The sequence below is a fragment of the Temnothorax curvispinosus genome, unplaced genomic scaffold, assembly GCF_003070985.1.
Source record: "Temnothorax curvispinosus isolate PA1 unplaced genomic scaffold, ASM307098v1 QBEX01013138.1, whole genome shotgun sequence".
Taxonomy (NCBI): domain Eukaryota; kingdom Metazoa; phylum Arthropoda; class Insecta; order Hymenoptera; family Formicidae; genus Temnothorax; species Temnothorax curvispinosus.
The window spans coordinates 1871448-1942192 of record NW_020222918.1 but is presented as its reverse complement, the minus strand read 5'-3'; the positions used below and the strand labels follow the sequence as shown (position 1 = coordinate 1942192).

Sequence of the window (70745 nt, the reverse complement as noted above, 5' to 3'; positions counted from 1 at the left end):
GAACATACGGGCGGGGTCGGTGTTATGGACGTTCTGATAATGTTTAGCAAGAGTGTCCGAATTGAGAAAGATCTCGGGACACATCTCGCAGTCGTATGTGTCGTTTGGCGATCTTCTACGTTTACGAGAGTCGTTCGAACTCTCGTCACACATTTCCTCGTCGAACTCCAAGTCATCCGGTTCCTCCTTCACAATAATATCGGGAGTCTCGTAACCCTCTCTCTTTGCACCAATATCCATTCTATATTCGAAAATGGCTAATTGGTCCTTCGGAACGTTGTGCACATACTCGTAATGATCGCGTATATCGTTTTCATCCGTGAAAACCGCTAGACACTGTTTGCACGTGAGGAAAACCTTGCCGTGACATTTCTTCGTGTGATCGAAAGCCTTCCACTTGGATGCATATTGCTTGCCACATACCTGACACGTGTTTGGATTAGAAAGAACGCTGCTGTGCTCGGATTCCACGTGTTTCTTCAAATCTTTGGGGTCCTTCATCGGAATCAGGCAGACACCACAGGATACTCCGATCTCGTTTCGATGCAACGATAATACGTGCATTTTCAGTTTCAGCTTATTTTCCACGGTGTCACCGCAAAAATCACAAACGTTCGGATTGTTGTGATACTTGTGATCCTTTCGATGAGATTCCAGATCTTCTTTAGTCCGAAAGAGTTTTTTACAACTTGGAAGGTCGCACGTCAGATCCGGGTGATCCATATGATTGACGCGGTTGTGTGTCATGATACCTAGCTTGGAAGTGATCGTTTCGTTACACAAATGGCAAGTGTACGTGCTGTGATGATTCTCAATGTGTTTCTGTAGACTCGCACGATCCTTGAATATCCTCTCGCAGGCCCGACAACGAGTTAACAATGCACCAGGATCTTTACGATAGTTTTGACAGCCTTTCATGTGACGACGGAGCAAATAGCGCTTGTGGAATCCCTTGTTACATTTCTCGCAATAATGCAAGACACCGTCGTCTACACTCAGGGACTTGGAAGCAACGCAGTTCTGATTATCCTTACCCATTGCGGGCATGTACCTATGAATTTTGGCAATATGTGCTGCCAGATGATCCCTTGATGCGCTTGTCTTTGCGCAGTAAGGACAAGTTACATCCGCGTGTCCTTTATGCACTCTATTGACATGCTTCCACAAGTGCGACGTTCTGCCGTAGCATTTGTTACACAAATCGCACGGAAAAAGACCATGTGTTATCCGTCGATGATTACACAAACTGTCCAATGTCGTGAAGGTGAGTTCTGGGCACTGCTCGCAACTTAATTCTATTTCCGAAGCGCCATTGTTGTGATCAGGCTTAACCGATTCATTGGTCGTTTCATTGAAACTGCTATTATCGCATGCGGCGTCCATAGCTGCTTCCAACCCATGGATCTTTCTATGCCGAGACATCTTTGATTTATTGGAGTATGGTCTACCGCAAATATCACAACAGAAATCACCACTGGTTAGTGGCCAATGTTTCGCCTTGACATGTGCGCTTAATTGCATAACGTCAGAAAATACTTTCAGACAAACGCCGCAAATTAGAGGCACTGTGTCCGCGTGTACGCCCATCACATGTTTCCAATAATCGACGCGAGTAGGCCACAATTTCCCACATATCTCGCAAGTGTTAGGCGAGGGTCCTTGTACCACATGATGCTGGAGATGCTCGTTGCGCAACGACTTCGTCGCGAATATCTTTCCGCAATTTTCCCATTCGCACTAGGTATAATGATACAGAATTAGAATGACATGTAAAACAATATGATAAGAATCAGTTTCCTTTCATTTCTCAAACTTACTTTAATAGAAGATTCGTTGTTATGCGTATTGTTGATATGCAACCAGCGTTCCCATTTGCTCGAATGTGAGCTACCGCATACCTCGCAAACAAAAAATAAATGATATTGCGCCCTGTTGCCATTACCATTGACACTAAGAGTATTTCCACTACCCGCAGCTTCTCCTAATGAAACTATCTGGTCAGACTGCGATAAAGAAAAGAAAATTTAAAAATTTGTGCTATTTATAACATTGTTTGTCAAAATTGCTATATAATTCTTATTGAAAAATTAGCACGCGTTTCAGCATTACCTTATGAGCATTTCTCTGATGTCGTATAAGATGATCCTCAGTCGGAAAAGATTTATAACAAATGTAACAATCGACCTTCTCGCCATCGTCTCCGTCAAAATCTAATGCTTGTTCATTTCCTTCGTTACCATTCAAGTTTTCATTATAATAATTACTATTTAATTGTACAAAATTCGCAGGATCGAAGGCAGGATCAACATTATGTATCGAGACATGAGTGATTAGCTTTTTTCTCGAGTCATGCTGTCTACCGCATATCGTACAACTGTACCTGTAACCATAGTTGTAAAACGCATATTATATTTATTGTACTTTATATAATGCATACTTGCGTATTTTATGTGACATTAAAAAGTATAAAAAGAAAATATACAATTATAGAATGTGAGCGACTATACCTTCTTTGTTCCGATATTAAAAGCTTAGACCTTCCGTGATACATATAGACATGATTTTGAAGTTGCGTATTATTAAAGCACATCTTTAAACACACTCCACAAGTAAATGCAGCGTACTCTTTATGCATCGCTCGTATGTGTAGCCATAATGACGCTCGGTCATTGAAGTCTCTCTTACAGGTCTCACATACAAATACCGTTTCGATTTCTATATTCTCGTGATTGTTCTTATAATCCTTGTCATCATTTTCTAAATTTATCTGTTTAACATAATAACGTAACATATCGTAGTAATGTTAATGTATGTCTCTATGTATGATATCATAAAAGTAAACAATAAAAAACTATATTATTCATTACCTCAGGTGATGACGAGAGCTCTGGTGGTTCTTTCGTTTCACTTTGCTCATAAACACTGACGTCCACTCGATCGTTCCAATTTTGAGGCATTACCGTTGTTTTTAAACACTTATCACTGTCAATGATGGGAGTAGGATCAACGCCATGTGACAATGTAATGTGCCTAATTAATGAAGATTTCAAAACAAAATCTCTCTTGCACAGTATGCAAATAAATGGTTTCTCGGCATCGTGCCTAATCTCGTGCTCCTTCAAACTGTCCACCGATGTAAAACTTTGTGGACAAGCTTCACAATACCACCTCTTCTGAGGACTCGTCTCGCCCTCCTCTAAATAACAATACGTTCAAAATTAGGTGGTTTTAATCCTACATGTGACATTTTCGTTCTATTGTTACTTTAATAATTAAGTTTTACCTGACTTAACTATTTTTTTCGGCTTGCTGCTGGATGTCGACCCATCATCGTCAAAATTTCGTTTTAGACTGTCTCCTTTAGTCAGCGCTTGTTTCAATATAGTTAATTGCGGATTTTTCGCCAATTTAGCCTCGGCGTTCCTGAAGTCTTTGTTCTCGTCGTCCGAATATATACTCGAAATATCGGACGTGTCGGCGAAAATCTTATTGTTCTGCGCTTCGGTTTGCCCCAACAGATCTGTACGTTGTTCCTGTGTGCATATCTGCCGATGCGCATTGAAATCTGCTAAATCCGTATACACCATTGGACATGTTTGGCACTGATAACGAGTTTCTGTGCGCGAAAGAGAGACTGACAATTCCGGAGGTGGCGGTAGACCAGCGTGTCGTGATTTTATATGCTCATCAAGATTATATCGCGTCGAGTATATGCGAGAACAGTATGCACACGTTACCGCAGGATGTCCCCTGCAAGAGATAAAAAGGCAAGTGAGTGTTTGACAAGATTGATTAAAGACATCTTTAAGTCGCCACAAATTAGCAGACAATTTATGTGTAAAATAGTAGTATGTCATTGAAGCTCTCTCTCTTACCGATGTGTCGTAGAAACGTGCCCCCAGCGATGTTTCGCAGTAGAATACGATTTATGACAAAGATCACATTGATATGGTCGTTGGTACGAAGTATGGTCATCGGTGATTACTCTTTCGCCGATCACATCACCCTCACCCACGTGAATTCTCGCGTGCAGAGACAAGTGACCCTTGGAACTGAACGCTTTGTTGCATAGGGAACAGACAAAGACTTCATGTTTTTGCGGCTGCGTATGTGAAAAGACCGCGGTATCTTGAGTATTCGCGGCACTCGGGTTGTTCGTACCGCACTCCTCTTCATTTTCCTCGGTTACCATTGGTGTCATTTCCAAAAAGTCGCTAGGATTCGTCTCCATGTCCATCTCGTATGCCATCTCGTATTCCGATCGTCGATCTTCCGAATCGTCGATTACTGTAGCTTCATATCAAAATAACACGTGTCAGCGACAACGTACTCGTTTATCGGGCAAAATAAAAAGAATAAAGTTCAAAATGCGCGAGCGTACCTTCATCCGTACCTTCACTCGTGTCGAGAATCTCTTCGATCTCGGGATCCGCTTCACCATCCGAATTTAATCTCGGTGGTGTACCTAATGCCGCATTAGGATTGACCACTGGTGCCTCCGGAATAAGTACTGGCATATTTTCCTTCCCTTTAAGAAGCTCCGCGTGTACCTCGCCGACGTGTGCGCTGTCATTTGCGCCATCGTCATTCGCCTATGATATATAACGTGCAATGAATCAGTATTTTTTATAAACGTATAAATCTGCAACGTATAATATTGATAATGTTATTATGGAATTTTAATAACTACAATCCCAACAAGTTTTTTCTTCTGTTACAATGTATTTAAAAAAATATTAAACATAGGTTTTCTATTAAGACATTATACAAAAAGTAACTGTTAAATTATACAATGTACTAAAAAATATACCCTTTTTAAATAAAATATGATATGTTTAATATAATATTAAATATTCAAACCAGAGAAAATTGTAGAATACGAAGCCAATTAATTTCAATAATTGATTGGTAACACACATTGCTCAAGAGTACGTTTCAATTTGGCTCAACTAATTCTTTAAATAAAATATAGAAATTTACAAACAGCAAATGGTTCAACATTTTGGATTCAGATACTTACGCCTTCCTTCGGCCTATTTCTTTCCAACCAAGCAGCTGCGTTAACACATGCAGTCCGAAAGTCATAAAAATTTTCCAAGTTGTACATACATCGATAACACAGGACTTTTGGCAAACAATCGTCTTCAATTATCTGAAACAGTAGTTTCGACGTTTTCATTAAAAATGTATTAAGTTTTACTACATTAGTGTAATGTCTTGATAAATATAATTCTTAATTTTTTCTCTTGCTAAAGAATATCTGTAAATAAATTAAATTGATAACAGGAAAAGGATTTTGGCAACAATTTATAATTATATAAAATATATTTCAAGTTTTCAAGTTATCTAGATATCCATCAGGAATATTTTTTAGATGTAAATTTATCTTGTAAATTTTTCTCCAGATATATACATTGAAAACTGTAGGAGGTATTAGTAGGTAAATCATTGCATAGTAAAAACAGCCTCAAAGAATGAGCTACGATTATATAAGTTTTATTGAAATTTTAAGCATATCCCTTTGATTATTATTTATATTATTATTAATTATTAATTTTTATAAGATATCCTAACTCCCCCTTATTGCAGATAGTAAACACCTATTTCAAAAATTCTTTAATCAAAAGCAGCTTTAATTAGCTTAATAAAAATAAAATAAAATTTTATGTATTTTTAGTACGTTTTAATACAACCATCGTAAGCTGCTTTTACATTTATATATACATTATCATCTTGGATATATTCCGAAAGCATATTTTTTTGAATTTTACGAGATATAAGTTGATAATACTTTTATATCATATTTGTGAAAAAAAAATACAAGTGCATCTTAGGAAAGATGATGCGTTTCGTACAAGGCATTTTTTTCTATCTTTTAACTTAAAATTTAAATGCCACGTGCTCACGTGTACAATTGAAGTCTATAACGCGTGGGATCCGGTAAACCCCAACGTGCACGGAAGACGGGCAGAATTAACAAGACGATAAACCAGTGCTGCGATTGGGGGATGATGCACGTGACGGTAAAAATATTGACGTGGAGGAGGAAATTCGAAATATCTCGGAACGCGGTTTGTCGTTCCGCATCGATGAAGCGACTCGACTCGTCGATGGCGGCGATGGCGGCGGCGACGACGACGACGACGACGACGACGATCAAGTCTCGTGGAGGAGCGTGAAACGCGTGTCGTAGCGGCAAACAAAATGTCGCCAGTGCGTCGCGCGACGAAGCGTCCCTCCTCGCGTCAGGCCGACCTCGCCGTCGCCGGTCGCAACGTCCTCGATAAGCGATGGCCACCGGGTGGAATTCGTCACCGAGGACGCCTGGACGCCGCTCTGCATCGCTCGGTGAACGAGCGAGCGAGCGAGCGAGCGAACGAGCGCGATGGCCGATGGTGACGACGCGACGGCGGGAAGAAAACCTTCACCCAGTAACGCCCCGTCGACATCGAACGAGTCGTCCGTGAATCGGCTCTTCTCTCTGTCTCTCTCCCTCTCTCGCTCTTTCCTTGCCTCTGTCCGTCTCTTATCGGGAGAATAAGATCGAGGACGAATCGTGCAGGGCCGCGAAGTACCGAGGGAGGTGACGCAGAAAAGTAAACGAAATTGAGAAAGGAAGGAAAAATGAGAGACGCTGCGGATGATAAAATGAGACGGAGGAAAGAAAGAGACAGGAGACAGAGAGAAACAGATCGAAATCGAGTCCCACGAGGAACAGGATAACATCTCGGCACGGCAAAGAATGTCCGAACAAAGACTCAAAAGAGAAGGAGACTTTAGTAGTTAGTAGACTTACCTTGAACGGCAAGCACGTCTGGATCTTGTCGACGAGCTGGCGATTTTTGCCTTCCTGGCCGAATATGTGCATCCTAACGGCGTCGTAGGAGGCGCACAGGCGACACAAGTCGTGATAAGATTTCCTTGGCTCGTTCGCCATCGCTGTCGCCGTCGACGTCGACGTTGTCATCGTCGTCGTCGTAGTCATCGATATCGTCGCCATCGTTATGTCGCCAGTCTCTCTCTCTTTCTCTCTCTCTCTCTCTCGAGAAAGCTCCGCGTCCCTCGCGCGCTCTCTCTCTCTCTCGCTCACTCTCACTGCTTTTCTTTCTCTCTCTCTCTCCCTCTCGCACTCTGTCCCTCTCTCGCTTGCCCCCGTAGCCGTAGCAGCGTCGCCGTCGGCGTCAGTCGGCGTCGATGGCGAGACTACGGGGAGCCGGGGGAGCGACGCGCGACAACGTTGTCGGTTGAACGCTATCTCCGTACACCCAGCCGGACGGACGAGAAACGAGGAACTGCGATGTCTGCGACGGACGTAGCGGACGTAGCCTCCGGTAGCCTGGCGCGCGTGAAGCTGCCCGGGACGGGACGAACGACGAACTGGCCGTCGCGGTCGCGTCGCGTTGCGTCGCCGCTCTCCCACCGACACCGACCAGGCGCCCACAGTCCCACACCTCGGTCCTGCTCGTCTACGGTCTACCTGCCTGACCAACCACCGCTGGCCAAGGCTACTCCACGAGCACGAGTCGCTGCCGTTGCCTCTTCCGTTCCTCGGGCCGCATCCTTCGAGACGCCTCCACCGCCGCCACCGCTGCTGCCGTCGCTGCCGCTGCTACTGCTGCCGCCGCCGTGATGCTCGGCTCGCTGCGATACCGCTCTACCCGGGAATCGGGATAGGCTAGGCAGCGCGCTGCCCTGCACCGCACCGTTCCGCGCCGCGCTACACCGTCCCGTACTCTGCGACTCCGCCGTATCGCGTCGTGCCGTCCGCACCGCACCGGTCGGTCGGTCGGTCGGCCGGATCGGCTCGGGTCGGGTCGTCGTTGCGGTAGCTAGCGCGCACGCAGCCCCAGCCTCCACACTCCGCAGCCACCCGTCAGTCCCGTGTCCGGTCACTTCACACTGACACTCGTCGCTGCGGCATCGCTGACATCACTGACACTAACACGCGCTGCTGCTTCCTGGCGACCTTCGCGACAGTGAACACTCCGGGCGCCGCCATCTTGTACACAGACACTTGTTTCGCCGCCGGTGACGGGTGACGGGTGACGGGTGACGGGCGACCATGGGCGACGGAACGGCAACGCGGAGCTCCGAATGCCCCGACCGACGCCGCGCGCGTAGCGCGTACAGCAGCCCCTCGGCCTCAGCCCGGCCGAGCGCGAGCGCGTTGCCGCGTTTTTAGAAATCGCATTGTCCCACTTGTCCCAGTTCTCACAGTAGGTATATCCCACTCGCCCTCGCCGAGAAAAAATCGAGAACGACGCCGCGAGCACGTGACACTTTTAGGACATGACCGACTCGCGGCACTCGCGCGTCTATACGCGGCATTCGGCTGATTCGGCAACCACCGTTGCCGTTGCCGCGTCCACGTGGGCGCCAGAGCGTCGCCGATTGGCGATTGCCGCGAGCGCGAGCCGATCGTCGATCGCCCATTGGCCATCGGCCATTGACACTTTCGCTCGCGAGAGCACGGGGACGGACGGGGGAATTTGAATCGCTCCTCGATCGATTTAAGCGCGAATTAATAGTGTGTTCGGTTTATCGCGCCTCGCGACTTGCGCGCGATGATCGTTTATACTGTTTATAGGTCGCGTTTCCATCGAATCGCGAATTGGGAGATTATTATGGACTTTATATCATTTACGTACATACATACGTATATTTTTACAAAGGAACTAAGAAAGATGTTTTGCTCGATCAACCAGACTCTTGCGTCTCGAGCAAGGTCTCGAGGGTGATTTTAAAAATAGATTTCTAACGAGAATTTGGAATCGATTTTTATCGCAATATCTTGGCAAAAGAACTTAAATATTGTTGACAAGAGCCAAAATAAACTCTATTCAAGTCCAAGTTGCATAATCTTGAAACGCGGCAACAATAACAGATAACAGCAGATTTAATCGATTTCGCTTCATTTGCATTTACAGGAAGCCCAGGAAGCGTGCGCTAGTGATGGCACAACTGAACATTGATCGCTTATCGTATTTACAGAAAGCCTATTATAACGGTTCGCAGAGAAACTTGAACTTTAGGCCGGTATTCATAGTCGATTCTTATTTCAAGACCGTCTTAAGATGCTAATACGGCTCTGTGATTGGTTCATGACGTCTTAAGATTGTACTTAAGACGGTCTTAAATATAAGAACCGATTACGAATACCGGCCTTGTTAGACTTCTTTGATGGAGAATTTACATTTATATTTTTAGAAAGCTCATTTTACAAAGAAATACACGAATTTCCTTGCTTTTTTCAGTAGGTCGGGAAATAAAACTTAAATAGATTTCACGTAACCGTTAAGAGATAGATCTAGAATGCCATTTATTTTTCTATATATCTTGGAGTATCTTGGATAAACCTGCATTTTTCTCCTCTTCGATTGATGGACAAAAATGAAAAATGTCAACCCTAGACCTATCTCGACTATCGACGCGTATCTGTGATGTGAACAAACAAATAAGTAGACCGATATGACAAATAAAAGAGAGAAACTCGAGATGTGTGTATCGTGTCTATATATTTATTCGCTTAATTTTTTAAAATAAAATACGTGTGAAATAGGCATTTCTATTATCTTATAATGTTCCATTTCATATTTGCTACATTTAAAAAAGAGAAAACTTCTATACCACAGAGATTATTATCATTGAACGTACTTGTTGCCCTTAGGTGAAATTTATCGCAAAGAAATGTAAAGAGAAAAAAGATGAAAGAATATTGACAAACGGAAATGTTACGTAGCAATTTTATTATAACCTATAGTTTCAAAATGTTATTGATAATAATTATGACTTGCAATAATTATACTCATTATTATTATTATTATTAAGACTACTTTTTTCAGGTTGTCGTATTACAATCCGTAGCTGGCTAACATCTGAATGCCAAGTACTGATAACACGATACTCCTACAACGTCCTACATCCATGCATGACGCTCGGCCCGTGCTTTAACGTGACTGTAGTCAGCGTGCACAAAATGTTCACAGAACAACGGTTCTCTCCACTGATTTTCATCGTCCAGGAAGAATATAGGTTCCCCAAAGTACGTTCCGACTTCCCATCCTTCGACGTTCTTCATCAATTCTGCTTCCACATCTCGATTACGTCTCATTTGTTTCAAGACGCTGCGCGAAGAAAAACAAAAAAAAAAGAGAGCGATTGTAGGCATTGTAAACGTTTAATTGTAAATGTTTTAAGATTGTCAGGCTCAGGCACTCAAAGTTGACACATATTTAAGTTAAAGATACATTCGTGAGACATTCGGCATTCAGCATTCTTACGCTCTATCTCGTTCCGCCAATAATGCTGGAAATATCGCCAAGCGTGCGCTTCTCATCTCGATCTGCTGTCGCCTGATGTACTTAAAATTGAGATAATAGGCATAGAATCCGACGATCGTGGTGCCCACCAGAAGCCCGAGCGTGCTCTTAGCTGTAAATTTTCATGACAACGTTATTACATAATTTGACGACGTGCCTCCTTAACCTTTCCAACCAGCTAATGAAATCTTTACCGCCAAGAATGGTACGCAATTTCACTCTTTCCGTTTGGATGGGGCCATAGCCGCCTTTTGGTGGAAGATCCTGTATTCTTCTACCCTCCGTCGTCGTCGCGTTCATCTTGTCAGTTGTCACTTGTCAGTTCTTTTCAATCTCCTCTCGCCCTCGGGGCTCGACGACGAGCGACAACGTTTGGAGTTTTGGAGCTAGAAGCTAGAACCGCACTCGCATCACTCCACGCGTGATGCGACCTGGATAACTGGTAACCTGGTAAGGGCTAAGCCGGCTAAGGGCTTGAAAAACATTCGTCCCTTACATTATCAATATTATCATAAATGTCCGCAATCTTTCTTTTAATTGTTGGCCTTGCACGCTTGTACGGCCATTTTAAGTACATGATTGGCCGCGTTCAGCAGACACAACTGTTGAGTGTCGTCTTATCAACACTCTGCGTTGATTGGTTGGTTCTAAAAGTAAGAGCCAATCACGTTCGACTGCTACTGAGCGGTTTGGTCTGCTGAACGCGACCATGATGAACGATCAATACGATCATAAAGACGTATCCACTAGGACCCCTATTCTGTAACTTGTAACGACAGTGTCGGTATCGTTACGTTGTCGTTGCGCAGGTATACTATATGGAAAAAAAGCTGCGCAACGACGACATAACGATACCGACACTGTCGTTAGAGTTACAGAATAGGGGTCCTGGTGACTGGTGTCACTGATGGTGGACTGGTGAAACAATTTTATTCTTTTTATTAATCAAAATATAAAAATAATCGCATGAGACGCGACATGCTTGTGTGCGTGTATGTGTGTGTGTGTGTGAATGGCATTTTAGAATTTTAATTCAGAGGTTCCGCAAAATTGTCCAAAAGTACTCGTTCGCGAAAAGGACTAATAATAAGTAACTTAAGGACATTTTTTTACTTTAAAATATGCCATTTAAATGATTTTTAGATCGCTTTATTCTATTTGGATAAAATCCACGATAGACGAATCAGAACTGTTTATCGTGGTAGTGCGAGGGGGATAGTTATATGCTAGGTCTACAATGCGAGTCGTAAAGTCGTGAGTCGTAAGAATTGACCAATCACAGTCGATTATTCTCTTCAAATTCGATTGTGATTGGTCAATTTTTACGACTCCACGACTTTATGACTCGCATTGTAGACCTAGCATTAATTGCAGTAAGCAAGTCCAATTTTCATGAATTCACATGACATACAAATGAACGACGCTAGTGACGCTGACGCTACGCCGGAACTGACTGACGTCACATCCGGTCGCTTCGGCGCGACTGCGACATCGGACTGAACTCTCGGCTCTCGGGTTCCGGATCGAACGCGTACAGCTCCATCTGTGAGTCACGATACATAGTGGGATGCTTGCGGTTGATTGTATACTGAGAAAATTCGTAAGAGATGGTGCTGAACGGGAAATATTGAGATCCTGCTGAATAGGTATGTGAATTATAAGTGCAATAGGGCATTTTCGATTCCCGCGTACGGGGCACGGGCGCACGGGTACGGCCGGGGCGGGCCAGCCACAGGCCACAGGCCACTGGATTCTTCATCCGTCATCCGTCATCGTGGATCACGGGCGGTTTGGGGCGGCTGGGCAGAGCTCGCGGACGGCCGACGGACGCGTATATCGTACGCCGTACGTAGCCGTACGCGAACGTCGCGAACCAGTGTCTTGCTCCGGGGCCCCGGGGCCCGGGCTGTTAGAAAATCTGGCTGTTGTCTCGTGCGTAACGTCCTCGTCGTCGTCGTCCCAGAGATTTGTAATTCGTCCCGTTTCTAGCACAGCTCCGCGTCCCGCGATCTTATCTGCCTGCCTCCTCTCATCTTCCCCACTTATGAGAAGCAATACCTCCCCGAACTCGCGTTGGCGTTCTTCTTAGGTAAAAGACGTAGCAAGATGTTTTTTTCTACGATTCTTCCGATAAGAAGCGCGATAGGTGAAGCATCGTGTCAAATACGTTGAAATTACGTTACAAGTCTCACGCATGTATGGCACTCTCTTGTTACTTTCGAGAATTAGTCTGCTGCACCATTGCGTTAATAAAAATTAATGCCGTTAATAAAACTTTTAAAGTTCTTCTGTGATTTGCGCGAAACTGGAAAGAGAGGGATTTAGCATTGTATTCGAGCAAAGAAAAATTATTTTGGAAAATGTATTAGAGAAATAAGTAGTGTAGATAGGAAAGGAGGCTTTATGAAGATTGCAGCGGCAGTATGTTCTTTATGAAATTAGCTTATTTTATTTTTTTTTTACTGCTCCGTAATATTATTTGCACAATAGATTACAATTATTATATTACATAACTATAATTGTAAATGTTAACTTTGATCCCAGAATCTTACATTAAAGTAGAAAAAAATAAGATACAAAACTTTATTCTAGACTGTATTTATTCGTTTTATAATACCTTATACCTATAAACAGTAGAATGCAAATTAAAGAATGAATAATATTTGTTACCTATTAAATCTTTGAAACTAAATATTTTTCATTAAAATCCAATTTTTCTGTTGATTGTCATATGGTGTTCTATCTTCTGAAAAGTAGAAAAATTTGAACAGTTTATACATATATAACTTTCTATTTATAATATTTGTCATAGAAATAATATTTATTTTCAGTATATAATATATTGAACCAGGTATCGATACTTCTGTCAAATACTTGATAATGGAGTCAGGAGTGATTCAAGAGAAGTCACCCCCTGCGCGTGGCTTGAAGCAAGTAAAGGTGGATAATTGGGGATCGTTTTTTCTTCAACGACTTCAGACTCTTTACTCGGAGGAACAATTTCTCGATCTCAAAATTAAATTTCCTACAAGTGATATTACTGTACAGGTATAAATAATGTGATGCTTATTAGTATGAAGCTTGTTATTAGTATGAAGCAATAATATTGAAAAATATTTCTAAACATATTTTTAAAATTATCAATAATATTATTAAAAGAAATTTCTTCTCAGGCTCATCGACTTGTGGTGACAACATGTACAGACTATTTTATGCAACTCGAAGAACAGCAAAAAGAGAAGGATGAAAATTTTAATGGTGTAATAATTATGCCTTCAGATATGCCTTACGAGTGTGTTAAGTCTATTATAAGGTACGTTTTAATATTTATTGCTTTAATATATTTAACATGGGTTTTCATTCACCCCATACTCCTTTCGTGTTCCAATCATCCTCTTATAAAACCAAGGCATACACGGGACGAGGGTCAGAACTCTCGGACCCAAACTCCAACTAAAAATTAATCTCACCTTCACACTTATATTCACGCTTTAATATTCATGCTGAAACATTTTTGTCGTTTATATTTAATTGATTGCACATTTATATACAGTTTTATGTACACTGGACAATTGGAATATTGGACGTCGGAGCAACATGCTTTGTATCGTACAGCGCAAAAAATGAACATGACGGTCCTAACAAAGTTGCTCGACGCTCAATTTAACACGAGCAAAATGCAAGATGATATGGCAAAAACACCTACGCGTCCAGTGATAGCCGTCTCGAAACCTCCAACTCCAACTACAAAAGCGATTGTCAGCTCCACCAGTTCGACTACACCGACTTTATCTGGGCAACCATTGCCAGGTAGAAAGTACGTATTCCATAATTTAATGCTCCAAACAGTCTTATAAAACGATAAAATTTCAATAATCTCTATCTTTTAAGACTTCCCATATGGAAGAGAAAGCTGGATGAATCTCCACCCATGCCAGCGATGAATTATGAAGTACGAACATTCCACAGTGCATCTTCGATACATAAACAGGAAACGACTCCTGGCCCATCCAGATTCGATCTTCCGGAAGCAGATGATATTGCTCTGGGAGTATTTTCTTCATTCGATGACATTACGTACAATACAAAGCCTATTGTTCAAGCATCCGACATAGATAAAAAAGGAAATTCCTCTCGTAAGCATTCGCCCGACAGAGATAGTAAAAATGATACAACCGAAGATGAGGAAGAGGAAAATCAGGAGAGCGAAAAGAACTTGAGAGACACAAATTCGGACGATGATTGGAGTATATCGAAGAATTACCAGAGATCTCAAGACGGTCCGTCTAAACGAGTACGTTTTGATCTGGAGGAAAAAGAAAATGTGGAAAAGCCTAAGACGAATCGCCCAAGTACCGATGATTCTATCAACAATCACGCAAAGATCATCAGAGAAGTGTTAAAAAAATATCCCCATTTAGTAAAGAACAATAAAAATATTCGCTTGAAGATCATGCAGAAAGAAGCAAAATCCTCCGACAGTAATATTGCTAGCAAAACAAAAGTATCTTACGTGGTTTTAAAATCGGACCATCTGTTGGCCAGCAATAATGATGAAAACGATTCCAAGTGTAACGGCAGTATCGACGGCGAGACAGGTCCCTGGAAATGCAACAAGTGTGATTTGGACGAGGAATATACCAATTATTACATGTATAGAAGACATATGCAAGATGTGCACGAGGAGAAGTTTGATCCGAGGGTTTGCGAGCATTGCGGCTATAAGGCAACTAAGCGTAACATTTTGATGTATCATCTTTATACCAAGCACAACGTGCCGCCGCCGAAGAGCATGTGCTTTCCGAAATGTCAGTCCTGTTCGTACGTTGCCTTGTCGGAAACTCTGCTGGTGCGTCACCAAATAAATCATAATCATCGGCCTCCTAACCGACATCACTCCCTACCTTCGGAAGATATTCAGTGCAACCAATGCAATCAGTCGTTCAAGAGTATCACCGAACTCACCACTCACGAATTGAATAGCGGACATGTAGGTTTGGCGGATGGTAAAGAGACCAAGGGCCATCGTTGTCCATACTGTGGCAAGGTGTTTGTGCGCGTGACAAATTTACAAGTACATCTGGACTGTGCGCATAAAGAATTACAGAGAGACACCACCGAGCCTCCTCCGTCCGCGCCGACTATTCCGTTAGAACCGTCATCCGAAGCGGAGGCTCTCAGCCATGTCGCCAGCGGTATAGCCGCTTCCCTCGGTGTCGGAGATGCTGAGACTACTCCGGAAACACAGGAAGAAGAAACCATGGAGATGGTGAAAGTTACGAATGAGGAGCAATACATTGTGCCAGAGATGTTGGATGATATGGCACATAACATCAATTATAGTGAGCACGAATTGGAGAGCCAGCACATGATCATGTTAGTTAACAATGATGAAAGTTATCAGCATGCCGAGAACAATCATCATCAACAGCCGCAACAGTTGGATATCGCCGATAATGAGCAAATAGTGATGCAGGGCACGGACGACGGTATGATCGTGTACATTCATGGTGCTGAGGAGGCCGATCATCGATCCTATGAGGAGTATCAGCCCGGCGAGGTTGCACAGGAAACCGAAGAGATAGTAGAGGAGGTAGTCGAGGAGGTTGAGGAGGTCGAGGAGGTCGAGGAAGAAGTTATGGAGGAAGTTATGGAGGAAGAGGAGGCGCAGGAGGTGCCTCAAGAGATGTTGGAGGAGTGCGCTGATAATCAGGTGGAAGAAGTGATACAATATGTCGAAGAACAAACGGAGATAGTAGAGTACGACGAGGAACAATGCAGCGAACAGAGCAATAGTATGGATGGGCAACAAGAATCTGTTATGATCATTGAGGAAGAGCACGTCGAGGGCGACATGGTAGAGGAAGACATGGAAGAAACTACTGATAAACAACATAAGAAAGTGCAGAGTTTCACTGCTGAATGGGACGAAGATAGCGAAGGGCTAACAGAATCATGAATACTGTAATATTGTATTTTTTATTTGCTTCTGTAATATGTTATTAACTTTCACCATGGCTATAGTTTAATTTTTAAAGCAACACTCTTTAATGGAAATTTTCATTTTATATATCTTATTTTATCTTATAATCTGTGTAACGTTTGTGTTGATAGCGGACGGTGATGCAAACGAGCGCAATGCAGCCATACCGACTTTGCCACACAATATATTTAGCAGTAAGCCCACAAAATTTAATCAAATTGCTATATTTAGCTGTTTAGGAAGGAGCGGTATTATTGAAGACATCTTATGAGCTTGTACATGTGAATTTTATCGTTGTGCACCGACACACATTGATTATTTTGTTGAAAAGCAAATTTGAACATAAGCTAAAATATGTATTTTACAACAGAAGCGTAAAATCTCTAATAATCTCGATCGAGATTGTTTACAGCGGTGGCACCTTTAAGAGTCTAGGATAAGAATCTGTAATGTTTCAATTTGGAAAGTTTTTTTTAGATACGTATATGCATATGTAGCTTATATTAATAAAATATAAATTAAGATTTATAGATTTATTTCGTGAGAATATAAAAATTAGATATGCCAAAGTATATTGGTGACCAATCACGTAGTTTTTTAAATACTATTCCGCAGAATGAAAATATATTATCACGTTTAAAAGGATTCTTGCAAACGGATGTTCCTTCCAAATACTTATCGCCTGTAATCTTTTATACTGCAATCGATAATAAACTATAAACTATAATTTCTACAGGAGGCAAAGGCTATAATGAGAATAAAAATCAGAATATGAGCGCATTTTGTTTTACATTTTTGATTGTGCACAATTATATGGAAAAAATATAAAAATATATATATATATATATAATATATATATATATATATATATATATATATAATATAGAAAAAACCTTACATCACAATATATAATATATATAACATATATATATATATATAAACTTATATCACAAATACGAAATAAAGTCTGTTTTCTATTGGTGAACTAGTGCAGACAGTTCAGCAATAGCAGAAACTTTTTTTACTTCATCTTTATCCTAACCTAAATTGGAAGCAGTTTACTTTTGTCTCTATGGTGTATCCGTGAAATGCTTCTCGATGAGATATTTGAAAGCTCAAAGATTAAAGTAACAAAAAAAAAGACATGTGAAGCCAACTGTAGACTTTGTCATATATATATAATTTTTATAAAATAAATTTATGAAGATATGAACGGTCGTATCGCTCCAAGTAAATCGACTGTTTACGTGTCGAATTTACCGTTCTCCTTAACCAACAATGATGTACATCAGCTATTGGAAAGTTACGGGAAAATTGTCAAGTGAGTTACTTATAAGCATTTTGCTGTCAAGCGTCGAGTCTCCATATATGTGTATCGTGCAAAATATTTATGTCGTTTATTTACAGAGTAACAATATTGAAAGACAAGGTAACGCGACGTAGTCGCGGCGTTGCTTTCGTGCTATTTCTTAAAACGGAAGATGCCGTGTCTTGTGCGAAAGCTCTTAATAATACGGAGGTAAATTTCAATTTATAGTATTTATTTATTTCTCTAATTGTTTGATGCCGCACGTCATTCAAATAATCACGTTGCTTAATCATTCGATTGCACGTGGAAATGCGTTTCTGCGCGACCATATAATTTTAAAACTTATTAAAAAGGAATATCATTATCAGTATAGCTTTAAAATATCAGTAAAATTTTATTTTATATTCGTAAAATAGAAAATTAAAAAAATTCCCACACGAAACGTTCAACTTGCAGAATTCTCATTTAGAGTTGTTCTAATGAGAAATTAATTGAAATTATGCTTTTTGCCTTTTCTTAATTTTAAAAAGAGGAGAGATAAAGGCTAAAATCACAATTTTAAATAGCACCAATAGAGATTATCTATATGTTGTTAACAGCCTCTTCCCTTTTTTTTATTGTTAGGTACTTGGTCGCACTCTGAAAAGTTCAATAGCAGTCGACAATGGTCGCAGCACTGAATTTATACGTCGTAGAGATTATCCCGACAAGTCGCAGTGCTATGAATGTGGGCAGGAAGGACATTTATCGTATTGCTGCACCAATAACTCATTAGGTCCTAGGGAACCGCCAGCGAAAAGAGTCAGGATACGTAAGAAAAATGTGAAACAAGAAAAGTACGACACAAGTTATTATGATAGCGATAGCGATGAAGCAACAAGAAAACCAAAACGCAACATCGACGACGTCTATAACGTCGATGATGATACGGAAGAGGAACCAGAAACGTTAAGTGCCGTTATTGCACTTGAGGTATAATCATAATTTTTAATTGAAACGTGAAATGAGACGAATGAATAAGTTAAAATTTTATGGAGCAAAAAAATGCACATTTTTACTCATGTTACTTTATATTTCAGCAAAAACGGTCTGAAATGGAACGTAGAGAAGCAGATGAATATGATAGAAAAGAAACTTTGACTGCACCGAGGAAACGTTATAAAAAGAATAACTATTTCAGTGACGAAGAAGATTTTAGCGAGTAATGTATGTGATATGAAATGGTGTAAAATCTCGAAAATGTATATATCGATAAATATATATAAATAGTATCGCTTTTTGTTTTCAAATTAAGAAACTTTTCAAACTATGATAAAAAGTGCTACAAATGTATTCTTAATTTAACTTTACTGTCAGCATGGCAGGAGTATTAATCAAATATTCTTAACATATTTAGAGATAGAAATTGTCTTTCTCACAAGCTTTGAACTTAACACTTTTAACAAACAAGTTCGCAACTTATCAAGTAATAATATTAATTACAATAATATTTAGATAATAGTTATATATATATATATATATATATATATATATATATGTATGTATATTTATTCATATACACAGAATATCCCAAGTTAACCAATTTTGTAAGAGAGAAAGCGATCTTTTTACAATTTAGAAAAAATTTAGAATTCGTCTTTTCTTGGTTAAAATATTAGCCGTTTTAGTAATATAACATAATCCAAATTAAAATTTCGCTGAGAAAAAAATTTACTTGAAGAATAGGGTCCAATTTATTTGTGCTGCTAAAAGATAGTTGCGATTAGCAATCGTTTATTTTAAGTTAAATTTATAATCAATTTATAGTTCGTTATTAAGGAAAAATTGATCCCAATTTGCTAAAAAATTCACAGATATCAGAAACTGTGGTGATCTTGAGACATGCTGTATACATTTCAATAGACAATTTCAGTGCACAATTTATTATATATGAGCTATATTCGTTTTTTATAATTCATCATAATTTAACATTGGAAAATATATTAAACAAAATAAAAAGGATTTTTAGGCGCGACGCATTATATAGCGATCTCTCATCTTCCAGCTCGATGAATATAAATTTAATATAACGATATAATCACAAAAAAAATGTACATTATATTCACATACTAATCCTATATTGAGGATATGGATGTATCACATTTAATTTATGATACTATTTTTCAGTCCAACGAGAGTTTGCGTTTTAAAATACTTAAAGCAAGATTACTGCAGTCTATGATGCATACAATTAGACTATACAAGATTATGTAACAAAATTAAAATCTGTGTTTTTTCTTCTCTATATGTCAGTCACATCCAGAATTTGAAATTAGTACTATAATCAAGCGTTGTGACACTATTGTAAGCACGCTTGAACCTTTTCGATCCATTCTTGTGCTGTGGCTGCGTCAGCAGCGCAAAAGTTGTATGTCCGTCTGTTTGTACGAAGCTGTAAAAAAAATAATTTTATCATGTTTGCAAAAATTACATTTCAACAATATTGTATAAAAATAAATCGATTCGCAAAATTGAAAAAAGCTATGAATCTATAAAAATTACTAGTATAAAATTTATATTTTTGTAATTTACTTGAAATGATTGATCTTGAAAAGTGTTAATACATTTTTTATAAAATTTTTTATTTTATTTAAACCGCGTGTATTTTTCCACCAAAGTAGAATATGTACTTACATCGAAGAAGGATTTATCATCTGTTTTCTTTGGTGGTCCTGGCATTGGCGCAGCTGGAGTGACAGATACCACCTCAGCTAAATCTATAATATGTGATTTTGTAATTTACACTTTGTTCTACTTTTAAACTTTATGTTATATTACCCATATTTTTTTAGTTCGATTACATACCTATATATCCTTTACAATGCGAGTCTTCCACTGCGTCGTAATATCTCAGTTGATGTTTTATAGAATCTAGTACGAACCATCTTTGTTTCCAGCCCTTTAATAGAGCTCCTCGTTTATAAAGATAGCCCTCGTGCGTTCTATTTTCCGCCACATTACTCGAGAATTGTTCATAATATTGCTGGGAAGATGTTTGTATAGTTGTCACACCTAATAAGAAAAAGATCATAATAGTAGGTACATAGTAGTGAAAATAGATTGAAGAGAATAGTTGTGGCACAACTAGAAAGAGTAGTTTATGTGAGAAATCCTCAATTAGCCATTTAGATTAATGAAATGAGCGCATACTTGAGTTTACGCTTCCGTTATCGCCGCCACTTCTCGTAAGTGTGTGAGTCTGGAGATTATCCGTCACAGCTTTATATTTTGTGCAATTCTTTGGCACAGCATCCGCGCATTTGTCGTGACACACATGACCGCAATCGATGCATCTCAATCCAGCCTTCACAGGGCCCCATAATACGCCGGAACACGCGTCGCAGTGAGTCGGCGTCGCGGAATCCAGTCGTTCGAACCTTTAGCAAATGTTTGCATTCATGGTATACGTAATCAACGAATCTAAGCAGATTCTACAGATTGACATTGATGATATGATGATACCTGTGTGGATGCGCATAAACAGAACCTTCGTTTCCGGTAGTATTTCCACCGGCAAGTTTGCCACGCAATAACAGTTCTAAAGTAGAACGTTTATGAATCAATCGACCGTGATACCGTACGAGTGCCGTGCTGAATGATGCGTGCCGCTAGAAAAAAAGAAAATCGATAACGATTATATGGTTTTATAATAGTTAAAATTATGCCGAAATATATTCGGACTGTGACGAAGTCTCAAAACTTAATCTTTGACACATCGTAGATAAGAAGAAAAATATAATTTAAAAATAAATTACACAACACAGTATATATACAGTGTCAAATATATTTTGAGTTTTTCTTGCGATGATACTCGCGAGAATAACTTGGTATAAAGAACTGCATGAATATTCTGTTGCGACTTACAGCAAGGGAGTCAGTGTTCGGCAACTCGAGTTTATCCCAGAGGACTTTCCACTTTTGCGGTAAATGTCCCAATTCGGTTTCCAACTTGTGAATTTCTTCTAAAAGATGCGAAAACTGGTCGGGCACCATTGTGCTGACTCCGTCGTATCTGGAAAAGATGGTAATCTGTAATTTCGCGAGCGATTTCTTCACGCGAGCGTTGAATGTAGCATTTATATACAAATAATTACCCCTGAGTAACCACTTTACGATTGCTCTTAACCACGCCATCCGCAGCTTCGGCCTCTTCCTCCTGCTGGGAATCCTGCTGCAGCACTTCAAGATCATACGCTGGACCGTGTGCCAGTTCTTCTTCCAGGTAAAACTGCCAGATGTCCAAGCTCGGCAGATGCGAGACTGGTCGCAAAACAGGATTCTCCGTGTTCGGGGTGTACATAAAATTGTAGAACAACGGACATCTCGCGTGTTGTTTCTCTATGTAATCAAATATACTTTGTCCAAGATTACAGCCAAGTGTTTGTTTGTTCGTTCCCGCTAGTCTACCACCAGGATAGATCGTTTCGTCGTCGCTACCGGTGTCCACGCCCTTGTGATGACTTGTCAAGGAACCTCTTTTATCCTCTATGGCGGTAATGCCGCACTCGACTCTATCAAACTCGCAGTCCAATAGAAATGTACGAAAGCGGCAGGACACCGAGTGATAAGCTAAGAACTTCAAATAGTACTCGTTGAACTCGAAGGCCAGAGGAAATTGTTTCTGTATTTGATGCACTATGTCGAGGAACTGTAGAAACGTAGGTGTGAAGTTTGTCGTTTGCGAATTCGCGGCGAGGTTGCTCCTGTGGCCGAATCTGTGCCCGAATCCAAGCCACTCCTTTTCGATCAAGGTTCTGAAGCCGTCGATCGTTCGGTAATGCGGATCGAGACACACCTGCGCTACGGAACAAACGGTGGTCGTAGTGTCCCAACCATCTTCCAGGCAAACCGCCACCGACGAGCCCTGCATATCCATGAGGTCTATGACTGCCCCCGCTAGCTGCATCAGGCTCTGCAGTTGCTGCAACCACTCCGAGCTCTCGATGAGTCTGTAGAAACTTTGATCGGGTTCGACGTTCGGTGAGCTGGGCACGCACGCTCGCATCAGCTTCTTAAATGCAGCCTTCGTGTGCCTCACGTCGTAATATTCTACCGGAATAAAGTCCGTCTTGGGAGTGGATTCTGCCTTGACGCCTTTCATGTGTGCCTTCTCGCCCAGAATGTAAAGAGCGGCGCGTTGAAACGTGTGAACGCATTCCGTGCCGCTGTCGGAATCCGCGGAATGTCTGACGGTTCCACGCTGGTGATGAACGGAAGTCAAGGAAGCCTGCGAATTGTGTCTTTTGTCTTTCAAAGAACCCCATCGACCGAAATTCTTGGGACCTTTGCCGCCCGACGAACTGAGAGTGCCGAGGGGTTTGTTGAACGGATTGCGACGCGATTGTTCAGGCGTGGCGTTACGATCTTCCGCCGCCAGTAATAACGAGTCTATACTTAGAGAGCTGTCGGACATACCCCAAGCGGAACCTTGACGCAGTACGGAGAGCGGGGTCGCGGCAACGAGTGCCATCATGTATTTCTCTTGCTCCAGAGAAGAGGTAGTCTCCGAGGACGTGGTTTTTAGATTACTGCCGGAGGTCGGATGGGCCTTCAGCATGCCCATTACACCTTTCCCGTGATAACCGGCGCCCCTAATTAGCAACGCCTTTGTTCGCGGATGTCTCCAGGTGACAACTGGCATTCTACTGTGACGATGAAGTCTGCAGAATCGTCGAATGCTCTCGTCCGACACGGAAGTGGGCACGATCAGAAGCGCAGGGTAGCTGCGGCAAATCATGTAAGCGCAGTTCACCGAGGTCAGTCGGAAGGGTTCGTTGCGACGATTGTTGTGCGGTCCGTTCGAATAGAGGCCCAGTCGGTACCAGTCCCGGACGTAGCTACGCTCGGACAAACGTTCGAGGGTCTTGGCATCGGTCGGAGGTTGCGTCACCACCCCGGGTATCTCGAAATCGTCCACGCTGAGATCGTCGTCGTGGCTAAGATCATTGCTATCGGTCATCGGTAGACTCATTCGGCCAGGCGACGTCATGTACTTGTTGTTGCTGTTGATGAGATTCATATTCGGTAGCACGTACTTTTGCCGTTTGGACGATTGTTTCGGTTTAAAACCGGCCTTTCGCGCGGTCTTCAACAGCGTTTTTTTCGCGAAACCCTTTAGGGTAGCGTTTTTCTCCTTGCCCTTGTGATGTGCCGTTTGCGTGACCAAGACCTGACCGTTGAAGGCGAAATGATGGAAGATGTGCGGCGGATATCTAGCTTTGTGCACCAATTTCCTCAGAGTGTCGATATTCTCGGGCGTAACTTCCTCGTCGAAGGCCAATTTTATCAACTGGAACGTGCAAGAACGTAATTGTAGACCCTCTTGAAGGCATTGATCCAAATGCGCCAGATGTTGCACAGCGACGCGCTTTTCCTTAGTCAAAGACGTCACGGGGAAAGCACGGACGACCAATTGCTCGCAGGCGAACGGATCGCAAGGTATACCTTTGAACACTATCCTGTAATTCGTGAGGAAGATTGCACCCTCGGCTGGCAAGAGAGGCGGTATCTTGGGCAATCCTGAGGAACTTTCCTCTCTGCCGTCCGGCAGCAGGTAAACGCGCAAGCCGTCCATTATCACCTCCTCGCCAGGCAGCATGTTTGGCGTCAAAATCTTCGGCTTTTGTATCGGTGGCAGTCTCTTGCTTTCCCTGTGGACTGCCTCGAGCGTCTCGATGTGCATGTGAACAACACCCGGGACCATTTGATGCAGGCAACGCACGTGCTCGGCGCTGACGCCGCCCTCGGTACACACGCGATCGACGAATCGCGAGACCATCCGAATGACGGCACTGCCGGTCTCCCCCGGGTCAGTCTCCTCGAATCCGGATTCAGCGTCGCCGCTGTCGCTTGCCACGCTATTCGTAATGCTGTTACTGGCGCGTTCGTCGTCATAGATGTGATCTTGACGATGCGTCTTTGAGCCGATGTCTAAAGGTACTAGTAGATAGACCATTCGATTGGCATAATGAATGGCCTGGCTGTACATGGTGCTCTCCTCGCTATTAACCAGCTCTTTCTGTTTCTCGGGATCGATGGACAGCCAGATCCGCATCTGATCCGCGGCTATTTCCAGCGCCGACGGTTCCTGAGCCTGATAGATGGAATATCGATCGCGGTACGGAAATTCTTTCCCATCCCGCGGACTGATAGGACTCAGAATACCATCGTTCATAAGTCTGGGTGGCGAATTGTCACCCGGCAGATACAGGCGTTTGATGTCTTTCTGAACGTCTAAATAGAAGGCGTCTTCCCAAAATTGTTGATTCTGCCATACCGGATGCTCCTGGATGCAGGTGTACGCGAATTGAATTACGCCGGTGCACAACTTCCTACAGAACGCGGTGGCGAGCGGCAGCAGTGCAGCGGCGACTCCGTGTTCATCCATCGACGAGTCGTCTTGCAGCGCGCAATTCATCAGACGCACCACTAGATCGAATTGTTGATGCTCTAGCATAGCCTTGTTCCCGACTACATGTTGCGACAACTCCATGCAGAGCGCTAACCGTGCCGCTTTGCTTTTCAAAGCTCGCAAGACAGCTGGAAACGTCTTGCGAGCGTCCGAGATCTTATTCTCGAATATACAGTTGATACAATTGCGTAATACTTCTAGTCTACGAGCGGAGTTGCTAACCAGGTGCCTAGTGTCATGAACAAATGAAATGTGCGGACCCATAGGCACGATGCGAGGTTGAATCGGCCTCAAGGACGACAATCTGACTTTGAGATTATTCTTCGCAAGACCCTCGTCGATGATCGCTTGAACCTGCTCCGGATTGATACGTGGCAAGAGAGGCTGATGAATCCTCGCAAACGCACCCTCGGGTGGCTTCAGGATCTTCTGCACGTATGGTTGAGGATTCGGGTTTTCGTTCAGATATAACTGTTGCGCTAGTTCTTGGATGTGCGTCAGTATAACTCGATGATCCTGCGCTTCCTGCTTCAACTGATCGCTCAAATTACTGTACAATTCGTCCCACACGTCGCAAGGTCTCCAGGGTGGACCTCTTTCTGCGATAAAAGATGTAAAAAACATGCAATCCAAAACTCTCGTGGTGAAATCGCAGTCCGTTAAACCCCTCTCTCCCAAAAATGCGGCTTTGTGAAAAGTGATAACAGCTTTCGGATGTATTCGTATCAACGTCAAGCAGCTCCGGTATCCTTGCAACAATTGAGCAAAGGTTCTCATAAACACTGCTCTGAGTTCCTTGTCGAGCATGGGAGAATGCGGAGCTCTCGTTGCGAGCGGAGGAAACGCGTAATCCGCGCACGCCAATTCTGGCTGCAACACCAGAGATAACGCATCCTGCGTTTGCGAGAGCAACGGCTCCGGTAGTAAAGCAAGCGAGACACCATCCGGAACTGTTAAGGAACCTCCGTCCAGATCGGCAACTATTACATCCATCTGTAAATAAGGACGATTATAAATAGCAAACGAGAGTTTAAATTAGAATAAATGGTTTCTCAAAGTTACATAAAAGTTTTCCTTACAAGTTCCGCAACTTCGTATTTCAACGAACTGTGTACCCCCATAATAAATGGTGTTGGAGTACTAAGAATTTCGACTAAAGCCGCTGGCAAAAGAGGAATGTAAACATGCGAATATCTGAATGGATACATCAACGCAGTTAGGGCACGACACCCTTCGGTCAGTCGAGAATAACTGGCAGAATGGAAAAGTATCTTGTGTTCTGTCATGACTGCGCAAAATAATACTAACACATTGCGAATACCTAGAAATAAAATTATTTATTGGTTAGTAATATAATTGAATATATATTGAGTTGTGTGTATAAATCATTGCAAATTTCATGTTTCATCACAATCACGTTCTTACCTAGTTGCTGAAATAATAAATTTACACTAGTATGAGTTATGGGAAGAGAAGGACTAATTGGTGGTTGAAGTGCCTGACGATCCCCTGCTCCGATGCTGAATCGTACCTGTGGCCCACCAGCGGGAGGTACTTGAATACATCCTAATATGTTTCCAACTAACGTCTCTAACGGTATACCAAGATTTTCCACGTACACCGTGTATATAATACCAAGACAATTCTGCAAGAATAATAAATCATTATTAATAAACTACCAGGAAAACATAGTTGACGATTTAATTACATTAAATGTATAATTAAATATTTTCACATACTCTAAATGTTTCTATGTAATCGAGTCTGGAAACCAGCACCAGACATTTGGGTGCGTACATAATGCTATGATGCGCAATGGCGGGTATCGCCCTGACCAAGGGCCGACTATCTCCATCTACGGGATCTTCTTCCTCGTCCACAGGTTTGCTTGGCACGATCGATACCGTTTCATTGAAGCACATGCAAGCGCAGTAATGTCGATTTGCATCGATATCCGTCAATATTGAAACAAAGAAGCGTGGCTCTTGCCTTTCCGTCGACAAGGCCCATCCTTGCGGTTGACAAAACTATAAGGTAGGACACAATATGTAAATAACATGGCGACATAACAAATCTGTCTTCCAAAAAAGAAATAGTTTTACCCATTCTATTCCTTCGATGAAAGGTGTATCTGGCCAATCTTTCTCTGGGAATCGTTGTAATATTACTCCACTACTCACACCACCCCCTACAATCACAAAAACATGCACATATGTAAAACAGATGCACATATATATTATATATTTGTTGATGTGCACAGTTAGTGCAATAGCAAGTTAGTAGAGCATTTGCCACTGAGAATTTGTTACATGTAGTTGCAGAATGTTAAACCAGTTATATCTGTCATTTTCAATTGTACACTTTGTTCAATTTTCAATACCTGGACATCTAATCATCATTTATTTTAACGTAGAAAATTAAATTAAACTGAAATAATACTAAAGAGAAAAATGGTGAATCTTGGTCAAGCGCAATCTTTGACAATGACTTACTTTCTTTCTCGTGATCGTAGCCGACCACTACAAAGTAGTCGGCTAACCGAGACATCTCGGTGTATTCGTGGGGCTGAGTGGGGGTGGTTGCGCTCAACATCCCACGTCGCGTTTGTTACACGTGATTTCATGGACCGTGGCCTGCCGCCTGCCTCGTCGTGCGGCTTAGCGACTTGACTTGGTCTACCTTGTGTCAAACGTGGAGGCGATGTACACACGGACACGCGTCAACGCGGGGATCGATTTGAAAATGTTCCGTACATCGTCACGTCACGTAGCTCCCGCGATTGTTCCACGGGATTTTTCCTACGCTCTATCAAGTAATGCGTGAAAACGTCAAGTTGCCGTAAAATTACGGAATTACGGAAGCAACGCCGAGCTCTCGCGCATTTGCGTTAGGAAAGAATGAAAGAAAAAGAAAAAGGAAAAAAAAGGGAACACGAGCGAAGAAATTTCGCGTGCACGAACACTTGCACGAACACTCGCGCGCGTCTCACTCAACGATCACGTCGGTACTCGCTAGGCTAGGTCGCTACTGCCGCGTTTCGCAACGTCCCGCGGACGCGGACCCGCCGAATAACGATGCCACACCCCGAAACCTCAATCCATAACCTGCCAAACTCAAACGCCACATTGAGGGTTTGTTGAGCTCGCTACTCGCTATACGGCGAGAATACGGGCCGAAACATCCAACGATTACGCAAAACGAAGATGAGAGCGCATCGCCCGGGCGGCCCAGGCGCCCAGCACCGCCGCTACTCGAGCGGTCGAGCCTCGAGCGGCCAGGGTGGTTTTTTTTTCGTCGTTCTGCCGTCTGCCGGCAGTCGGCATCGCAGTGGATAACCGGATTGTGGACAATTGTGGATACATTATGGCTGCATTCGAGGAGCGCGCTATTAGCGCTATTGCATCATTCTGTCTTTATCGCTCATCAGGTGTAAAACAAGGATAGAACAAGCAAATAGCGCTAATAGCGCGCTCCCCGAATCCAGCCTACGTTCGATAAGCGCGAACGAAATTCTTTTTCAAGAATTTTGGAACGCACCAATATTTTAAAAGCGGAATTTGTCCATGGATTTACGTTCGAACGGTAGGTCGCAAATTTTTATGTATATTTCTGTAAATTTTTTTATTTCACACATTTATTGAAGAAAAGTGAGATTGGTTGTTGCAAATTTTTGAATCAACAAATACTTGAATATAATATTTAATTAACCGATGGTCGATCAACGCGTACCGAGCGGCGAGCAGTTCGCGTTGCGCGCGCGAGCCGGCAGCCCATCTAAATCAATCTTAGTTCACGGCAATCACATGAGGTAAATATGATTTTTCTCTTTGACACTTGGATTTGACAGTTGACAGACAGTTCGTCAGTCGCCACGATGAACAGGTTCGAATACGCTGATTCTCGGTTTATGCCAAACGAGGTTTATGTGAGACGTGATATGGTCGTGCGCCTCTACGACGGTGACACAAAGGTAATAAATACTACTTGCGGCTGAAAGGAACAGAATTTTGCCCAGTGGCTCGGAGAAAAGTGTGTGCTAGATGTTTAGATCTGATAATTAATCGTTCTAATTTTATACCTAAGTAGATATATTAATACTAAAATAATTTCTTATTTTGATAGACAAATTTCGAAAATGGTGAATTAATCCTAACCAGTCACAGAATACTCTGGGGCAGGCCTGGCGATATACCACGAGGTAATACCTGCTTGTCATTGTCACTTAGACATATCGTTTTCTTCGAAGAGGAAAATCCTGGTCCGTTTTCCTTCGGGCGTAGTAAGAAGATTGTGCTACATCTGTCTGAACCTGCAGTTGGTAAGATTTAAGGCCTAACGAGTATATATAGATATATATGGAAATTATTTCCAAGTTATTTAGTTAAATGGAACATTTGTATGTTTGTAGATAAGATGCCTGGTCCAACGGATAATAGCTTGTACAATTATGTTAAATTGTCATTCAAAGAAGGTCTCGATCCAAATTTTATAACGCAATTGTCCGATACCATTATGAGACAAATGTGGGAGTTTGCTCCTGCTCCTGGATTAATCGTCCCCAATGTACGTGATAATCAAGAAAACACAAAACTGCCACCTCGCATAAAAACCCGAACGGGTATTATAGGTATTGAAAGAAGTCTACAAGAGAAGCAGAAAGAAACTGACGAAAGTATATCATTGGCATTTCAAGATCTTACGAAGCTTATGGATATGGCTAAAGATATGGTGGCCATCTCAAAGACCATTTCGGCTAAAATAAGGGTGATTTTCAATAATTCCTTTGTAAAGCTGACAGGTTGAGGTTCATAATGCAGGATCATTGCAGGCAAGACAAGGAGATATAACGGAGGATGAAACTGTCAGATTTAAGGCTTACTTAATGAGCTTAGGTATCGACGATCCAGTAACGAGAGATGCGTACAAGAGTAGCAACGAGTACTTGGAACAATTAGCGAAACAGCTTGCATCTATCTTGGAAGAGCCGATAAAGGTTTGCAGGATATATCGCTTATTGAATGTAAAGAACGATTAAAGAAATGTTATATATCCGGTTTCAGGAAGTCGGCGGCATGATGACACTCACAGACGTTTACTGTCGTGTGAATAGAGCGAGAGGTTTGGAACTTTTATCTCCTGAGGATTTATTACACGCCAGCAGACAATTGGCGCCCTTAGGTTTACCAATTGTGTTGAGAAGTTTTGATAGCGGTGTTATGGTACTTCAAATTCGTTCTCACGACGATAATGCTGTCATAGATCGTATAACGGAATTGGTAAGCATTGAATAACACGATAAATGTAGCCAAAATTATTTAACTTCTTTACTGTATCTCCCACAAAATTTTTAGTTGAAAGAAAAAGGACCTATGACGGCCGAAGATCTTGCACAATCAGAGGGTATATCGGTATTATTAGCACGCGAACGATTGCTAGTCACGGAGAAGCACGGCAAAGCCTGCAGGGACGATTCGATAGAAGCTCTGAGATTCTATCCCAATCTATTTTTAGAGGAAATATCTAGTGAATAATTTTAAGCTATCACAAATATACAATTGATTGCCTTTTTGAACTAATGTTGGCCGCCATCGTGTAACACCAACGCTTCAAAGTTTTATATATTTTTTAAGTTTTCATATGTCCAAAATATGCAGTTAAATTAAACGCTGTTAAAATTTAATTATCTTGTCAAATATAAATAATACTTATTTTTAATTATTTACTTCTTTATAACGTTATAAATTTATGTAATTTTTTTTTTACAACTTCAACCTATTAATGTAATAATTACTTCCCTGGTAAGATTCACAAACATTGTATGAAAAGATACCTATATAATCGTATAATAATATATTTTATTTTAAAAATCAAAGCATTGAAAAAAATACGTACTTTATTGTAGTTGTAAATTGTATGAGATCAGAAATAAAATAAATTTTATATCTATGTTTAATTTCTGAACAGAAATAATTTTTCAAATAATAGGAAATACGCGTAAAATTCTACATAATAATATGTTTATTAAATTGTTGATAAAGTAAATAATAAGGTAACTGCATGCTTCTTAGATTTAACAGAATAAATTATTTATCAGATGAGATAATGAAATGCAAGGCGTTGTCCATTAATCGAAATATATATATTTTTAAATTTATTCATTAAACGAATTGTGTAAATAGAACCGCAACTATGATTAACAATGATTCGTGTACAATTAATAGTACATGACTTTCCGCATAAGTATAATTATGTGTACACAGGATGGAAATTATTTTCTAAAATAGTGGGCCAATGGCTTTTAAAAGTGCATATAGTGTTTGGAAAATTTAGAATTGATTTTTTTAGATGCAATTTTTTCACATTTTAACTTTTGGTAAATATTTGGACACAACCCTTTAATTTTTTTTAGTATACCGCTGTGGTTTATTTGCCATGCCTGTCCTTAAAAGGTTTAAATCTTAAATTAAAATTCTTTTAAAGTCCAGTTGAAATTACATACGAAGTAATACTTTGTTACTCATTTTCGTAATCTACATAATAAAATGTTAAGTCTATAGACTTTATTATTAATTATAAGTTATTAATTATTATAAATATAAGATTATTAATTAAAAATTAATTTGAAGATTATTGAATTATGAAAAATATTAAATTTTAACGAATTTTAAGAAGAAATTAATTCAGAATTTAAAAACATATCAACAAATTCTGATCCACTATTTCAGAGAGATACACCCTGTATTAGACACGTTACACAGCATACAAATGTCCAATTGCTGTACAATTACCGCCCACCATCGTTAAATTACACTATTTTCCACAAGTCAATGCAGTTATGATTTTCGTACAATTAATATATTATATAGTATACATAGTACAAGATATCGTATATATAACGATGCATCTTCCGCGAACATTATCTCAAACGTACCTGCTGCTTTAAAAACCATTTTACGAACATTAGTTGTAACGTTGAAGTCCACAACTTATATTTTAATAAATAAATAAATTACACATATTTTACTCATTTGGATAAAATTACCAGTCATCCATAGATATATTATATAATGTCTGTAATTATTGTGCATTATATATACATATCTATTAATTATATTGAATAATTTGGAAAGTAATTATGTGCGCTTTTTATTTAATTTCGGCAAAGAAATTAATATCGATTTTATTCAATTATAAAAATTCATTGCGCAATAATAATCTTGTAAAATGGACTTTTTTTTATTAACCTCAGAGTTAATGGAGGTACGTTCGAGTGCATTTCGAAATGCAATACAGGGAAGGCTTGGCAAGATTCATTCTTTAAAAGGTTTCATTTTAATCAACGAGATACGAAGATTATATAACGCACATACATATACAGGATGGGGTGAATGTGCCCTTATTATATCACAGAGAGGCGTAACAAAAATATAAAATAATTTAAATTTTATAGTATTTTGTATATGTGAATCGTACACACTCATGCAATGGCTACGTGTTTCGTGATTCGTCCTACAAATTTTTAACATAGTAAATTATTATTAATACAATAATCAACGTGATATATTTCAACACTCATGGACGCCTAATGTTTTGCTATAACTTATTAATTTAATGTATTACTCTGGCAACACATTATATTTCTCATATAATATGTTGACTGACGTGCATCGAATTATTTAAAAGTAATCCGTTTACTTAATTTTATGAACAGAAGCTATATATTGATACGCGTAGCGACGCTATTTGTAGGACAAATCACTTTGCACTATTATTGTCATTATTACTCGGTTCGCACTCTCTCTCTCTCTCTCTCTCTCTCTCTCTCTCTCTCTCTCTCTCTCTTCCATTTTCTTTCTTTTTGTCTGGATACTTTTTGCTCTGTGTTTTATTCTTTGAGTTTCTTTTCTCATCGTTTTCCCTCCGCTTCATCGTGTACTCTTTTCTTTTCTATCCGTCTTTTCATTACTCTTTCTGCCTTTTTTATTCTTTTACTTATTTCTTCCTCCGTTTTACCGTTACAGCTAGCTTCTGACAAAATTAAATTCTGAAAAACGAGATGTAAACTATTAAACAGTTCTCAGTTTTTCCCCTGAACTCGTCCTGCGCAAATGTGTCAGGTTTAACATATAGCACGTATACACGGGAATCTCAGAAGGTGATGCGTACCAATAATACGGTAACTCCAATACTTATCTCTTTTATAAGCGATATCTTTAAATTACAATTAATATAGAAAGCAACCGCGTTTTTGTTAAAATAAAAATCTTAGAGAACAGGAGCTCATCTATACCGTATTTCTAATTGTAGCCGTTTTTCTGCGATACCGTGTATACGCGGTGTCTACGTGTATCAAACATAGACACTCAACAGTATGCGTTATGCGTATATATGTGCATAGACGCGAATCGCGTATAGGTATGAAGAATAAAAGTTTAGTTTTGTGCTGATATACAACAGTGATAAATGCTAATTCGCTTATCTTGGCTTACATGTATGCATACAGTTGATGCGTACGCAATACGTACAATTTATGTACATACAGTGTTTTATCATTATAGGTATAACTTAAATTATAATTATTAAATTTTATTTATAATTTGCGCGTATATATGTACGCGATTCGAAGCTTTTGACCAAGCTCCTTAAAGAAAGCACGATAAAGTTGTTCTCACAAACATATAATTACAAATTATGAATAAATAAAAATTCAAGCAAATTTTAGCAGTTTTAGCAAAAATTCGCAATAAATGAATAAGTAAATAAATTAAAGCTTAAACCCAGAAATAGAGTAATTAAATATCACGATACAATAAGAAGCTTGTAAAAGAATTAACATTTGAACCAAAGATCTGTGATATCTATCTGCGTCCATTTTCAATAGTATAATTTTCCATTGTTATTAAAGACATCTGTTATTATACCTTTCGCAAAATACGCATTCTTCAAATCAATATTGTCTATCTAAACTATTCTCGCGCGAACCACCACGTATATATTATATAAGTATTGTTCGCAAAGAGTGCCTTACAATTAGATTTATGGAATTAATGAGAAGTGAGCGATATTAGTCCCATTAGTAATTGGCGATAGAAAAACTTGCGTAAGTTATTAATAAGTGTGAAGTGAAATTAGTTGGGTTTCCATGATGAAGAGTGTACAGTATAGATAGTAAAATTTTGTGATGCTTTTGTAACGCTTTCTTTTATAAGTGTATATAATATATGTACACACATACACGTGCACGCGTACAAAGACTAAACTTGTGAGTTTTAATATGTATATGAAGAGGTACAAAAGTTATATAGATATAGAATAGGCGTTGAGGTCCAAAAGGCTGTCTAATCCTTGCGAGTCATTTAGCGATCGTTTTTTGTTTTTGTTTTAGTAGTGATCGAAATGACGAGTTCGATCAACGATGTCGGAACCGTTTCACATGCTAATGTCCTCGATTGCGCTCTGTAAAATAAATTTTCTAAAAAAAATATATATATATATATATATATGGCATATTAAGACAAACTTACAGGGATTTTTATTCTGCATAAATGAATTTTTTTATCTTCAGAAGCGATTTTGAAAATAAAATTTTTTCGCGCATTATTTTTTATATCATAAATATTAACGGCGCTTTGTATTATTGAAAGTCCACATAATTAAATATTTAAAATAAGATTGGAAAACATTCACTATAACAGATCTTTGTTTTAAGATTTAAAAAATTAAATTGTTCAATTCTCTCTATTGACGAATAAAAGAAAAAAAAAAAAAAATATATATATATATATATATATATATATATATATATATATATATAAAATTTTTCAAGAGAAGATTTCAAAATTGAATTAATCCTAATTAGAAACTGAATACTACATTTTACAGAATAATTCCCATCAGTTCTCTATAATTCATCTATTATTTACAAGGATATTATCTGACATTCATTCTTGGTTATTATCAAAGCCTAATAAACTCTGCACTTAAACTTTTTTATCTGTGCTGAATAAATTTAAAAACATTTTCGAAGTGTAAATCGCGAAGGTACAGGCACGCACGCTATGTATGGGTCACTAAAACATACAGCAGCGATTCTTTAAGGAGCAGTTATTATATAGAAAGGTCTAGCATCTCCCTTACATGCTAATTTATGATATTCTTAAAGCTAATCCTACATTAAACTCTAGTGATCGTCAAAACTTGTGACCCTTAGTTTTTAAAAGGCAATGTATCGTCCAAAGAATCAACATGTAACATTTATCAGGAAGTTATGGCGATTATGTAGGATCGTGTAACTTTTTTTTTTATGGATGTAACGAAATCATCATATCTACTACGAGTCTTGTCAGCCTCAAAATAATTCCGACATCATCGAATACTGTAATCGGGCTTTGATTTTTCGTCGCATGGATCGCCTCGTCGTTGAACATGGAATGGATTGTAATCAATTGATCGGTTAACATGTTCGTGAAAAAATACATCCTGCCATTTTCCATCTATGGCGATAAGTGTGCATCAGCTTTATGTATTTTATAAATAGTAATTATTTAATCATACATGTTTGGCATATATATTAGCATAGAAAAAACGATCGATAATATAGAAAAAATTCAAAATTTATGAATTATTTGTTTCTAAAAAGGGGGGTGAATAATAAGCGAATTATAGCGAATAATAAATAAAAAGTTCAATGTTTTGCTAACAACTACATGATCGGTTTTAAAGTTGTATAGCGTTAAGCGTTTGTTAGTCTCTAGTTTAGTTTAGTTTAATTTAGTTTAGTTTAGTTCTGTAGATTAGTTTATAATCTAATTTCTAAGAGAGAGAGAAACTTACAGTTAAAATATTCGTAAAAGGGATCCAAAACGAATTAATTGCTTTAAAAGAGTTAATTGCTTAGAAAGAGATATGTAACAGAACACATAAATTTTGCTTCAGTCGGCATTTCAGTCGGCCGCGTTGAATCCCTTTAAATAGGTCTACCTATCTAATACTTAGAAGGAAGATTTAATTGCTGCAATTGATTGCAATTTGCACGATTTTTCAAGTAACAATCTAAATGCAAAATTTACTCAAACCATTCTAATTGTCCATATCACGATTTACGTAAACGATGGTGCGGATCACTTTGGAGCTCATTCGTGCTTGATGAATTCAGTATTTGACTAACTGAATAATTGCGATAGTAATTAGTATTGGTTCGTGCGATACAGTAGTGTGCATACAATTTCGCTCATAAATTCCGTCATCAACAATATTGCGACGCGATGGTCTAAACGACCGTTAACAGTAAATAGATTTTAGGATATACGCTTGTAATGCGCATTTCCGTGAAACTTTATCTTATTTTACACAGATTATACATGTGCGTATCCTTCCCGATATTAAATATATCAAAGAAAGGGTATGTGACACCTATACGAGAGCATTCAGGATTAAAAGTGATATTTTAGGATTGTTTCGCAAATCGCAGTTTTCTGGTTATTTTTAAATGGAACGCGGTTCTGTTTCTACTTCCTGAGAGGATGCCACATAGCAACCGGGCGTCGCAAGGCCGTTAACATTTGTCTCCAATGAGCCAGCGCTTTTCCCGTCGAGGTAGATCCTACAATAATGTGTCCTACAGAGTATGCCTTTGAATTTGTACCTTGATCTCCGTTCAATTCCGCCACCGTCAATCTCAGCTGTATAGTCTGAAAAAAGTTCATTATTTGATAAAGAGACGATTCCCATAAGGAGAAGGAATATAACCAGGTACAAACTTGAAAGCTTAGATTTTGCTCGAGAACTATATAATATTCATGAAAAAAATTTGGTAATCTATCTGTCTAATAAATTAATATTATTCAATTAGGAATGATTGCTAATTAATTCGAAAGTTCACTTAACTTTAACGATTCGTATTTACAAACATTGTTTTTAGAAATTAAATCATGTCTTTATTACGATTGTTGTTAAAAAAAATGAAAATTTATTAAAACCTGTAAAGCGTGCGCTGGCACACTGAATATTATCGCCTCGTTGAAAATTGGACTTTTCTCGCCTTTTTTCACGGATGTCTTCTTCTTATGCATCTTTTTCCCTTGTTGAAGTAGGTATACCTTAATGAAAAATATTTTTAACATTTTTTTTTAACTATATTTATTCAAGTATAGAAGAGCGATGCCTGAATTACCTTGACGAAAAAATCACCCGGAGATAAACTTGTTCCGTGCAAGTTCCGCGCTTTAACTACTACGAGGGTGAGTCTCTCCGCCGTAGGCAAGTAACTAAGAGAGAACATCAACTCTCCTAGATGCGGAGTAGGTAAGGCAGGTCCACTGAGTGCCAGCCAAGTCGTAGCTGGCGGTCTTGCTGCAGGTCCGAGCTTCAAACTGGCTTCGCCGATTAAGGATGCGCCGCCGCCGATGTTAGATTCATCGGAAAATACCTGAATAATGAAAAAAGTAATTTATTTGAATTCACGTCTCAAATTCACGTCCGTTTAGATTAACATTTAATATAAAAAAATTACGTGATTTATTTATTTAATAATTTAATTATATTCATACGTATTACGTATATTTAACATGTATCAAATAGAAACTATGCGGCAAGAAATTATTAGCAAATACCACCTCAACAAGAAGTGTTCTGCCTGCTGGACCGCCATCGAGAGGAAATAAAAATTTCTCCTGATAACTAGGTGATGGACATCCCCTATAAATTCTCGTTTGCACATGAGTCTGCCTGTCAGGTAGTAGACACACTCTACGAAGAAAAAGAATCTTTAAGTATACCTACTAAGAATTCCGTTAATTATGAATTAGTTGTCTTTTATTAATTTTTTCTACTAAGAATTTGTAATTTGTTAAATAATGTCATAAAAGAATGTCCTAATACGGCAGTAATGAGACATCCTACGTATTATATGCTATGAGAGTCTATATGTATATAAGAGATTTTTAAGATATATTTATCATTAACGTGATATTCTATTTTTAATAAATAATAATAATATATGATACTAGCAGGTAAAAAAGATATTCACCTAACGAAAGTATCTTGTGCGGGAGAGCCATCGGCAGCAACGAGATCCCTGGCTTCCAAGACGCTTATGGCCAGATCGCCTTCGCAGTCGCTTCCGCGACCACCCCACCTCTCGTGTTCAAGTCCAACACAGATGTGACCTACGATAGGTGCTTCTTCCAGATCGTTCAGGTTGACGCTAGTATCGGAACATACGCTCTCGCAACTAATCGCTCTTTTTAAATTGGATTCGTCGGGTGGTGGTTCCGGCTCGGGACCTAGCGAACCTCGACGATTTCCCGATCTGATGTTGCCGTAGTCGTTTATTGCGTAACCCAGGTATGACTCCTCCAGACTCTGAAAATCACAAATAATACTCTTATTTTATATTGTTTGTGTGAAAGGATTTGTAACGTTTTTAAGAAAAATGTATCATTGCCTGTGAAAGTCGTCTCTTCAATTGCACCTCCTCTAAGGCGGCATAGAGTTCCTGGCTATTCCTTCTCCTAACACACATAACGTACACGTTTTAACTTTATAATGATTGAAAGGTAATTTAAGGTAATAAAGAGCCTGACATTGTGTAATTTTTTATGGTAACGTTCATACCTCGAGGGATCGGCAGGATCAAGTTCTACATATTCATGAATACCATTCAGTCTTTCTATACTTTTACGTCTTTGTTCGAGGCTGTTAAAAATATCCTGGAAAATAATTCTAATTTAAGGAACCAAAAACCAAGTATATTACACTATCAAATATTTCTTACAATTCAATCAATTACAATCAATTTCTTTTTAATCAGCAAAAAGATTAAAAGATATATGTACCTCTGACGTTCGGATGAAACTGGGATCTGATAAATAAGTACAAGACTCGTGACTGTGATCCTTAAGCAATAAGGGAGACGACGGTGGATCTTGTAGACTATTGTACACCTATAGGCAAGAGAAACAAAATTAAAAACAAGGATAAAGAACAATTATTATTAAGTTATTATTAATGTTATGTAAAATAAAGTGATAAAATAAATTATATAGTACCTCTTGCGCTGTTCTATGAGCTTCGAGATTTAATTCAGGACTATAAAGATCAGAGCTCCGTCTCGAGCCATCGAGACCAGTCAGGTCTGGGTCGGTTTCGGCATAAATATCTCGCATATCTTGCAAGTATTCGGCATCCTGATCTTCAGTGTTATCATTCACAAACGGTGGTGATGTCGATGGAAACGCAAGTCGCTGTACTTGCTGCGCTGAGGAGAGTACCGAACTAGGGATAAAGAAATAATATATCCCGTTATAATTCGATAAAAAAAAAAAAATAAAAAAAAAATAAAAAAAAAAATTCCGCTATTGAGTATTAAAAAATCCATAAAGTTAGATTTGTAATAAAATTGTGCGTGTTTGCTCTAATATTTAAAAATTATTTTTAAATTAAATTAATCTTAAAAAGTTTTAATGTTTGAAAAATTGTACAATGCGTACTATAACCATATGCAAGTAGTGTTTATAATAAAAAAATAAAAATTATGAGTTTATTGAATTATAGAATAATTTATATGTTGAAAACACATCTACTTTTATCAATTTTTAATAACTTACTTATAAAACTCCGAAGCATCTATGTAGCTCTGTGAGGTGACTGATCTGAGCGCGCTGAAGATTCTCTCACCGGTTGTTGGGCTACTCTTCTTCGTGATCTCCTGAGACGGGTCCGGGGGTGCGGGTGGCGGTGGTATCGGGCTCAAGGCAGACTCGTTCGCGATTTTCGTCTCGTCTACGATCGATTCTTGAATTGCGCTTGCGAACAGTATTGATTCACGATTTGAGCGTGCCTGAAGCTCGTTCATGGATTCGTAGACAGGAAGGTCAGGCAAGCTCTGAATGTATTGCGAGACTCGCTGAAGATCATGCGACTTGGATAGATCGCTGTGAAACATGTAGGAATCGATATCTTCTTGATGGCCGGAAATACTCTTGAACGGAGTCATCTCGATGTTCTGCATATCGCTATTCTTTCGATTGAGGTCGCCGTTCAGCTCCTCGCTGTTCTGAAGCATCTTTGAAATGGTCTGTGGTCCGTATATCGACTCCATGATCGTCTGGTTAGCTGCGTTCGATGAATTCGTCATGCTGAAATTATCCGCAAACCCTCTGGATTCATTCCTCGCGTATGGGCGCGCGATATGATTCCTCTGGACGATCTCGTAGCTGCCATAACTTCTATTGACATCCTCGTCGTTCAACTTGTCATGACGGTTATCTAGAGGTTCGCTTATACCGTATCTGAGCCACGCCGGCTCTTTGGGAGGTTCAAATTGCCTGTAAAGTTCACGTAAAAAAATGGAATATAAGCGGCTTTATAGTTTTAGCCTATGTGACCTAAATAAATTAGTATATATTAAAGTTAAACCCATCAGGAGAAATATCGCTTATCGGAAGCTTTTTTATATGTTATACCTGATTAATCTTGAATCTACGTGGTTTTGACTAGAGTAAGGTGTCATTTGGATGCTTTCCGTTATCGTCTTCGCAGGACCATTGTCGAACACGAAGGTGGAACGCTCGATCGACTGGAAGGGGTCGTGATTCTTCGACGGTTCGCTCTGAAAGAGAAACACGGACGGACCGGGGGCTCTCGATCGTATCGATCCTCTTTGCAACGACGGCGGCGGCGTCAACGGACCTGGACCAGCTTCGTGCATCCTAATATAGTCGACAGTACTCGGCGTCTGAAGCGGCGACGGCCTCGGACGAGCGGTCGGTCGTGGTTGCGGAGCAGGCCTCAATGGTTGAGGTGGTATCGCACTGCTGCCGAGAGGCGGATGTAGATCCCTGTCGACAGCCTCAAATCTGTATATAGAACAGTATAAAGATGTAATATATTTCATATATGTATATAATTTTTTTAGGTATTTATTTTTTATTTATTATTAACATATTTAAATTTAATTTAATTCAATGTTATCTTATTATGAAAGACATGGATACAAAATATAGTTGTTTAAGGTTTCTTTCTTTGTATAAAAAAATTTCATTATTATTGACATTATAATATTCTTAGTCGCAATTACTTATATTCATAATGTAGAAAATTTTATAATCTGATTGAAGTAACTTGATTAATTGTATGCGAATATTATAAAATCGTAATTGTTCAATTGATCGCATACCTGGTAAAGGCGCCTTGCGCATCTAGCCGGAGGTCGCTATCGCTATGCAAGAGATGTTGAGAGGCATTCCCAGTCTGGCGATATAGGCCTGGTATTGTCTGGGCGGTTGGATGCTGAGCCTTTACCAATCCCACCTTTAAATAGTACCATATAATTGGACATCATTTAAAATAATATAAGATTATAATAATATAAAACTGTGAAAAATATTCTAAAGATCCTGCATAAATGTCTTGTATATTCTTGTTTTAAAATTGTAACACTTACAATTTACTATAATAATAATAATAAAATTGTAAAATAACAGAAAAAATTCTAAATTCTCTAAACAAAATTGAATATTTGGCATTTAGCAATCAAATATTAAAATAAAATAAAAAATATATTTTAATCATAAATAATTGTTTTAGATAACAACTGCAAATTTTCACAAAAAGTAGTATTAAAACTTTTTTATAAAATCCAAGTGTAATTTAACTTACGTTTTGAAATATATTACCTTTTCTTCCCGTGGTGCCCAAAGCCAAGAAAGCCTTTGTCTCCATTCCTCGCAAACATTCCAGACATTCCTGATGCCAAATTGCCATCCAATGCAGTATCTGTGGGATTGACGTGATTACAGAAGCTAAACACTAATTATGTATATACCACGAATCATGAAATAACTTATTTGAAATTGTAATTCGGAAATATCGGATCGAATTTTAGAGAACAAAATAAAATAAGCTGTTAAGTTGATAAACAAAGTTGAAACTGATTCGTCACTCGATTCTTTCGTTCATAAGATTTTTGATTACTTTATTATGATTGATTATTTGTCGTAATCTAAATGGATTTATTTAAACATTATAATAATAAAATTATATTTAACCCTTACTTGCCACACTTCTGTAGACGTCACGTACTTGCCACATTGGGGTGGAATCTACCCTAGCGACCAAAATTGTTATAACAAATAAGCTATTCAATATTTTAACTTGCTAATTTTTTTAGAACTTCTTAAAAGCTTACTTTTAAAAGTTATGTAGGTTATATAGCCAAAAATTAAAATTATGTATGATACAAAAATTAAAATAGTAAAAGAAAAATGAAAAAATGGCTGTTTTTACAAAAAAATTCATTGCTTAAACTATTGACAGATGTCGCTATAGACCCGCTCCTCATAGGTTTCGGTACTTAAAATTAAGGGAATATGGTCGTGGGGTTGATTTGATCCCAGTGTGGCAAATAAGGGTTAACTATGATGTGAATTGTATGTGTGTGTTTTTAATTTCCTACATAATTTTTATTGTAAAGAATATTAAATGAATCACTTCTTTTTTTTTAATTTCTCTGTATATCTTTTGTTTTTTATTATGTAGAATGCTCTTAACATGTAATATCTATGTATTTTAAATAAATAATATTATTTTTTTATCTTACACATTTTTCTCAATTGCGTTTTCCACATCCTGTTTTTTATCTTGTTCTTTAGACTAATCGAATCATTCACATGCTTACAGCAATTCAACATTACTTAAACTCACAGTTATCCCTCATTGTTCTCATATAATACACTTCTAGGTGAAACAAAGATTTGATTTATTATTCCGAGGAAGAATATGGATCAAGCTTGTGCTTGGGCAAATACCAAATTGTTAGTGTAATAATTGTTCGTCGAATGACGCTTTCACCTGTTGCACGCATTAGCGCGTTTACCAGGTTTCTAAAGGGGTACACCATTATTTTCTTACGCCAACGATTACGGATAAAGAAGAGATTATCAAAGAAAAATTGAGAATTAAGGGTGGGATTCGTAGTTACTTTTTGTGAACTGATAGCTTTCTTGCTTACTTAATTACATTCAGTACGCTATATTATATATAAAATATGTGCATGTATGAATATTTCTTTAAAAAACCTGTGATTCTCTATTTCAATTATAAGTTTTTATTATAGTAATAACTGGATTGATGAGCGATATTATTAAATTTTATTATATAAAAATTACTATTGTTACCTTTTGCAAAGGACAAGCGTGGCGCCAGCAGCAATGACGATGATCAAAGCTACTCCGAGTCCGGTAAGAGCCCAACCCATAGCTAAACCCGAAATTGTAAACCCTGAGGCACACAAATTTACGAAATTAGCATTTTAACTACATTAATTAAGAGATAAAAAAATAAACAATTAAAATGTGTTTTCTTTATTTATAACTGATCATTATTTAACTGATATGCAATTGCGAATATAAAGATATTTGATTGTTATTGATACCAATATCGCAATAATATAAAAACACACGTTATAGTGTGTATATGGCACTTTAATATAAATTTTTTATATGTACAAACGTTTAATAAAAATTTATTTAAGAAATAATCTCTGCTTTTTTTAAGTAAGAATGCTTGATTGATTTTAATAATGAATTAATATATGTATACATAGCTGCGCGATCGATGGATTGCAAATTAAAAAGAGAATATTACGTTCGAATACAAGCAGAAATGTAGAGAGGCCACGTGTCGACGAAGTAACACTTTTGCTTTTGTTTCTTTGATACTCTTTCTGCTAGTGGGAACAATGGTGGCAATTAGTGGTAAGATTTCAGCTTGAAATTGAGAAGAAGGCAAAAGAAATTTTCAAGTATATCTATTCAATGGTTGATTTCTGTTTCGCCTTTATCTTTTTTGCGAACAAAAGCCGAAGGAGAAATTACAAAGATACTTTTAAAATTTACCTTTAATTTAGCTAGAAATCGATTACTTGGATTGCTTCTATAACGGAAAAAAAATATAATATAGAAAATGTTCCGAAATTATATTGTAAATATTATTTTAGTTTACAATTTTATAAATAATATTATAAATAATATTATTACGCACGTATAAATAATATTATTTATAAAATTGAACATTAATATTATTATGTACACAAAAATGTTATTATATTGTTCTCGTTTCAGTTTATAGGAAAAAGATGCATGCTTATATAATAAAAATTCGTCGACAATAACTAGAAGAAGTGGGTCAGCCAAGAGCTCGACTACTTCTAGTTACATTTGTGTCATTGTGTCAAGGTAACCGAGATTACTAAAATCTCTCTATTTTGGTATTGCGCTGGAGATATTATTCGATTAATTCATAATATAAAAAAGTTTTTAATCAGATATTATCATTTTTATAATTGGACTATTAGCTGCGGAATATAAATAAAAAATAAAAAACAAATATACAAAAATTGTAAATATTTCGATTTTTTATTCTATCTAAATAGATATTTAATTCAATACATTTATTATAAGAGGCATTTAAAATTATTTCACCAAGATTTCCTATCGCGCATCGTAATATATACCAGTCTGTTCATTATTGCCGATAGTTGGCAAAGTTTTAGAATCAAACTTAGCGAGTTATCATGAATAATTCACACGTATATAAATCATTTGTTACAAGTCCATTACCTTGAAAGTTTTTACTTTGTGACGCACGTAAATTGGATTAATGATTTTTACAATTACTGACTTTGCAATTTTCGTTATAACATTATAAATATGTTGATCATCAGCTTCATAAAATCCAATCTCTGATATAATATATAGCTGCTAATGTCGGGTCGGTACCTGGATGTTCACTTTTTTAAATAAAAAATCCGATAAGCTTTGAACTTTCTGTTGTCTAGTCCATATTTATGAGGTATTGTAAATCGAGCAAAGCTGCAAACTGCAAAGAGCAACGCGCTGTACCCAGCTTTTAATTTATGCCTCTTTAACAAATCTATATGTATATTTGAATCATGTTTTATGATACTTGAATTATTTCCCAAGCAGTCATGACATTAACATGATATACATAGATATACGTATATAAGTCTTTAACGTTCTTCAAAATCTACAGCATCTATGAAATTAATATATTGACTATAGCAAGACCCAACTAATTAAAAATATGCATTTCCTTATTATTTCATTATGCAAATATTTCTTACGTCTGAGATATCGTAAATATATATTCTATTTTATTAATAACCAAATCTGAAATTTGACTCGAATTTTTATCATGTAGAGCGCCAAAAATCATATATCAAAAAGGAAAAAAATGATATATCAAGAAAGAGAGGCAGGCGAAAGGCACCTCTTCTAACTTCTAAGCTAGCAGGGGCCATATTCTGTTCCGCTAAAATCCGCTTACCGACAATTGTCGGTAAGCGGATTTTAGCGGAACAGAATATGGCCCCAGGACCAAATCGGCAGAATCAAACAATTTATATATAGGTCCGGTTTGATTCTGCCGATTTAGTCTTGCTAGCTTAGAAAAGGTAATGATGACTACAGTTGCGCCAACGGTATACCATTTTAACCCATTTAACATTAATGTAAAATTTAATGCCAAGATTACTGTAAATGATGCGTTCCAACAAGATGTATGTATGTATGACATCTGTCGATAACAATTTCATTTTATTAAAGTTAAATTTGTTACATCATCAAAGGAATATTACTAATTCTATATATCTAAATGTCAATTGCAAAACATTTCATCTCTTTTCGATTAGTAGTTAATTAACAATTTGCTAGCAATACCATACAAATATGGTAGAAATGCGGTAGATAAATACATATTGTAGTATACAAAAACGCACAAAATTTATATCGCGGTATCTCTTTTTTTTTATTAACATTTAATGGAAACCATATAGCAGTAATATATCGAAGCGTCGGCTCTCCAGAGATAGCAGGAAAATTCTTTTCCGAAGTTAGCGTCGGAAATTATAGAGGGGGAAAGGCTTCTCAGAGACTTTTCTTTCACGCTCCTCCGACATTCACTTATCCTATAGTTTGCGTATAAAGGGCGGATCCGAAGCAACACGAAAAAAAAAAAGCCCTTGACACGTCCCATTGTAGATTTTTTCTTTCTCACGAGCTTTCTCCGTCTTTCTCGTATTCCGGCAGCCATCTTTCTTCTCTCAAACAATTTCCTTCCTTCTTTGAGATGGTTCTTATGCCCGGATAACGGTGCGAGGAAAACTCTTGCGAGAGAGGTGAGTCGAGAATGCGGCGGTCTTGAAATTCCTCGCGATCCTAAAGCATATTAAACTTGTCTAACGGGTGACCTAGTAACCCGTACGATCGTACCTCGTTACAACTTCTCTCTAAAATAACGCATTTTGAAGAATGAGGGACAGATCGATGGCGAACGTCATCGAATCGTATAGTGCGAATGACTCGGAAACATTTAAGGCTGATGAGACAAGCTAGCGAAGGGCGTGCAAACAATGTTTACAACTTTTTAAGGTTGTGGACTTTAAAGTAGAATTAATATTGCATATGGTTTACTGACACAAAAGAAATATTTTTACTGAAAAAATACATTATTTTAAATAATAATATAGGATTTCTTATAATTCGCGATTTTCTACAAATTCTACAAATTCTCTGACGTATATAAAAATAAAGTAAATCTTTTTTTAATGAAAATGTCAAGGGAAAGATTATTATTGGCTACAATTTCTCAATCTTCAATTTTTTATATCTTGATATAACTAAACTTTAAATTAAAATTTTTTTAAAGTAAAATCTCCATTAAGTCAACTAAAGAAGATGGTTTTGCTACCTGCTTGCCGCTTGAGACTTTGCTGAAAGTCGTTGAAAATGCTTCATCTTCAATCGTTTGTAACTGCGGAACTATAATATTGGTTTCTCGATACTTTCCCTCAGATAAGAATCCACATCAACTTTATCAGAGAATCTGATGTTAAAATTGAGACGAAGAAATGTAATAATTTATGGCTTTTCTAAAAATAGAGCTTGAAATTCAGTCCTTCAAATTTCTGTATTTAATTTTCTTTTTTTTTCTTGTGGTCTTTCTAGCTTATTAATGCTAAAGTAGCAGCGCCACGATTTTCTCCGAAATGGCACGGGATACAAAATTGTTATTATTTAGTGATACAAATTAGTACAAAATGGGTACTAAATATTCTGATATGTCCGGTTTGATTCTGCCGATTTGGTCCTGCTAGCTTAGAAGCGGTGTCATTGTTGTACGCGGCGTATTAACAGCGAAAATGTTAATACAAATTATAAATTGATCGCTGCGATTTGGTTATTGCACAGGCAAAACATAAGTCAACTTTCTTACACACAATTTAGAAAAAAAAAAACCAATAAATTATTCATTATTGGAATAAACATTACAGCCAAAGGTTTCTAAGTTTTATTTTATTCGCAAAAAAATATTTTTTTGCCGAACATAACTAAAAAAAGAATCAAATTGTTCCGAGGATTTTATTTTTATTTTTATAAAATCTTCCCTTTTATATGACACACGTGCGCCAATACATACGGCAACGATCGAGTCAATTAATTTCTGTGTTTCGTCATTTCCTCATTCCATGGTGCTTCCGGTGATAGACCGGAATTGTCTGTAAATACTCGCTCGATTTTCTCTTTCCCTGCGTTTTCCCCGAATCCCTCGTACCTAGAATACCTAGATGCTAAACGAGGCGGAAATCAATGCAGGCTGAGACAAACCTCTATTCGATTTTAGAGAGATGGTCGCGGTTCATCGGAGTCTGGTGAGCTGTGCGACGTACACGCGCACGTGTGAGGCTACCTACTACTATAGGTACGTTCTCTCAAAGAGTAGTGGTGGATGAATATGGTCGCAGCTAGCGGGACAACGTAATCAGATTTGCGAGAGAGTGATGGGTTCCATCAGCGCTTACAACATATATCTCCATCTTCGTCCCTTGCATTCTCTGTACGTCTGAATGGCTGTTTCGTCCTGGACACCATCCATTTTTCAGTTTACTTTCACAGCAAAGCAACCGTATGGTGAAGAACTATGTTAAAAGATAGACGTACATACTTACACACACACGTACATTATATTGACACCGTTCGTACATTAACGTCTAGTACAACTTGATTTTTGAGACTAACTGCTTTCTCAATAACGTTTTGCGCTTTCCGTTGCTCGAAATATCGTATTACTGGATTTTTAGACAGATAACGTATTATTACATTTCCCCATTATTCGAAAAATTAGACTGTTAGATTAAACTCTTTATCCTATTCTTTCCTTAGTAGAGAAAACTGCGTAACAGTAAATAGCCGTAACAATGATATAATTGTATAACTTAATTTTTTAATTATAATGCATATTTTCTCATAAATAACGTGTAATTAGAGAAAATTAAATTTACACGTAAAATTGTAAAAATATATAAATGAGCAAAATGTAGACTGTTATCAGTTATAATATCAGGATATTAATAGCTATATGATTCGTGTAAGTTATTTTAGATATCTTTCTATTTTAGAAAAATTTTCTGCAATTATTTGGCTCTCATTCTGTGAGGCATTCATCATGTTCATTGTCCACTACGATTCAGCTGTCTACTCGACTTTGGAAAATGCGTTAGGAAGAGATAGACAGCTAGCGGGCGTGGTTTAATAAGTTATGCCGTTCATTCAGATAGCGCAGCAGGAAAATAAGAGATGAGACGATGCGAGAGGGTGGATGAACTAAGAAAGACAGCATGTCTGAAAGGAGAGGAGAGGAGAGGAGGATAGAGGAGAAGAGAAAAGAATCCAATAGTCCAATACCCCCGGCTAGAGGGCTAACGCTCTTTGTCTCTCTCCCGGATGCCAGGATGCCAATAGCTGGCGTGCCTCGGGCTATTCCAGCGCACCATGACAGGTCGCACTAAGTATTAGTACACTACTAACATCTATACATATATCGATACGTCGCCGTCGTCTAAAGTCTAAAATCACCACCAACCAGGCAAAATTTGCAAAATAAATACGAACAACAATAAAGCGTAGGTACTGTCTTCGTCGTATTCTCAGCTGTGATCTCAGTAATGACTTTACAGCTTTCAACATTTGGAGCATACATTTCAAATGTAATAATGTTCGGTATATTAATTATGCGTAGTACAAATAAAGCATACTATACTATATTTATATAATGTACGGTATAATACACGTCGACCATTGTTATATATCTGGGTCTGTTTTTAATTCACGTGCACGCGAGACTATTTGAATTGTGGCACAAGTTATAGAGCGCGAATGAGTCTATTTTGTGCGCGTTACATATAAAAATAATTTTGGTTTAACGTTCCATTATTTCGATACCCGCACCCGAGTATGAATCCGCGTATGAATCCGAAAAACATCTGAAAAGAGATGCGTGTAACTGGTGGGATCTTCTCTTGGTTTAGATAAAGAAAGAAAATAAATCGGAGACGGAGCATAATAGTGTCGAGTGCCATCAAATGTTGTAGAACGTTGCTAAACTATGTCTAGTATATAGAGATTATTGCAATTTGCTGAGAAGAAAATTATTGCCTAAAGATTTACTAATTCTGCATTTTGCAGAGCTTTTTTTATATAACAGTACAGTTTTTTTATTTCGTTTCGTTCATTTCTGCATGCTGTCGACGAATCTTTGTTGTTATGTGCAGTCCAAACTATAAATCGTTGCTCTCTGCTAATTACACATCAGCGATTTTTAAATATCTTCTTCAAGTCAAAACTCATAGTAGTGTGTATGTTAATTAGTAAAATTTTCATATTAAAGAAATAATTTATTGACCTCTTTTTATCTCCAATAACGCATGATATACTAATATACCGTTATATGTTAACTTTGAGAAACATTGATATAAAAAAAATTAGATATAAACAGTGTAAGGTACATTTGAATGCGTATAATTCAACGATTGAGCAAAGAACAATTAAGTTTGATATGATAATGTGCAATGATGATGCTGCGAACCCGAAAATAGAACTGTGTACCGCGACCATCGAAAAGTCGTAGTTTCACGCGACTGTATAGGTAGTTTATCGTATATTTTCGCTAACTGATTAATGCAAAACTGGGAGCGAATGTTTATCGATGAATTTATTTAATTATCGATTCGCGGAACGTTGTAAACGAGTAGGGTATTCCCAGAATTCGTCGGGGATATGGATTTTTCTCTTCGGCCTTGTAACATGGTCTTCGTCACAAGTGGTGTTACAGCACAGCGAAGTGTCGTACGGCGAAATCGATAAATGTTATAAACGCGCATATATGCATGTGATCATTATTTATGCGTTATGAATAAATCTCACCTCTTCATCGTACATGTATGTTTTGCTTTTTGGACAAATTGAGCTGTTTCACAAAACATCTAATGTTTAAGTAATCACTTTTACATGATATATATTTTTTTAATATAAATTTTTTGTTTGAATTTTTTTAATTCAAATAACTTTCAGTCAATGCTGACAATCAGATATGAAATTTACCAATAATAAAATAAGCAGCAAAATACCATTTTTTAAAGAATTTTAGTAATAATACTGAAATTTTATTCGTGATAAATGTTAAAATGCTACTTAATCTGCATCAGTAATATTTGCTAAAAAGCAGTGATAAATTTGGTTTTTTAAGCAAAATCCGATTTTTCCGAGAGTTCGTTCGTTTACCGTCAGAAAATAACACTTCGTCGCGTGTAAAACATCTCACTCTGCGCTGCGGCAGCGGGCAGATGGACCGGATGGACGTGGTTTTACGGAGTGATGTTTTGTGGTTTCTCAGCTTATGTGTGTGTAACTGCTTTGCGCACCAGTAGTACTAGACGTAGTATGGTCGGCCGTTAGAAGAAAGAATTTACGTTGCGTTCGACAAATATCACGCATTGACGTAAAACTGGGATCGATTGAAAAGCGAGATAATTTAATTAAGCAAACAATTTGTCATGTTCGCATAATATAAATAATTTTATAAAGGAGCTAGCGAACAAAGCTTGTTCTTATAGTGCTTATAATTATATATGACAAGCGACGAATATACTGCATATATATTCCAATTTAAAACTGCAGGTTGATAAATGTCGGACTAAAACACAGCTATCGTTGGAACATTAAAAACCCTTCCCTCCCCGGAATTAAATCGACGCGATTTAATTATCTAAAAATTGTAAAGAAATTATTGCGAAAAATATTACTTCAGCCAAGATCCGAATTATTTTTCGCAATAATTTCTTTACAGTTTTTAGATAATTAAATCGCGTCGATTTAATTCCAGGGAGGGAAGGGTTTTTAATGTTCCAACGATAGCTGTGTTTCAGTCCGACATTTATCGGATCGCAGTTTTAAATTGGAATATATATGTATATATTCGTCGCTTGTAATATATAATTATAAGCACTAAGAACGAACTTTGTTCGCTAGCCTCTTTATTAAATTATTTAATTAAGCAATTTATACTTGATTTATCATATATCGCGTTTATTATTTTCTTTATATGTCTACCTAATTTTTCACATCAGAACTATAAATTCTCTGGTCTAATTGAACAAAGTCTCTTAATTTAACAAAATATTTCGGAAATTGATTAATATTTCAAAGATTGCAACAATCTTAAGCCTCGACATTGCATCTTGGTAGTCTTATCATTCTTTCATTATAATGGAACAAATAATTAGTCCCGCGATGTCCTGTTTGAGTTGGACGCGACCAAGGTCGCGATTACAGCGAACTACAGTAAACCGAAAAGCATTTCTTAACGAAAGGAGCTTTGTTTCCAGAGGCCCTTTGAAGTCACTGTTGTCAGCGATAAATTAAGCGTGTTTGATTGATAAGCAAAGTAACTAACAATAAATTTTCATGACAGCAGTATTAGATTTTATTAAATATATTTATTTATTATCTAAGATAAAAATATTTACTGTAATAGCGATAAAAGCAGATAGATATTTTATTATTTTAGATATATATATTAATGGATAACGTTACCGTTGTTAATTTAAAACCCGAATAAAATTATTATCTCTCAAAGATCATCGAACCGCGAAGATCTCTTAATGTACTTGCTATACGAACAACGATGCATCTGAGTGCATTTATTGACGTGTCAGAAGGTAGCCAACTTCTTTCCAGTCTCCACCCAGCTTTTAAGATAATTAAATGGACAGTCGGGACCGTCGAGACCGACGGACTGGCAACGAAAGCTTTAGCTTGGCGTGAAGGAGGCCACGTTATACTTATATTACGTATACGTCCGCGTTGCGTGCTTCCGATGATGGATTTAGGACGTGCGAGAAATCAAGCTAAATAAAATTATATTCTTATAAAATTTATGAAAAGGACTACTTCTTGTAGTGCCATACGCTTCATGTAGCGTGTAGGCGTTTACGTGTTCACTGCGTAATGCGCAGTGTGCTCTGCTCTTCTGCACGTCTAAATAAAGTGGCAGCATCTGGAATGTTGCACCAGTTCCTGTGCAATGCTGCCTGCGGCCCAGACCTCTTCTTCCCTCGATCTTTCCGGTGAGAATGGTTTTGAGGAGGTCGTATTTGGGTCCCCGTAGTATGTGTCCTAGGTATGATGTCTTTCTTTGCTTGACTAGATTCAGTAGTTGCCGGTGGGTGTTGGCCCGATGCAATACCTGTTCATTGGATGTGTGTTCTGTGCAGCTTATTCTTAAGAGCCTTCTTAGCGTCCACATTTTAAAGGCCTCTATTCTGTTGAGGGATTTAACTTTAAGTGACCAGGTTTCCACTCCGTATAACAGTATTGGCCATATGGAGATGTATGAGAGCGCATAGACCACCTCTGACTCCAGTATTGGTGGGCCAGACGCGTCATTAGATATCTCACCTGGAGCCACCGATCGTATGTCGTCGAACAGATCTTGTATGTACTCCTCCCATACTCTACTGATATCTTGAGGGTCTATTAGAATCTTATTGTTTTTTGTAATTTTTGTACTGTTTGTTTTCTTAAAGGTATTGGTAATCTCTTTTAATTTTTTGTGGAAATGGAAGTCATCATGTTTCGCATGCAGTGCCAAAATCATGCTAAAAAAGGGTCAAATAATTTGTTTAATGCATATTTTGATGCGCAAGAGTATATTTCTTCATTGGACACGTTCCTTCTTATTTTGTTCATTGCATTGCCGCTCGTATATGTAAATTCTACAAAGTACGTTGTTTTGAAAAATATATTTATGTATAATATCCGATTATCCCCTGTATCAATTTGCCTTTTCTATCCTGTTTTTCTTTTTCTTTCGTTGGTTACATGCGTTTTCTGTGCGTAGTTGAACGGAAGCGATAAATGACGTGAATAATAAATGAGACGGAAATAACGAGTAAAAGGTAGTCTGATAATCTACGACCCATTTCGCCAATTTTTATCAGAATCTCTTTTTTTAACTCGTCTTTCTTATTTTTATGTAGGTCTTTTCGCGTTTCTTTTTCTCTCTTTCCATTCGTTTCTTGTATCTCCTCCTATTCAACATGCTCGTCGAAAGGAAAAGATAACAAGTAAAGATGCGACAACTTTGTGCAGCCGCATTCTTTTCTCAACGAACTAAAACCGAAGTAAAAAAAAATGCGGAGCTGAAATTGATTTTCAAAATCGACAAAATTTCTTGCCTAATTTTTTAAAAGTTAACTAATGTCGATTTTTATACAAAAGGTAGTGTTGAAAGCATTTTGTATCTTTATTTGTATAGGTATATTAAATTCTTGAATAATTGGAAGAACTTATAACAGCATCCCGTTTTATTAATTAAATTTGTTAAAATATTTATATATAATTTTTTTTAATAATTGCTAAAAAATTTCGGTTTAAGCAAATGTTAAAGATTACTAGCATGGTTAGTTTGGTTCATAGCTAAATAGTGATCTAGTAATCGTTCAGCTTCGTTACTTGTTGAACGTGAGCTATTGTCTAGCGCCGTTTATTCTACCTAAATAGATTTCGAAGCGAATCAATAAGACAATAAGCCCACATAAAGGTAACTACTTCACATCGATTACATTCGCTTTATACTATCCGCGTGATTTGTACGAAAACTGAAGTAGGACACTCACAATCAGTTGAATAACCCGTTGTTATCTCCAAAGTAAACAACAAGTTAGTGTAAATACCTCGGTAAATACAATAATTGTTGCTCGATCGAATTTAGCAAATATGAAAATGAATCTAGTCTTGTGCGCATTATTTTAAAAAATTTAAATTATTATTAATTAATAGAATTTTGCTATAAAGTCTTATAAAAAATTTGTAAATTATTGTATAGATTTATTACATAGCTTTTCATAATTTTATTAATATGAAAATTTTCTCAGCAACAATTAATATTGAGGATTTGTAAATGGTAATTTTCTGTAATATTGTTCTTAAAAATAATATATTACTATTTCCAAATGCGTATAATCTACTCTATAATATAATGGTTTAAATCTTGTTAAAAATAATATGAGTTTTTATAAATCATTTCTTTTCCATATTTTATGTTGGCTTTCATTTTTATAAGGTATTTTATGTTAACTTTCTGTTCTATACTAAATATATCATTTTTTGTCATATTTGTTTCATATTGTCAAACACCTGATAATGACTATAATAGTTTGGGTTACAAATAATCACTAAAACTCAACTATTTCCATTCCGCGTAAGACACAATGATAATCGTACGTGCATGGTACAAATCGATATTGACGAAGTTTTATTCAATCGTTTGATAATTGTCATTTGATGCGCAGCACGCGTCATTGTCCATAGTTAACTTTCATCTCGAACAATACTGATTGCAGGTGCAAAAATAATACCGTAAAAGCTCAGTGCGTGCTCCTACGAGATATGATAAGTTACTTGTCCTGAAACGGATTCAATTTCAAGTTTCCTGCTAGAGACAAAAGGAAGCTCAAATCAAAAGGACTTCTAGCAAACTAATAGAGCTTCCCTGCAATTCTATACATTATACAGTACGAGGAAAATAGCTTCAAATTTTATGTATATAAAAAAATTGTATCGCTGGTTAGAATTTGTAAAATTTCAATTTACATTATTAGAATATAGAAATCTGCTTTACACATTGAGAACTACGTAGTGGGCATATTTGTTAAACATATTATTATAGGTATATATATATATATATAGGGCGTATCAGACCAGTTATCCCACCCGATTTTTTCATAAACACGAGGTGAGACGAAATTGAGGAGAAATGTTAAGTCTCATCCTATATCCGAAAAATAGAATGAGGATATTTTCATTTTCCGGAACTGACCAGAAGTAGTATAGTTACTACTGCGGTCAACTTTACACCATATCTCTTCGTATTAATCAAGTCAATGTTATTCAATACATATTGTTTTTTTTATAATAATATTTGAATTTACTTGTTTTTAAATTCTAATATATTTATATTTAGATATTTGTCGATACATAAATGCAAACGCCGCGTAAAAAGAAAAAAATGCCATGCTCTCTGACATTCCAAAATTCATTTTATACAGTTTTATTTATTCGATTTCCTGCAGGCGTGCATATTACTCTGAGCTACTCTCGCTTGGAAAATCAAATAATCCATTTATGGGTGAGTGCATTTTAACGTACACTGTATCGTGCTAAAATGCATTCTGTTAAAATCCTAGGTCGTCTATATATAAATGGTGAACGATATGGCAAACGATAATTAATATCAGGGATTAAAAATTAAAATTTTGATTAACTTAAATTTCAAAGTCATAAAAGAGCAAAAAGATAATCATATTTTTGAGTAATTAAACAAAACGTTTTAGTTTGAATTAACTTCATAAGATATAAGCCATAAACAATTACATTTTTTATATTTTTTTAAAATAACAGTTTTTTAGTCACATACTTTTGTTTCGAATGTTTCTTCAATTTTCGTTCCGTTCTAGCTTTAGCCACAGAATTAAATTTATATCGATATCTGTTAAAAATATTAAAATCAATTCTCCCTCGTAATTCGCATCTCGTAAGTAGTATCTAACTTCGCAAACTCGAAAATTCTGATTTTAATAAAACTTCCCACACATGTAGGGGGAGTAAAAAGATGAATTTTAGATATTTTTTGCAGCTGCCCAAAAGCTGTTTTAAGGGATGAAACCACTCCTCATATGTACCTATAGAGCGGTTTTCTGCTTTTCTCGATATATGTATTTCGAAAAGTATTCGAGATATCAAAAAATGTTTCAAATAAAAGTTTTATGGTAAAATGTTCTCTATTCAACAACATTAAAATATATTTTTTTAAAATAATTTTTTAAACAAAAATTTTTTTTTTCAAAATTTTATTAATATGGTTAAATAGAGATGTTTTTACCATAAAACTTTTATTTGAAACATTTTTTGATATCTCGAATACTTTTCGAAATATATCAAGAAAAGCAAAAAGCCACTCTACATATGAGGGGTGGTTTCACCTCTTAAAACCGTTTTTGGGCAGCTACAAAAAATATCTAAATTTATCTTTTTACTCCCCCTACATATGTGGGAAGTTTTATTAAAATCAGAATTTTCGAGTTCGCGAGGTTTCCTTGTGAGTAACTTGTGTCAATTTTTTCACATATAAAACGCTAAAAATGTATGTGCTAGATTTTATTTCTCAAATAACCAGCTTAATAATATTTCTTATTTTTTTTTTATAAATCTTTCAAGGCCATTTTAGCTGCTGCAACATAAACTCTTTCGTATAAAACAAATATATTCTTTGCTAGCTTTACAGTCCAAAGATCACTGAATAGATAAGTACAATAGGTTTTGTGCATTTCCGCCAGATTGCAGTATGCTGTGTATTAACGTTAGAATTACAGAGTACCTATAATCTTCTCTCTTCCCTCACAAGCGATTCCGTTTCGAATCCTATTTGATGCATCGATACGATTTTTATCGATGTAACAGTCATTATACCATAGGTAGTAAAGAGAAATGGAAATGCTTGAAAAATAAACCATATATTTATAATTGTTGGGTCCCGAGGGGAAGGGTGTAGCAAGAAACCGAAGCCCGTAACTTATACGTTCCGTTTATTTCTGGGACTTGCGCGGGATCGGCACGTCCCGCCCCAACAATAATATTTTTAATATTTATATACTCGATAGAATATGAGAAATCTCGAGCTTTCATTGCAACGGGAAACAAAATATAAAATTGCGATTAATATCGGACTCAGATATAAGTAAAACAAATGCGACATATGCGCGCCGAAATTTGCCGAAAGGCGTAAATGTAAAAAAAAAAACACAGGCTACACTGGCTACAGCCAGCATATTATACATATAATCCATCCGTACGCCGTACGGTCGCATTTGTGCACGTCCATCGATTCGAAAGTAGCGTCGTTGTGTATAGCGGAAACGTGTGGCGATATCAAACCGGGCGCAATACGACGTTCTATCGTTGTTGATGCGACGTGAAATCGAGTATCGAGGACGAGGATGCTTCAAAGCCGGACACTGTCCGTCTAAATCGGCATCTGCACGCATCTCTGACGCGCATGACAGACTCGGATAGAATTAAACTCGTGCTGTCTATAAGCGATATCGATATAACCGGTCGACTTCGCGCATTAAACTTGACCGAATGGGTCAGCAACGAAATTACACGGCATAAAATGCCGTTTTATACGGTAAAACGGAAATTATAGAACACACGATGCTCTCTTCGGGAAGAGCAGGTGTTTGCACGCGACACAGATGCAGATGTGCAACACGCTCTGCGCGTAATTGCTCTCGCCCGCAATAAAAGTAAGAACTTTTCTACTCAACCTCCATATTGTTCTTTTACAATTTACGTATGTCACTTTTTTCAATATCTCAAGATTATATTCTGTCCGTCTGTCTATCGACCGACTTGTATCGATAATAACGGATTCTAGGTATTGATATATAGGTATTAGCAAACTTCAATTTGTACATGTACGAGTCATACTTATTCTGTGACAGTTCGATTTTTCTGTTATTTTGAATCTGTCACTTTTTATCGCATCCTTTTTCATTCACCACTATAAGAAACAATCATATAAAGATACGCATCGTCTAATAAGTTTTAAGAATTTCTCAGTCACGAGGAATATATTGTAAGCATTCCACTTTGCTAAATTCGACCTTTTTTCCTGTCTGTATTATAAAGAAGATAGGTACTGTACTCTGTATTATAATCACTAATCCATGATTTATTAAACTTTACGGTCGTTTCCGACATGCTAATGCTTTCGTCTCAGCTATAATCTTTTAAAGTAAATTAAGAAAAGTTAGGTATACGTCAGAAGATCCGTATTTTTCTTTCCTAATAAAATAAGCAAAAATAAAATATGGAAAATTACAGCTCGTTTATTAAAATTCAGAGAAGAAAAGAAGGCTAATCCACGGTTATACTGATGTACAGACTTTGACGTTAACTTTTTATATTATTACAGCAAAAAAGTGTTGAAAGAAATTCTTCCCACAGATGTAACTGTATGATATATTATGTATTAGATGACACAAAATTTGTCAGCAATAATTTTTTTATTTTATTTAGAAATAAACATTAACTGAAATAAGCGTGCAGGCATCAGTTCGTGGTGCTAACAATAAGTCATATCACGGTGAATGTACATATGCGAAACGGAACAGATCTCGCAAGATTTAGCTCTATTTTGAAATAAATCGACATTTGAATTTTATTAACAACAAAACTTTCTTTTCTTATTCATAGCTAATTTGAAATCTAAATTGATAGCTAAAAAAAGTCTTTAATAAAAAATTTCAACCAATAATTTGTCAATTTGTATAAGATTTCCGAATTTTCAGATTTTGCATATATTGGTCTTTGTTCAAAATGATGTATTAGCTGCCATAGATATTATATAGACACGCTATGCACAGTCACAGTATGATTGCAGTGGCAAGAATGACTACATTATCTCGTCGTTGCAGCCAATCCTGAAATCCTCTCGACAGTATGCTCGTCTCTATATAAACTCACTTAACGCGTGTGCAGGTTTCGCGTGTAAATTACAATTGCGTGTGGTTTGCAGTTGTTATTCAGTCGTTATCGTCCGTTGCACTCTGTCACTCTGTCACGATTTTCTTTTTTTTTTTTTAATTAACACGAGATAATGCAACGACATTTATGAATGTTACGAATTACGTACATAAGTGAAAAATTATATTATTACGAGTTTCTTAAATTTAAATGGTTAGATAAAGAAGAAACTAAAAGAAGCAGAATTACATTTCGGTGCCCTAAATCTCTGCCCCATGCTACATTGTATTTTCTAGTATACGGTCCAGTAAGCAACAGTCTATTTTTTGCCAAATAAAAAAGCTATAAATTTCCATTTCCTGCCATCACACTGGACGCGGCGCGACAAGGGATCCCCTTCCAGATTCAAGAGTCAACCACGGGTGGAAGTTCTTTGTGAAGTTACAGGCCACACAAGAACACACAAAGTGATCGGCCGAATGGCTCGATGTATCGCACTGAATTCTTGCATTCGCTTTTGGTCCGTCATGCAAAACTACCCGCGAACAATGCATTCGGGCCGCGAAGCTGCGTCGCGAAGCCTGCGCCTGAGATTGGGTACAGTACAGTACAGAGATAACGTTATTATACCGTTCCTATAGATTTGCAATAGCGTGAACAATAGCGGTATTTCTTCCGAGCGATGGGACGCATGCCGATATCTCGGCGAAATGAAATGTTGCAGTATAGTAACAAAGAGGCAAATAGGTAGCCGGCGTGCGATCGACGGCTTGCCGAGTAAATAATGGCGGAATTGTCCGAATGCGACACGTGGGCACCGAAAGTATAGAAGTACATACTTATATCGCGGTAGCGCAATGACTTTTTCATTACCGGATGTTCAAATTTTATTTGTTACGATGTATTTAGCTGCAATGTATACGATGGACATACATATATGTATATAAGTAGCGAGTTGAGATTTTCCACGTATCATGATATATATACATATACTGCAATCGTCAACACGTCAATCGATAACACGAACCACTGACAGAAGCGTTTGATCGCCTAGGACTGCTCTATCATGAGGACCATTAGACCACTTGTCGAATACTCAAATTTATGAGAATCCAACTTTTGATTGTTTATCTCCTTTCAAAAATTATTAAATCGCGAAAATTATGTAGTTACAACGCCATACAAACAGTAATTAGTAATTATTTCCTCAGCATTGTCGCAGTATCTCTAAGTCAAAGCTTTGTCTACCTAAGGCATGAATATTTACCTTCGATTATCGGATGCATTATTGGCAAGCAGCGTCGCGCGATTATAACTATAGATATATCTAATTTCTAAGATCTTACCATGCGGAACATATATTCCGATAGATCTAGCATCTCATAATTGCCATTGAGCGTCGTCCAATCTCGACCGACATTTGACGTATACGCGCCAAGTATGTGCATTATTACGTGCTAGTAAGAAAGTAAGAGAAATAAGGTTCTAAACGTCAAATGTATATTGCAATCAAAATAAAATTCTAATACATTTTATAATAAACAATAATAATATGAAAGAAATATAAAAATGTATAAATAAAAATAAAAAATCTAAAAAATTACAGAACCAACTAGATGACAGAGCGAAACATAACAGAGGGTATATTTTATGATTATATTTATAAAATCTTTCTCTTATACGGAGTATAAACTAATAATTTAAAAAGTTAAATCTTGAACGGATTATGTTTCCTTTTACTTCATTGAATTTTATAAGATCGTAATTGAAGAACTTGCTATGCAAAAGTGACGTATGTGCATGTTTAGCGGAAAATATGTTGCGCTATTCATATTTACGATTAGTTGTTGGGCATTTTCTGTAAGAAACCTTGCTCGAACACGTCTGAAAGAGAAACTAATAAAGTTCTCCGATCACACATCGTACGAGCCGGTCTTACAACTGCACGCTGAACAAGCACAGGGGACTTCTTGACGGCACAAAAGAGGATATTTTGATGTACTTTGAACTCTTGGCGCAGCTTTGCAGCGCGAACGAGCTTTTATTGTGCGACAGACGGCTTATAACAATATCGACTTATAGCTTTGTATTACATTTACGTTTGCGTTTTCTTGAACAAACAATCGGCAACAAGAGTAAATAGCTGCGTATAGTAAATAGCTTAAATCGAAATTCCACATAATCCAACATAAGAAGAGATTAAAACAGTAACGTGGACGAAAATAAGTGTAGATATATAGCGTTCAACAACTCGCAAGTTCAATTTTAACAACGGTTATTCTGAATATAGAGCATCTCATCTTAGCCAATCAATATTGAGAAGAATTATTTTATCATTTACATTAATTTCCTAATTTTTTGCATTATCTACGTATCTCTATAATAAAATTTTTATAATTCTATTAAATTGAAATTTATCTAGGATTTAAGATTTAAAATTTAAGGATAAAAAAGAATATCTTTTACTTCTCTATAAATAATACATCGTTAAAAGTCTTTTATTTTTTCAATCGTTACATAACTCGGGATTTATTAGCTTCAACATTTTCGTTAAAAAAAAATTTACTTCAAACTCATCAAAGAATCGATCATTTAAAATCAACGTTGTGCAAATTGAAATACTCTCTTTGTTCTATCTATTTTTCATCAAAATTCAAAAACATTCCATATATGCCATATATTCAATTTTCAGGTATAGAATTCAATTTTTAGTTATATTTAAAATCAATTATAATCTGCAAATATGTCAAAAATGTTCTTGTAAGTATTTTATTTCACTGAGGCATTTTTCAAGGCGCGTGTATGTATTGCGGCAACTTTGATAAGAATGTCGACTTGATTTTCTCGCGTTGATACTTGTAATAAATCCTCGCCGTGTTTTCGTATTACGTCGCAGCCGGAGCATCACGTTTAGCGCATGTTTTTTTGCGATGAAACGCATTAATGGGACGCGTGTAACCTTGTAGATAGACAGCCGCTTCTGCGTTACAGCCTTCCGCGATTTCCCGCACGTAACGTCATAAAATTACAGGCAAATTGCCATATTACCGAAAAGTTTTCCGATAAAACCGTCACGTTCACGAAAAGTCCCTCTACTTTCGTCTTCGACTTTCGGTAAATTGTTTTCCGACGTGAGGCAGGTACTTTCGTCATGTCTCTCAAGCGCCAGCTTTTCTATTGTTTTTTAGTTTTTTTGTGTGATAAAAACAAACTTGGGATGTGTCCCCGAATACTGTTTATGTTTGCATACCAATTGGTACTTATTGTCAGTTAATAGAAACTAAAGAAATATCGTTTGCTAAAGTTAGTAACAATATTATTTGCTAAAAATGTCTTTTTAGAATTTAGTTTTACTAATATTTTTCACGATTTTTGTCTGTGTTGCAGCTTACGTCTGGATATTATGTGATTCATTTTACCTTCTTATTGCTCAATGTCATTTCAGTCTTTCGGTCTAGATCTCTCGTTTTCTCTCGTCGACGCATTAAAAGTGATTATATTCATTAATTAGTACGACATAAAAGTGACTCGCGCACCGAGTAAGCTTGTGCTCGCAGCGAAGCGACCGTTAGGTAAAAGAGACGTCATTTTTACAAAGTCTCGCGTATGTCAATGTGTCAAAGTAAAACTCGTTAAACTTTGTTTAACTGCGTTACATGATAATATGTCGCCGATAAATTACAAATAAGATAAATAGAAGATCCATCTTCCTCCTCGATGTTGCGCCCGGCGTTGAATTTTTCATGAAAGAGGTAACTCGTCAGCGATCGAATTTGAACATTTATTAAGCTATATCTCGGTCGCTTCATCACGTTGATGTTATAAAGGAAACTTGTGTAAATCGCTTAAAAGAGAACATCTTGTTTAATGGGTAAACTCGGGATAAACTGTGCAGATATCGGCCATTTACGGAATATTTTCAGTTTTCATTGCGAAATGTGTGTTTGTTTCTATCAGTATTTCACTAAAAATAAGATATGGTACAATATAATGGCGATGCCATTATATTTCTCTTTTATTGTCAGTTTCACATACAAATAAAAAGATATAGACAAGCTTGTAAATGGTTGACATTGATTTTCCATTATACAAATGAGTTTTAAGCATGCGGAAAAATTTATTACGTGAGTAAATCTATAATTTACAAATAGATAAAAAGATTTATAAATCCGCTAAACGGCTAAATGATTGTGGAGGATTAAGAAGATCTGGATTAAGAAAAATGTATGATAAACGATTTAATTTCATAAAATTAAAAATTTTTGACTTTTTAAAAATGAATTAAGTTACAATCGCTTTTTAAATGCATATATTTTCAAGTTATTTATTTTATACTTTGTTTTTTAAATATTCCCCTTTTAAAGATTAGGAATTTTATTCTGCGGAATTAATACTCGTCTGACTTCTTAAAATCTTATTTTTACACCAGTAAATTCGAATGCAAGAGCAGTGTATATTGTATGCGTTCTCTATACGCATAAGGGAATTCCACGCATCGATTATATTTATTTTTCTCACTTTTAAAATCATTTAGGTCACGTCTCTCGACAGTAAAGCTAAAGCACTCATGATGACGAGGTATAGATTGTAGAGCACAAACAACCCTCCAGCTTGAACATTCGTCGATCTCCTCGACACACGCGTGTTCGAGACAGACGCGTGAAATAAAAAAAAAACGCGATTTTTTGGAATACTGAAATTGGCTTTGCAATAAATTCGATGGCGTTTGAGATCTAACGGATATATCGAAAACACACTCCCACGATAATTGCTCCGCATTGAAATTGGATATCGCGACGAGACTTGACACTACATACTCGAAACGTACTCGTGCCCGTGTAACTCTTAAATCATCGTTAACAAACAAAACGTCGTAACGGAATATCCAGTTCAAATGCGGATTGAAAATTATACGAGTTTCGTGATTAATTTAATTTTTACGTTAACTTTTACGTTGTGTTAATTTTAATTATGTTTACACTACATAAGAAATTTGTTTAATTATGCCGTTGAATTATACACTGCTAAGATATATCGATCTGACCACAAAGCTCGCTAAGTATTTATTATACTTTGCGTTACTTCTTTTAAGAAGAGATAGACATTTTGATCGGACAGCAAACTGATTGCAAACTGTGCTTAAGTCTTAAGTAAATAATTTATTACTTATATTCGCGCTTTCCTTTATCTTTCACTTTATATAACTTTAAAAATGCACCATTGTGCCCGTAAATATGTATATTTCTTGTAAAATATTGCTATACGCATGCATTGTTTTCTAATTTTTTTTCTAACAATCATATCATGTACAAAACATAAATTAAAAGTAATCTTGAGGTTTGATAAGCTCTAATTAAAAGAATGAATAGCTATATCCTCAATTAATTTCAACTAATATTTATAAGATCAGGTCATAGCAAAAACATGACTTATAGGTTGATCAGAATTAATTCAGATGGGTAGAGATCAATTTACATGTAAATGCAACACGTACTTAAAATTGCCCGATTCAAATGAACCATATTACGTATTCAGTGGCTGAAATTTGAAATACGAGGGTGGTTAAAACGAGGTGGACGGAATCGCTCGGCCTGGCGGTCATTCATCGTGAAAGAGCATTACGCTGTACGCGTATAATTAGCCGGAATTTATGAAGACGGCCGCATAGAATAATTGAGAAAGTACAAAAAGCGAAAGGACTCTCATCCGCATTACGGCGGAAAAAGTAAAGTTCTTGGCTGTTGAATCGAAATGTCGACATACCGCCCATACCGGCGTAATTCGCTAAAAGTATGCGGCCATACGTCGCAAAAAGGTGTGAAAGGTTACGTATCGAAACTTAAAAAAAAGGAAAAAAAAGAAAGAGAAAAAGACAAACTGACTGCGTCGTATATACATACGCTCTGGTTAGCGCGAGCAAAGATTTTTATGTACGTTTTTTTTTCATAAATATCGATCCGATCCACACATTGGACGAACCATAAACTCGACTATTTCGCGCGATGTTTGCTTATCTTTCGGCTCGGCTTCCAAGTTCATTGATCGTAATGAGGGGAATTTTGAGGGGCGCCGATATATATAGAAATAAAACTATGTGCGAAAGTAGAGAGAGAGAGAGGGGGGGGGAGGGGAGTAAACAAGCAAAAAGTGATAAGTATTAGAGAGCTTTCATGAATAAATAAAACGCGAACTGATTTTCGTCTCTCGCAGTCTTTCCATCAAGACAAGATTCTGCCAATTCACTTCTGGAACATCTATTTATATCTTTATCCTCGATAGCTCGATTGCTCCGTCAAGTGCTAAGCAAACGACATACATGAATAATCAGTCGAAAACATTGCCGGATTAGTTATCGATGCGACAGGATATTTGCCTTATTTGCTGTATTGGTCTAAGTCGCGTTATCCCCTGATGGCTGATCCTCTCCGCTACGTGCTAAGTTTCTTAATCAACCGTTTATATCATTAATCAGCCGACACTGCGGTACAAGTGTACAAACACTACGAACGAACATGCAGCGGAATAGGCAAGAGGGTAGTAGTGGCAGTGTAGGGAAAATAGAGAAGCAGCACCGTGTGTATCGTGTACCGTGAGCCGTGAGCCGTAAGTCGTGAGCTGTGAGCGTTTGCGGGGGTGAGTGAAGAGGGTATTGGTGGGCGGACGGGGGACGCGCGCGCGGCGCAGTCAGCGAATCAGCAGGATACCGCACCTGATCAATTAAGCTGCTAATCGTGCCGAAATCACTGGTCACTATCGCCACTGTTATCCGTCGAGTGTTCTCCACTATCTCGCGTACCAAGCATCCGACTTCGTGTTTCGCTCGTTTTTTGGCATCGTCGTCTTCCGCCGCTTTTCCTTCTCGTTCTTTTCGTTCCTCTTGTTCCGAATCCCTATATCAGTCTCAAATCGGTCGAATGGTTATTGGATGGACAAGATATTATAATTGGGCAGCAATTTCGTTGACAGCTGCTCGTCGAGGCTGGTTGAGGCGGCGGCGTCAACGAGCACGAGCACGGTGACGACGAGCTTACGAGCTTGCGCGACCCTCGCACCTCGCACGACTAACCGAGGCCTGGAATCCACTGGAATCGGGGCTTGCCTGCCACCCTAGAGCCACCCTTACCTTTACCGTGAACATTGAAGAGCGGCGCCACCCGCCACGAGCGCTACCCCACGGAGAAACTACCCTTTGGATTCGGATCTGCTTCGTGCCTTCGTGGGTCGTAGGGGAGGAGGGAGGATTGTGCCACGCCAGCGCAGCGATATATCGGGTGTGGTGCGGTGCGGTGCGGGGGCCGGTCAGGTGGCGTACAGCATAAAAGCTCTCCAGATTCTTAACCCGCCGGAAGATTTTTACACATTTTCGTGCTTCACACGGCATATTAGCAATAAAAAAAAAAAAAAAAATAATAATAAGTACGAATTGTTGTTGATGGAGACTAGATTTACGTATTTGATTTGATATTTACCGCGTGGCATTTATTTCTCTCTTTATCTCATTCGACATGTTTGTCAATAGCATTTTCTTGTGTCGATAACGTCTTCTTTTATCTCCTAATATTTGAGAGGTATTCTCTTCTCGGTATTTATGTATTACAATTTACATTTATACTACTACTGTCAGAGAGAACTGTCATGTAATAAATGTCAGATGTAAATGTGCGTTAAAAAGCAATTTATTAGATATTATCGTGGCGAATAAGATGAAACTGCACAAATAAAACTTTTCAACTTTTCTCTTGTAACTTTTCTCTTGTGCATGTAATTGTAAAAGATGTACTTTTATAAAATAAACAATATTTTATTAACGTAAAATTGATATATTTTCTATACACAATACTAATAAATAAAAACATATTATAATATACCTTTTTATTTGAGTAGTTCGAAGTATATTAGTGTCTATCTATCTAGCTGTCTCTCTTTCCTTTTCTCTCTTAATTGCTTTTTTTTATTAATTTAATGCAAATTTTTCAAATGTTATTTATAAAAAATTATTAAAAATTATATATTAATTATAACGCAATTAGTTTCTTTATTATATTATTTTAATATTGCTGTTATTTTATACATTTTTTTTATTGCAAAATTAATTATCAATATAAGTGCAATAAAATTCTCCTCCGTTGAATTTTTATTTTACATATTTACTCACATTTATTTTATATATTCAATTTATATACGTATATTCTTGTCCACATTATCCAATTTGAATTCAATCTGTATTATTTGCACATTAATCCGATTGCACTATCGAACTGTGCCCATCTTACTATAGATTTCCCTTACTTACGTTCCTTTTCCTTCACTTCAAGGCGATGTGCTCGTGGTTTCTTTTTCTCGTGTTTTTCTTTCGTGTCGTTCAACCACCTGTAACTCCTTTGAGATAGGCATTTTAAGCTGCATGCATTTCTTCTTTAATCCCAACGTTACACTCTTTCGCATCGTTTTATATTTTTCATGTGGATCGAAAACTTTAATAGTAAATCTATCTGAACGTTATCTCTATTAGGTTTTAATTGTTCAATCAATTATTCAAATTGCTATCCAAAAATTGTATAGGTTTACTAAAAGATATAGCATTATTGTGTCTTTCTTCTTTTATCTATCTGACAAAATTTAGATTAAATTCTTACATTTTAAAAATTAGACGCAGCCATTTCTTGTATTTTTTATGAATTCTTACTATAATTATATAATTATAATATTGTAAATTTAAGGGTTTCTGCGTGAATTAATACAGAAGAACATTTTTTTTACAATTTTTAAGTTCTTTAAGAGAAAAAAGCTGCATTATATAAAACTAATTTAACAATACACATATTTATAAATGTAGAATTTTTTTTTATAACAATAAAATAATGCATAAAAAGTAAAAACGTAAAAATGTATCAACAGTCGAGTAAATTAATTCAATTAAAAATAGATGTTCTATATTACTCGCCATTCGTAAAATAGAAAATGTGTAATGTCTTATCGACATCTGAAAAAACAGAAAATGTGTAAACTTAATAGGAAACGTGTGACAGACTCTCGCGATACAATGTATTTATAAATTATATGTATGTTTATAAATTAAAGTGATGAAAATCATCGATAAAAAGATAGCAATAAAAATTAATTTATTAATTTTTTGTCTAACGAGAGTAATAGCGCGCCACAAAATGCAAAAAAATAAATGATGATAAATTTTTGCATACTTGTTACGTTTATAGTAGACATTTATATTTAATATTTGTTATTCTACATTTATATTGTTAAATTATTGTGTTACTTCATCCAGAAAATAAATTCTAATTTATAATTCAATCACACAATTTTAGTTATTAGCTTATTAATATATTGCACAAATATAATAATTGCAAATGAGAATTCTAAAAATAATAAAGTGAAAGAATAACGAGAGATTCTTATATTTATCGCTCATGTATTTTTATACTCTATTTTTATATTAATTCTATATTGCTGCGATTCAATGATTGCTTAGAGAAAATTGTTGCGAAAAGAGCTACGTCGTAAACAAGATAATCCATAATTAAAGATTAACACGCTAGTTTGTATTAAAATGTATATGTTGTGCTATGCGATAAATACAACACCATGAAAATTTATTTTGATAAGTTTGCTAAATTTAACGTATACTTTGATATTGTTCTGTTAATATTATATGAAAAATATGAAAAAAACTTTTTCGTACAAGCTCTCACTGTACGCGCAACTTATTGCATATGTATGGTAAGAGTCGAAGTCGGAAGTATATATAAATAGACACACATCGCGCTATTCAACAGAATTTCCTTACTTACATCTGCGAGTACGCAATTAGCAAATCTAACATTTTCAATAAGTTATCCAATGCTTAATGCTTGGAAGTACAGTCAGGACACTCTTTATATCTCTGAGCGATTTAAATAAGGAAATGTGCGTACATATGCTTCTGCGACTGATTCCAAATCTATATAAATTCACTTCGCAACTTCAGATAAAATACATCGGATTTCTGATGTAAATAAGTTAATCTTTATTTTGAAAGAAGTTATGATTGAATCGAGAGTTACATTACAAGAAAATATTGATTACACATTACATTTAGAATACATTATTTACTCTTTACAGTGTACGGACATGGGGGACATCTTCAAAAACTTTTCGAAACAATGTTCCTTCCGCTTTACTTACAAATCTCGACAAGTAAGATAAAATGCTCTTCCTTATCCTTTATTGGCAGGACGAACGTGACCTTTTTTATTTTTTAGATCTTTTGTTAATTAAGATATTAAGTGAGGCTCTTGTTGGTATACCGTATAATGCAAGGCAAATTCAGGTCCATCAATAGTCATTCCTATTGATCAAAGAACCATAACGAGTTTTCTTTTATTCATAAAAATAAGTTCATAAAAAATATAACAACTCGTGTTGGCTCTGTGAAATAACCGATGTTACATCAGTTTTTTATGGGTGAACAGTTGAATTTTTAGTGTACACGTTAAACAAGTCGAGTTAATTTTTTATTATATGTATAAATATATAATTTGACCAAAGCTTTGAAAAAAATTGAGCTTCTCTTATATAAAGAGAACTTGTGTAAGTATGCTTTTATAAAGAACTCTTCATCGATATGGTAAAATATAGTAATATCGAAAGTTATACATTTTAGCAGACACTCAGGATGATTGTACGACGGTAAACTGGTAAACATATAAGAACATTTGTCAAGTGTATATTTATATTAATATAGCGCAGCTGGAAAAATAGAGATTAGTAATAGTGGACAATATTTGACGGAAAATTATACGAATGCTTCATAAATAATACTTGACTCGTAGAACCGCTAAAACATTAAAAATATTTTATATATACTTAATTTCTTAATCATCTTATCTAAATTGATTTCAAAGTAAACATTTCATTCTTATCGTTTGAATCGATTCGCCCTTTTCCTATTTCATTTTGGTTTCATTCACAGAACACTCGCGAGAGATGATTCCGCGGCTGTTCCTTATGCATTTCAAATAATATACAATATTTTGTTTTAAAATTATTTTGTAAATTAACTAACGATACGATTATAATTGATCTTTGTTTTCTAAACATGTAAGCTTTATTATTATTATTAATTATTTAATAATAAAAACTTTTTCAACTTTTAAGGAGAGAATTCGAGAAACCTTGATTCGAGATTTGTTGTAGAAAATCATCTCTATTACTAATGTCTATCTTTACAATTGCAGCTGCATAAGATATTTCTAATTCTACTATATATATTTCTCACATACACACATCACACACACGCACACACACACACACACATATATGTATGTATATAATATATATGTGTGTGTGTGTTTTACATGTATTTTATATGTATTTAGTCTTATTGATTATAATATTTATTTTAGATATACTTAACGCTCATTAACATTTACTTCTTTCTTTCCAACAATGGGTTATTACAACGCAATTTGACAAATTGCTGACACTTAAACATAACGATGACAATTAACGTACATTTATTATTTTTCGACATTTAAAATCAGAAGAAATGGATTCGATAACGAAGGCATAAATTATCAGTATGATATGGTGAGTTTTTAGTCGGATACGATATTGCGTTTGCGTAATACTCGACTCATGTAAAAATCAGACTTAAATTTTTCATTTTTGCTCAGTAAAAAAGTAAGTACATACATATGCTTGTAGAGACATCGTTGACGAGAAAAAGATCAATGCTGATTACAAATCA

At 37.0% G+C, this 70745-nt stretch overlaps 7 protein-coding genes across 13 annotated transcripts in view; 3 read left to right on the top strand and 4 right to left on the bottom strand.

Moving 5' to 3' along the window:
• LOC112463335 overlaps nt 1–7604 on the bottom strand; it is a 12444-nt gene extending 4840 nt beyond the window's left edge. Inside the window, exons 1-10 of one of the 2 annotated variants that reach the window (XM_025029691.1) lie at nt 6797–7604; nt 5021–5152; nt 4394–4592; nt 3876–4293; nt 3284–3750; nt 2868–3196; nt 2508–2767; nt 2110–2380; nt 1818–2003; nt 1–1737 (exon numbers count right to left, since the gene is read on the bottom strand). The exon at nt 1–1737 is cut by the window's left edge and continues 4840 nt beyond it. In XM_025029691.1, the coding sequence (XP_024885459.1) occupies nt 1–1737; nt 1818–2003; nt 2110–2380; nt 2508–2767; nt 2868–3196; nt 3284–3750; nt 3876–4293; nt 4394–4592; nt 5021–5152; nt 6797–7000 (4203 nt within the window). In that variant the 5' untranslated portion in view covers nt 7001–7604. Of the gene's footprint in view, nt 1738–1817; nt 2004–2109; nt 2381–2507; nt 2768–2867; nt 3197–3283; nt 3751–3875; nt 4294–4381; nt 4593–5020; nt 5153–6796 lie in introns of both variants that reach the window. The other variant, XM_025029690.1, reaches the window with a different exon arrangement.
• Nucleotides 7605–9500: 1896 nt separating this feature from the next.
• LOC112463338 (NADH dehydrogenase [ubiquinone] 1 alpha subcomplex subunit 13) lies at nt 9501–10879 on the bottom strand. The gene is made up of 3 exons (XM_025029694.1): nt 10514–10879; nt 10281–10431; nt 9501–10124 (listed from the first exon to the last, which is right to left on the bottom strand). The coding sequence occupies exons 1-3, from the start codon at nt 10617–10619 to the stop codon at nt 9917–9919; spliced, it is 465 nt and encodes a 154-aa protein (XP_024885462.1). The 5' UTR covers nt 10620–10879; the 3' UTR covers nt 9501–9916.
• Nucleotides 10880–11860: 981 nt separating this feature from the next.
• Nucleotides 11861–16832, top strand: LOC112463285 (centrosome-associated zinc finger protein CP190). 5 transcript variants are annotated; one of them, XM_025029594.1, is made up of 5 exons: nt 11861–11965; nt 13171–13367; nt 13493–13632; nt 13873–14136; nt 14211–16832. In XM_025029594.1, exons 2-5 carry the CDS (start codon nt 13200–13202, stop codon nt 16276–16278), a joined length of 2640 nt encoding a protein of 879 aa, XP_024885362.1. In that variant the 5' UTR covers nt 11861–11965; nt 13171–13199; the 3' UTR covers nt 16279–16832. The 5 variants fall into 5 exon arrangements, with proteins under 5 accessions (XP_024885362.1, XP_024885359.1, XP_024885361.1 ...); XM_025029591.1 differs by having other exon boundaries at nt 13151–13367; XM_025029593.1 differs by lacking the exon at nt 11861–11965 and adding an exon at nt 12084–12408.
• Nucleotides 16833–17264: 432 nt separating this feature from the next.
• Nucleotides 17265–18888, top strand: LOC112463270 (zinc finger CCHC-type and RNA-binding motif-containing protein 1-like). Its single transcript, XM_025029555.1, has 4 exons — nt 17265–17623; nt 17710–17821; nt 18236–18583; nt 18691–18888. The coding sequence occupies exons 1-4, from the start codon at nt 17511–17513 to the stop codon at nt 18814–18816; spliced, it is 699 nt and encodes a 232-aa protein (XP_024885323.1). The 5' UTR covers nt 17265–17510; the 3' UTR covers nt 18817–18888.
• Nucleotides 18889–18941: 53 nt separating this feature from the next.
• LOC112463269 (myotubularin-related protein 13) lies at nt 18942–28307 on the bottom strand. The gene is made up of 12 exons (XM_025029554.1): nt 27554–28307; nt 27164–27249; nt 26801–27088; nt 26487–26706; nt 26141–26382; nt 21745–26054; nt 21515–21662; nt 21113–21258; nt 20801–21027; nt 20456–20662; nt 20285–20367; nt 18942–20042 (listed from the first exon to the last, which is right to left on the bottom strand). The coding sequence occupies exons 1-12, from the start codon at nt 27651–27653 to the stop codon at nt 19950–19952; spliced, it is 6150 nt and encodes a 2049-aa protein (XP_024885322.1). The 5' UTR covers nt 27654–28307; the 3' UTR covers nt 18942–19949.
• Nucleotides 28308–28935: 628 nt separating this feature from the next.
• LOC112463287 (vacuolar protein-sorting-associated protein 36) lies at nt 28936–30916 on the top strand. The gene is made up of 6 exons (XM_025029598.1): nt 28936–29031; nt 29184–29379; nt 29470–29825; nt 29890–30054; nt 30122–30337; nt 30413–30916. Exons 1-6 carry the CDS (start codon nt 28936–28938, stop codon nt 30590–30592), a joined length of 1209 nt encoding a protein of 402 aa, XP_024885366.1. The 3' UTR covers nt 30593–30916.
• Nucleotides 30917–34887: 3971 nt separating this feature from the next.
• On the bottom strand, nt 34888–66136 carry LOC112463326. Of its 2 annotated transcripts, none has more exons than XM_025029679.1 (15): nt 65712–66136; nt 43238–43340; nt 41738–41837; nt 41239–41372; nt 40526–40900; nt 39668–40387; nt 39110–39335; nt 38897–39004; nt 38676–38770; nt 38506–38572; nt 38089–38423; nt 37676–37808; nt 37234–37488; nt 37040–37159; nt 34888–36751 (listed from the first exon to the last, which is right to left on the bottom strand). In XM_025029679.1, the coding sequence occupies exons 2-15, from the start codon at nt 43315–43317 to the stop codon at nt 36569–36571; spliced, it is 2931 nt and encodes a 976-aa protein (XP_024885447.1). In that variant the 5' UTR covers nt 43318–43340; nt 65712–66136; the 3' UTR covers nt 34888–36568. The 2 variants fall into 2 exon arrangements, with proteins under 2 accessions (XP_024885447.1, XP_024885446.1); XM_025029678.1 differs by having other exon boundaries at nt 40526–40918; nt 65712–66135.
• Nucleotides 66137–70745: the final 4609 nt, after the last annotated feature.

Excerpts from the sequence above, each read along its gene's own strand:
- LOC112463269 (XM_025029554.1), bottom strand. The coding sequence starts at position 27,653 with ATGTTGAGCGCAACCACCCCCACTCAGCCCCACGAATACACCGAGATG. Across the intron at positions 26,383-26,486 it reads TTTATTATTTCAGCAACTAG|GTATTCGCAATGTGTTAGTA; the intron begins GTAAGAACGTGA and ends TTTTATTTCTAG. Across the intron at positions 20,043-20,284 it reads ATGATAAATCCTTCTTCGAT|CTTCGTACAAACAGACGGAC; the intron begins GTAAGTACATAT and ends TTTTTTTTACAG.
- LOC112463326 (XM_025029678.1), bottom strand. The coding sequence starts at position 43,317 with ATGGGTTGGGCTCTTACCGGACTCGGAGTAGCTTTGATCATCGTCATT. Across the intron at positions 40,388-40,525 it reads GTAGATTCAAGATTAATCAG|GCAATTTGAACCTCCCAAAG; the intron begins GTATAACATATA and ends TGAACTTTACAG. Across the intron at positions 38,771-38,896 it reads GTTTCATCCGAACGTCAGAG|GATATTTTTAACAGCCTCGA; the intron begins GTACATATATCT and ends ATTATTTTCCAG.
- LOC112463287 (XM_025029598.1), top strand. The coding sequence starts at position 28,936 with ATGAACAGGTTCGAATACGCTGATTCTCGGTTTATGCCAAACGAGGTT. Across the intron at positions 29,032-29,183 it reads TCTACGACGGTGACACAAAG|ACAAATTTCGAAAATGGTGA; the intron begins GTAATAAATACT and ends TTATTTTGATAG. Across the intron at positions 29,826-29,889 it reads CCATTTCGGCTAAAATAAGG|GCAAGACAAGGAGATATAAC; the intron begins GTGATTTTCAAT and ends GGATCATTGCAG.
- LOC112463338 (XM_025029694.1), bottom strand. The coding sequence starts at position 10,619 with ATGAACGCGACGACGACGGAGGGTAGAAGAATACAGGATCTTCCACCA. Across the intron at positions 10,432-10,513 it reads ATTGCGTACCATTCTTGGCG|CTAAGAGCACGCTCGGGCTT; the intron begins GTAAAGATTTCA and ends GAAAATTTACAG. Across the intron at positions 10,125-10,280 it reads TTGGCGGAACGAGATAGAGC|CGTCTTGAAACAAATGAGAC; the intron begins GTAAGAATGCTG and ends TTCTTCGCGCAG.
- LOC112463270 (XM_025029555.1), top strand. The coding sequence starts at position 17,511 with ATGAACGGTCGTATCGCTCCAAGTAAATCGACTGTTTACGTGTCGAAT. Across the intron at positions 17,822-18,235 it reads AAGCTCTTAATAATACGGAG|GTACTTGGTCGCACTCTGAA; the intron begins GTAAATTTCAAT and ends TTTTATTGTTAG. Across the intron at positions 18,584-18,690 it reads GTGCCGTTATTGCACTTGAG|CAAAAACGGTCTGAAATGGA; the intron begins GTATAATCATAA and ends TTTATATTTCAG.
- LOC112463285 (XM_025029594.1), top strand. The coding sequence starts at position 13,200 with ATGGAGTCAGGAGTGATTCAAGAGAAGTCACCCCCTGCGCGTGGCTTG. Across the intron at positions 13,368-13,492 it reads CAAGTGATATTACTGTACAG|GCTCATCGACTTGTGGTGAC; the intron begins GTATAAATAATG and ends ATTTCTTCTCAG. Across the intron at positions 14,137-14,210 it reads CAACCATTGCCAGGTAGAAA|ACTTCCCATATGGAAGAGAA; the intron begins GTACGTATTCCA and ends CTATCTTTTAAG.